This window comes from Garra rufa, chromosome 14 (assembly GCF_049309525.1).
Source record: "Garra rufa chromosome 14, GarRuf1.0, whole genome shotgun sequence".
In the NCBI taxonomy this organism is placed as follows: domain Eukaryota; kingdom Metazoa; phylum Chordata; class Actinopteri; order Cypriniformes; family Cyprinidae; genus Garra; species Garra rufa.
Genome location: NC_133374.1, coordinates 35314204 through 35380334, shown reverse-complemented (window position 1 = coordinate 35380334; position 66131 = coordinate 35314204). Strand labels below are relative to the sequence as shown.

At 38.2% G+C, this 66131-nt stretch overlaps 2 protein-coding genes across 2 annotated transcripts in view; both read left to right on the top strand.

The window, feature by feature from the left end:
- The first annotated feature begins 5628 nt into the window (after positions 1-5628).
- igsf5b (immunoglobulin superfamily, member 5b) lies at positions 5629-33692 on the top strand. The gene is made up of 9 exons (XM_073817910.1): positions 5629-5747; positions 6683-6748; positions 7028-7348; positions 24235-24528; positions 27410-27526; positions 28440-28464; positions 29107-29207; positions 30159-30223; positions 30662-33692. Exons 2-9 carry the CDS (start codon positions 6712-6714, stop codon positions 30758-30760), a joined length of 1059 nt encoding a protein of 352 aa, XP_073674011.1. The 5' UTR covers positions 5629-5747; positions 6683-6711; the 3' UTR covers positions 30761-33692.
- Positions 33693-57424: 23732 nt separating this feature from the next.
- The window catches only part of pcp4b (Purkinje cell protein 4b), a 42686-nt gene continuing 33979 nt past the window's right edge, over positions 57425-66131 (top strand). The window contains exon 1 of the mRNA XM_073818392.1: positions 57425-57628. Coding sequence (XP_073674493.1) covers positions 57620-57628 — 9 coding nt within the window. The 5' untranslated portion in view covers positions 57425-57619. The remainder of the gene's footprint in view (positions 57629-66131) is intronic.

The window sequence follows — 66131 nt, the reverse complement described above, 5'->3', positions numbered from 1 at the left end:
CCTCTTGACGAGCCCGTCGGTCTGAGGATGGTAGACTGATGTTCTGACTTGTTTTACCTTCAGCAGCCGGCAAAGGTCAGCCATTAGCCGGGACATAAAAGGGGTTCCCTGGTCGGTCAGAATCTCCGACGGGAGGCCGACCCGGCTGGAGAGCAGGAACAGCTCACGGGCGATGGCTTTGGCGGTAGCTTGGCGAAGGGGGACTGCCTCGGGGTACCGGGTGGCGTAGTCGACGATGACTAGGATATGCTCGTGTCCCCGGCCAGACGTCGGCAACAGCCCCACGATGTCCATCCCGATCCTCTCGAAAGGCACCCCGATGATAGGTAAGGGAATCAGCGGGCTGGGGGGAGGCTTCCGAGGCGACGTGCGTTGACATTCGGGGCAGGCCTGGCAGAAGCTCTTTACCTGTGCTTCCAGTCCCGGCCAATGGAATCTGTCGCGGATACGCTGGACAGTATTCTGGGCGCCCAGGTGACCGGCCATAGGGTGAGCATGGGCGAGCTCAAGGACCATCTCCGTCTTGCTTTTAGGAACCACCAGTAAATGCTTACGCAGTATAACAGGCCGTTTTGAACGACGAAGTGAGGGAGAGGGTGAGGGGCTGGTAGGACCTCCTGGCCCTCCAGGACGCGCACTTGGCGCCAGCAGTGTTTGAGCTGTCGTCCTCCTTTTGGGCTTTTCCAAAATCCCCTCCTCCGGTGACCTGCTGAAACACATCATGGAAAAGGTTAGTGTTCGGGCCGGCAGACTCACCCTCTCTCCACTGTCGGATGTCATCAGGCTGGAGCGGTATCCGGACCCCCGCGACGGCTGAGGGCACGGCTTGTGGCGGGACCGGGCAGGCTGTGCGGTCGTGGCCAAGGCGGCATCCAGCCCCGACCAGTCACGACCCAGTAATATAGGGACGGGCAGGTCCTTTAAAACCCGACCTCCAGGGTCCACGTCTGTCCACCTTTACGGAAGGTAAGAAGGTTAGTATGTACCTGACGTGTATCTCCATGGACACAGGTAATCGGCATCATAATCAGCTTTGGAGGCTGGCCGGGGCTCCACTGTGTCGGGCCGCACGAGAGAAACCGCACTTCCCGAATCCAGCAAGGCCCGATAATGACGTCCTTGGACCCTCACGGTGGTGGTAGGTGCTCCTCGGGGAGTTTTCTGGTGGACCACACAGCCTGCCATCCAAGCCTTGATGGCGGGAGACGGAGGGTCCGTGGGCATGGGCTCGTCGCGGGGGCTGGTCGGCCTGTGTACTGGTCGTGGGGTGCCCTCCGGCGGCCGTCGCTCCTGATTCACCCTCCGGGGAAACGGCTGCGCTCGCTCCCCGGCCTCCCGATGGTAAGTAGTGTCCGCCAGCTCCACTGCTTCAATCACCTCCGCGATGGTTTTGGGCCCCCTCATGCCGGCGGCCTGCCTCATCGAGCGAGGCAATGCTCTCAGCAGCCGATCGACCACTACCCGTTCGGCGACTTGAGCTGGGGAGGGTGAATCTTCTAGTAGCCAGTATCAGTAACCGCATCAGATCTGCGGCCTGGGCGCGGACTGGCAACCGTGTTTTAACTCCCAATCATAGAAGTGCTGAGCGGCGGCGGTCGCCGAAAGACAGAGCCGCCCTAATATTGCTTTTTTTAACTCATTATAATTGTTTTGAGAGGACGCTGGTAAAGAAAAATACGCCGTTGGGCCTCACCCGACAGCAGCGGTGCCAGTACCGCGGCCCAAGTACCTCTCGCCCACCCCTCCGTGCGAGCGAGCGATTCAAACATCTTAAGGTAGGCCTCAATGTCATCATGTGCGGTTATCTTGGGTAGTAGCCGTGCAGCGGTGACTCGTGGGTCCGGAAGGGGTACATTTTGAGCGGCCGGTAACCGTAGTTCGGCCAAATACCCTTGAATGTGGCCATGCTGCTCAGTAAGCAGCTCAAAACATTGTTGCTGACGGACGCTAACCTCAGTAAGTTGTTTCACTAGGTCTTCCATGCCAGCGGGGAGGAGCGAGCCTAAAAAAAACAACCAGAAGTGAGTAGCGGGGCAAGATGGCGGTGTAAACAAACTCTTGCTCGTTGGTGTTCTCAGGCCCGTCACTTGCCCGCATTCTCCACCACCTTGTGGCCGGGCGGGGAACAGCAACGGCAAAACAAGAGTTGAGTGAGCCCCGGAGGGTGTTTTATTGAAAGGTTGCAGCAAAAACGAACAATACGGGTGAGTGAGGAGGTGATGTCGTCATATATATATATATGTGTGTGTGTGTGTGTGTGTGTGTGTGTGTGTGATTATAATGATCTATGATTATATTATTATCAATTATTATTACATTTATCAAATATTAACAATATTATTTGTACAAATGACCAAAATATATTTACAATAATGCCCTTATAATGAATACCTAGCAGGCAAGCGGGCTGACTACAAAATAACACAAATAAATAAACAGACATGCTGGTTGTGAAGTCACAAATGACAAAGGTTGAACTCATAAATATTAATTATGCACAAATAATTTAAGATATATTTTTATTGTTTAGATGAATAGTCCATTAGATGTATTGATGAAATGAATAACATGCAATAGCATGATGATTAGAAAAGTAAACAACAATTTTAACAGTACAGTGAGCTGTAAATGTTGTATCATTTCTCATTACACTGATTTGAGGAAGAAATAATTCTTGTTGACCAATTTAAATGCTCACATGTACTTGATTCATATTTCTGTCACAGTCTGTCCCAGGGTTTTCTAGGTCATTTTATATTATTTTATGGGTCAGTGAATAAATGCTTGGATCAGCATTTGAATGTCAAGCATGATTTGTTGGTCCGGCATTAATCTTTTTGTATCAAGGGTTCTGGGTTCTGACCCGCTATAAAATATCTTTTTTTTAATAAACCAAAAGTTGTGGTGGTGATGCATTTGTTTGCATTTTGTTTTGTGATTTCATATGAACAGATAGATACATCTGAGAGCTGCGGGAGAATATTGCGGCTGTCATTTTCAGACACAAATAACAAGTGTAACGTCTATTCAGCAAAACATTAAGAATGATACACTCTAAGGAAGTGAAATGAAAATCTCTCCCGTACAACTGGAGATGATTCCTACATATTAGATACACCCTGCCGCAAACTATTTCATAAAATGCTGAAGACAAAATTGGCCGTGGTCATAGGCCCCACTTTAAACGACTCTAATGATTTAACCTTTCCAAAACACATGCTTGCAAGGCTTCTATTGTACGCATATTATTCTTGCTGGAGGAAGGACCGTCATCTTCAACTCAACTTTGCCAAGACAGAACTGCTTGTGGTTCCATCAAACCAATCATTTCATCACAATTTCACCAAGTTATCAGCCATAACTTCTTCAAAAACAGCCAGAAACCTTGGAGTTGTAATTGATGATCAGCTGACTTTCTCAGACCACATTGCTAAAACTGCCTGGTCCTGCAGATTTGCTTTATTCAACATCAGGAAGATCAGGCCCTTACTTTCGGAATATGCTTCACAACTCATTGTTCAAGCTCTTGTTCTGTCCAGGCTGAACTATCGCAATGCTCTTTTGGCAGGTCTTCCAGCCAGTTCTATCAAACCTTTACAATTAATCCAGAATGCGGCTGCAAGATTAATTTTTAATGAGCCGAATAGAACGCATGTCACACCTCTCTTCATCAATTTGCACTGGCTACCAAAAGCTGCTCGCATAAAGTTCAAGGCATTAATGTTTGCCTACAAAACCACCACTGGCTTGGCACCCCTTTACCTAAATGCATTACCTCAGACTCATGTGCCCTCTAGAAGCTTGCGTTCTGCAAGTGAACGGAGCATTATTGTTCCATCCCAAAGAGGCACAAAATCACTTTCATGGACTTTCATGAATGACCTGCCCAACTCCGATCCCAACAGCTGAATCCTTAGCCATCTTCAAGAATCGGCAAGAAAACTTGCCCTTTTAGACTTATACTCCTTGTGTTTACCTACTCCTTGTTTTCTTAAAAAAAAAAAAAAAAATATATATATATATATATATATATATATATATATATAATAACACTAGCTTCTCTGTTCTTGTTGTATTCTATCTATCTATTTTTAGGCTTCTAACACTATCTTGCTTTTTCTTTTTTATTTCCTTTTTATTTATTATATAATAAAAATAAAAATGATTTTGATTGCTTCCATTGTCCTCTTTTGTAAGTCACTTTGGATAAAAGCGTCAGCTAAATGTCTAAATGTAAATATTACTAGAAACACTTTTTCCTTTTTTTTGTGGCAATCAGCAGCATAAGTTGGGGAATATCCTGATGTTATTGAGCAACTTTTGATGCATCAAGTTTATGAATGCTCAACCTTGCACAAACACTAACAATGTGCTTTGCATTTCAGCTTGAAGTGACACCCCACTTGCCCTGGAGCCATCAAAAATTGCCCACAATAACCTTCACCGCAGCCAAATGTGACACCAATGCACTGGATAATATGCACTCTGTGATAAATGTGCCTTTTTGAGGTTGCAAAATGCTCTAGAGTTGCTTCAACTTAAGCGGCGAGTTTCAAGTGAATTTAAAGGGATGTCTTTTTCTTACTGTACATATAGAAAATAGCTTATTCTACTACTTTTAAACTAACATTTCGTGACTTTGTTCTATAGAATCCCAAATAGTTGTGCCAAACCACTCAAATGTGCCAAACTACTTACAAATACCTCTCTGTGTGACTTATATTGTGAAGTACACTACCAGTCATATTTTGGACACACTTTGCTACAATGCTAAATGCTAATAATAAAATAAACTTATGGGAAATTAATAGTTATAAAGTTTCAAACGGTTGAAGAAAAATCCCATATCTTGTGTTCTCAAAGACTGTGTGTTCGATCAAATTCATCATTCACATATGAAATGAACATTTTTGGAGGTCATTACTTGATTAAGCTAAAGTCTAATAGTTTTTTTTTTTGATATTTTTGGTCACTATATCACTGGCATAAATCTGTTTAAGTTATTATCCTGAAATTTGGAAAACAGTAATAATAAAACTGATTAGGTATGTCCAAAACTTGTACTGTACTTTACTTGACTGGTCCTGTACATGCATACATACTTTAATTATGACTACACAATATGATTCAAAGATGTAGAATTGTTGTTACTTGTAGTTATAACCACAGTGAAGTAGAAGTTAAAATTAAACAGTAACACTGTGAAAGGACATTAGTCACAATTCCCTCCTTTTTCAGCCTGAATGTGTGACGTCAGTTCTAATGCACTTTGTAGACAAAAATGAATGGTTGGAAATACCCTGATTTACCAATAAAGAGTGAGTTTTAAAGCCACTGTCTGCTTCATTATGTTCTATTCTTGACACATTGTGTGTATTTAAAGAGCAAAAATGTTCTACCCGGGTGGTGCCAATTCAATAAACAGGATGTGACCTTAAAGAGATTCCCTAGAGATAGTGAATGGAAGACAAGGAGTGGGCCGCACATGTGACTTAACAATAGCAGCAAATTTTAGACATTATTTTAGGCCGTCACTAAAATATTCACTGCAGCCCGTGAGTCATGGTGGATATTTGCAGTGGTCAGTTCAAGGCTAAAAAGGCTGTTTTGCTTTCAGTAATATTTAACTGACTGGTTTTGGCCACATCCCACAGTGCCCAAGAAACTGCTACTATATTGACTGTGGGAAACATGATTTCTGTTCAACCTCACTGGAATACTCTATAACCCATCCTGAAATACTCAAGGTAAGACTACAGCGGCAAGATTTGTAATTCAGATGGCTGACACAAAATTACCTTTGTGATGTGTTCTGGTACATGTATGATCATTTTTTTAATAAGCCAGACAAATGCGGGTTTTAAGGTCAAACAGTATTTTGTACATATGTTGTCATGAATTAGAGCTTCCATTGTTACTGAAGGCTATTAGCAGTAGACTCATGCATTGCGATGGGGGAAACATGTTCAACATCCCATATTTAGTTTTGTGAGTTTTTTTATGGTTTATTTTTATGTGTTTTATTTTATTGTATTTCTTGCAATGAGCATAAAGCTTGTATTTAAGTGAATCTTACAAAGGCAGATAAGAACATGATCAGGTAATTTTTCCCCTAAACTGAAAAGAAAAAAATAAGAATTGATATTTTGCAAAAATAAAAGTTTTATTTTATTTTATTTTACAGTTACGCACATTTTTCACAGATTTCAATATTTAGGTTATACATTTAAATGAATGCTGAAGGAAAAGTGTATATTTAGGCCCTATAACTTGTCATCATTTCTAATGTAAGTTTTTTAAATATTAAACATTAAAACGCATTTTTGCCTGAGGTCCAGCTGTGTGACCAAGATATTTTTAAATACAAATATTTCACATAGTTTCTCAGTTAGTTAACATGAGCTCATAAAAAAAGACATACACAAAATAATAATAATAATTTCAAGTTTTAGTTGGAGCATCAGTTAACAAGTAAACTTTTCAAAAGTATTTAATATCAACTTCCATTTGTACGTCAGGCAGTATTGTTTTATACCGGCTTATTCTTCGTTGTGTCCAGACAGGATCATTTTCATCAGCATTCTCATGTGTGTAGTTAATGTTGTGAACAAGGTTAAAAGTCTACAGTTTTATATTGTGTGGCATTTGCAAATATTTTCTCTACCATGTCCTTGCTGCGCAGAACAATGGCCTGACTGTTTCTCTGGCAATATGCATGGCCACATCCTCCAGCTCTGTGTAATCCAAGGTGAGCATGTCATCTGCTAAGTAAAGTCTTGTGTGTTTATCCAACTACACGAATTTGCTTCTTTGAAAAATTACTGTGTAAATAAAGTGGAATGTGCGTTAATACAGAATATCACTTGGCTTACTTGAAGACTGAGGCAATGACTGCTGAAAATTCAGCTTATTTTTAATCACAGGAATGAATTACATTTTCAAATATATTAAAATATAAAACTGTTCTTTTAAATTGTAATGTCTACATTGTCTACAGTTCATTCAGTTGTGTCTCTCCTCTTCACAGCTGTAGCCTCTTTCATCCATCTAGAACCCAAAAACGCTACTGTGTTACGAGGCAGTGAGGCCCACTTCAACTGTAGCACTGACGAATCCTGGGATGTCATGTCGTGGCTGTTGGGGGGAAGGACAATCCTGACCATTTCGGTGGAGCATGGTCCTCTAGGCAGTGATGAGAGTATGTCCATAATCAATCACTCCATCTCATCTCTCTCAGTGTGGGAGTTAGTTCTGATGAACGCTTCCTTCAGCCCCACTGTACAGGAAGTCGTATGTGAACTGCTGCCGACAAGACTCGGCAGATCATCATCTTCCTTATTTGTACAAGGTATGTGAACTTTAGAAGAAACAGAAAGAACTTTCAGTGTATAATATTTTGGTTGGGTTGAGTGTGATTTAATGAATTAAAGATGTGTATCTTGTGCCACTTAAAGGTTCATTTCTAGAGAAAAAATTTACAGATAATTTACTCACCCCCTTGTCATCCAAGATGTTAATGTCTTTTTTTTTTCAGTCGATAACAGATTATGATTTTTGAAGAAAACATTTCAGGATTTCTCTCCATATAGTAGACTTCAATAGTGCCGTGAGTTTGAGCTTCCAAATGCAGCTTCAAAGGGCTCTAAACAATCCCAGCCGAGGAAGAAGGGTCTTATTTAACAAAACGATTAGTCATTTTCTGAAAAAAAAAAAAAATACAATTTATATACTTTTTAACCTCAAATCCTCGTCTTGTCTAGCTGTGTCAACTCTGTGTATTCCAGGTCCCATCTGATCTTCTTCTCCAACTTCAAAATTATCTTACATCGCTGTTTTACCTTTTTTTGTAAGGGGTGTTTGATTTTCTGCAGCGATGTAGGACAATTTTGAAGTTGGAGAAGAAACTGAGTTTTTTTTTTTTTTACATACCGTAACTGTATTGACCCGGAATACACAAGAGTTTATGCAGAGCTAGACAAGATGAGCATTTGAGGTTCAAAAGTATATAAATTGTCAATTTTTAGAAAATGACAGATTGTTAGAACATACCATTATTTCTCAGCTGGAATCGTTTAGAGCCCTTTGAAGTTGTATTTAAACTGCATTTTGCAAATTCAAACCTGCAGGCAACATAGAAGTCTACTATATGGAGAAAAAACTACATCATATTACTCTTTTTTTTTATAAGTAGTTCTGTTATTTATTGGCAAATGTTGGGTAGACTTGAGTAGACCCATTTTTTTTAAATGTTATAGCTGTTCCAAGTTATGTGAAAAATGAATTTCCCCCTTTAAACAAAAATCTGTCTGTGCCACTTTTAGCAGCAATAACCACAACCAAACTCTTCCAATAATATGATCAGTATTTCACAGTGCCATGGTGGAAATTTGACCTACTCTTTTTTGCAGAACTGCTTTAGCTCAGCCATATTGGAGGGTTTGAGCATGCACTACCCATTTAAGGTCCTTCCACAGAATGTCAATTAAGTTCAAGTAATTACTTTCGCTGCATCCGAAATTGCATACTTCCCTACTATATAGAACGCGAAAAACAGTATGTGAGGCGAGTAGTATGTCCGAATTCATATTATTCGAAATACAGTAGGCGAGAAGTACCCAGATGACCTACTGCTTCCGCCCAAATTCTGCAGTACACATCCGATGAACACTTCAGGCTCCAGGAGAGGAGTCGTTATTCGAAAAAATGGCGGAAAGTGGAGACGTGGCGGATGTAGTATGTCCGAATTCCATTCATACTACCCATATTCATACTATATAGAACGTACTGTTTTAACGGTCATGAAGTACGTTTGAATTTAAATGTAGTTCCTACTGAAGCAGTATATGATTTTGGACGCAGCATTTGACTAGGCCACTCCAAAAATGTAATTTTCAGAGGTGGACTTGTTCCTGTGCTTAAAGCCATCTACACACTGCACAATTTTAGCCATCTTATAAGATCACACTGTGCGACATGGATCTAATAAACCTGGGTACGACATGCATGTAAACTGTATGATGATAACACTTATTGACTCGTAGGCCAGGACGCACGTTACTACGGAAGATAAAGCGTCATCAGCATTTGCTAGTGGTACCCTTACGAAAAAGAGGTTTATTCAAGTGTGCTATTAGTATACTTCTTTTAAACTTTAAAATAGAAAAGTATACTTTCAGTATACTTTTTATGTACTTCTCAGAAATGTGCTTTATATACTTCTTAGAAATATACTTAAAATGACATTTAAGTATACTTGAGTTATGCTTAGAAAAAAAAAATCTAAGTATATTTAAGCTATACTTGTGCTCTGAGGATCTGTGTTTTTATTGTTATATGCTAGGGGTGCAATTTCTTCTGTACAGAATTTCCAAAACACAAGTGAAGAAGAAACCAAACAACAGATGCTTCCACGTGTAATCTAACACAATCGTCAGACATACAACAACATCAAAACCATAGATATGTAAAACTGTGTAACGTTATGGAATAAAATGTCAACCTATGAAGAGGTAATAATGACTGGGATGTTGATCAACTCCATCTATGTTTTGATTATCATGAATAGTATTTTTGTTCAAAATGTTGTTCATTTATTTATTATTTATGAAAGTTACCCACCACATTCAAGTGTTTATAAAAAAAGAATGCATGAAGCTAGAGTATTTGTTTGCAAGCAAATACCCTATTTTTTCTTTAGATGTTTTGTATGTTCAGATATTCATATAACAAAATACATACAAATTAATACCTAAATAGGGACATAGTATTATACTCAAAGTATGATGTAAAATTCAGTTAAAGAAAACATATGAGTATACTTGCAGTACAAAACTACTAAACTAGTAGTAGTACTTCATAGTGTACTAAAAATGCGTAAAAAAGTATTTAATTAGTAAACTATCAGTATATCTAGAAGTTCACTTTTAGTATACTTGCAGTAAAAACTGAAAACATAGATGTTAACTAGTTGTGTACTCAAAGTTTACTACTGTTATACTTAAAGTATACTTAAAAGTATACTTTTATATACTAGAAATTTGGCCAATTTAGTCCCAAGGAGTATTGAAATAGTACATTTAAAAGTATACTACTAGTACACTGATATTTTTATACCTACTACATAAAATATACTTGAAAATATACTTGAGCTTTACTTAAGTATACCTAATAAAATAAACTTGAAGTATACTTATTTTTAGTAAGGGTAAACAAAAAGAGCATAACGAATCACACTTGGAAGCGACTAAAGAGAAAGGAATAAGAGCTTGAGGTAAGCAGTTTTAAGTTTTAGTGCCATGTCGTGTTGATTTTATGTCACATTTTGATTGGCTGGTCAGTAAATGTGGGTTGTGGCAGCAAACACACTGTGTGACGATGAGGCTGAATTTCTGACACTGTCAGAAAATGATCATAGGCTATCTTTGGTTGCAAGACAATGACAATGGCCGTCTTTGAACCTCTCTCACTGTAAGGCATAAGACCACAGATTAGGAGCCACGATCACAGAAATTACCACGATTGTTTCATAATGCCAGTCTTTTGTCTGGGACAGCCGAAAATCGTACAGTGTGTTTCATTGTAATTTCCTGGATGAGTTGTCGCTTTTCTCTTGAAGGAATTTTGAAAGGTTGGCCATTTTTGAAAGGTCAGCAAAGGTTTGCTACTGTTGCAGTTGGTATCAGATAACATTTTTGCTTCAATACATTACATATTAATATAGCACAGGGGTTTTCAACTTTCCACTTTCCTGCAAAATATAGCTCCAAGCCTAATCAAACACACCTAAACAAGCTAATCAAGCTCTTCAGGATTACTAGAAAGTTACAGCAGGCAGGTGAGTTTGAGGTTGGAGGTAAACTCTGCAAGAAAGTGAATCTCAAGTGCCAGAGTTGAAAACTAATTTTCTGTGCTTTCGGGGGGCCAAACATATGTCAATGTACCACTGTCAATTCATATTATTAATCAACATTATATTTTTGATTCCCCCCCCCCCCCCCCAGCGGTCTATTACCTCAAATCATAAATATAACACAAATTCAAAAGCACAATATTTAAATAGTAAATTCAGGAACTTCACAAATTTTCCCAGCATACTAGTGTTTTTTTGTTTGTTTACAATTTGGGTTTTGCTTTGAAATGTAATTAATTTTGACTAAGAAGTGCAAACACTAGTGTATCTTGTAACCACGTTGATTTTAATTAAAATTTAAAGGAAATAATTAGTAAACCTAAGATTAGTGTGTTAAACTACATTTCTATGAACACTGACATTTAAAAAAAAATTCTTTGTTCATTGTGTACAATTTTGCAGCAAGTAAAGTTCAGTTTTTTATGATATTATTAATCATGAGGATAATGACATCATTCTTTGAGAACTACTTATTATCAACAAAAATAAAATGTATTTTTTCTCTAAAAATTAGCAAAACATATTTTCTAATCATTCAACAACTATTTTGCTGCATAATAAAAATGAAATTAAGATAATCTTGTTCACACATTGGTTATGTCAAGTCAAGTCACCTTTATTTATATAGCGCTTTTAACAATACAGATTGTGTCAAAGCAACTGCACAGTATTTAAACAGCACAATAGTGTGTAAGTAACGCATTATTGTAAATAATCAATTTTCAGTTAAAGGCAATTCATCAATGAATACAGTGATATCATCATCCAGTTCAGTTCAAATAGTATAGGATATCGCTGGAAAGTGTAATATAAAGGCCAGAGCCTTCTGCATGCAAAGGAGCTGTCGGTTTTTTATAAGAGATGGCTGATTTAGGGGTAAGCATCGACTAAGGTGTTTTTCATGCAGGGGAATTCATTTGCTGCTATCCGGAGTGAAGACTGCTGCTCTGGCAGTTTTGACGGAGCATATGACATTGTCGATGCCAGAGCAAGGGCTCTTGGGATGGAAATCGATTGGGGGCCATTAAAAATACCTACTGCAAAGCCACTCTACCGGGCAGTAAATGGAGACAGAAAGCACAGCATGACTCTAATCTTGGATTCAGTGGCCATCAGCACCCATCTGGTCCACTCATTTCTCAATCTAACTTGTCACTCTTATGGGAACCAAAAATGACAGTCATATTGCATTTTACTGCTATTATATGAGTAATAGCAAGGTTCGTTGATGCGACAAGACGGAGGCAGGAACTGGCTTAAAGTAAACAGACTTTTAATTACAAAAATACAAAATAAAAACAGAAATAGCAGCCACCTCACGCCAACCTTACATGCACAAAACGTCCCAAGCCTTGTCCTCTCCTTCCCTCCACCTTTGTTGCTCCTTCTTTCATTCTTCCGCAGCTCCTCCGTAGAACTTGAAACTGGTGTGGCACTCATTTTCACTTCTACAGCTCTTGGTCCCACCCATACCCTTACCACCCCTGTGTCTGCACCTACTCCCGCTCCCCTCCCTTGGGAGAGGGTTGATATTGAAATCCTGGCATCTTAGGGGTAAGAACAGAACAGGTGACAGAAGGAAACGGAAGAAGAGAGACCAGCCCCTGGACACACTGGCACTTGGTCCTCCACCAGCTAAGAGCCCCACACTTGCAACCTAACACAGTGGTACAGGATATCCCTTGGTGGATGACTTCACTCCTCCACCTGGACAGCAATGGTTCCTCTACCTTTAGGCAGCCAGCAGCGAGCCCCCATTCTCTTGGTCTCCCTGCTCCTCCCTGTGATGGTGGGTGACAGCAGGCCCTGGCTTCTGGTGAACGACATTTACATTTACATTTACATTTACATTTACATTTATTCATTTAGCAGACGCTTTTATCCAAAGCGACTTACAATTGGGGAATACAACAAGTGTTTCATCCTAAGGAGGCAGATCGACATAGGAAGTGCTCAAAAATACCATATGTCAGGCGTTGTTAGATGAGTACGGGCTAGAAAGGGAAGATCAGGAAAGAGAGGAGAAGAATTTTTTTTTTTTTTTTTTTTAATTGAATCAGATAGTGTCGAAAAAGATGGGTTTTCAGCAGTTGCTTGAAGACAGTTATGGAGTCTGCGTTCCGGATGGGGGTGGGAAGATCATTCCACCAGGCAGGGACGTTGAAGGAGAATGTTTTGGAAAGTGATTTTGTGCCTCTCTGTGGTGGTACAATAAGGCGTCTTTCACTAGAGGATCTCAGACTTCTGGAGGGAGTGTAGATGCGTAGTAGTGAATGGAGGTAGGCAGGTGATGAGCCGGTGGCTGTCCTATAGGTCAGCATCAGTGTCTTGAATTTGATGCGAGCCGTAACCGGTAGCCAGTGCAGGGATATGAAGAGAGGTGTGACATGGGCCTTCTTGGGCTCATTGAAGACGAGCCGTGCTGCGGCATTCTGAATCATTTGTAGAGGCCTGATTGTACATGCTGGAAGACCAGCTAAAAGAGCATTGCAGTAGTCCAGCCTGGAAATGACCAGGGCCTGTACGAGGAGTTGTGCAGCATGCTCTGTTAGGAAGGGCCTGATCTTTCTGATGTTGTGCAATGCAAACCTGCAGGATCGAGCAGTTTTAGCTATGTGGTCTTTAAAAGTCAATTGGTCATCAAAGATTACACCAAGATTTCTGGCTGACGTCGATGGGGTAATTGTTGATGAACCTAACTGGATGGAGACGTCATGTTGTAAAGTTGGAGTGGCGGGAAAGACAAGGAGCTCAGTTTTAGCTAGATTGAGCTGAAGATGGTGTTCAATCTAGACATCTCTGGACCTTTACAGCAGCTGCACCTCCGTGATCCAGTGGACTGCAGTAAGCTCATCTTCCCCTTCCAGGCAGGTCGTTGCTGCACCATTGCAATGAGCAGTGATAGGTAGCAGTCACCACCAGCTGGTCCTCGTGGGATCTTTGTTTCTTCTTAAGAGCTCTTTGACAGAATGTTTGTCCTTAGGGGGCAATTTGGCCTAATAGTTAGAGAGTTGGACGTGTAACCTGAAGGTCATGGGATTGATTCACAGTACCAGAAGGAAATGTAGGTGAGGGGACTGAATGAACTCTTTTCCGACTTCAATACCCACAACTGAGGTGCCCTTAAGCAAAGCACTGAACTCCCAACTGCTCCCTGGGTGCCACAGCAAATATGGCTGCCCACTGCTTTGAATGTGTGTTCAATACTCACTGCTATTTGTGTGCCCACTTGGATGGGTTACCATACTTGGCTACACGTCACATCACTTTCACTTCTTCCTCATGGATTTCGGGAACAATGTAGCAGTGTTTCTTGATACAAAAAGAAGTAGGTGGGTACTGGCTCAAGGTAAACAGACTTTTAATTATAAAATAAACCAAAAGGGAACCCTGCTGAAAAAACAGCATATGCTGGTTAGGTAGGTTTTGGTGCTGGGATGCTGGTTTTATCTGGTTTATGCTGGTCCTTTGCTGGTTTATGCTGGTCCTTTGCTGGTTTATGCTGGCCATTTGCTGGTTTATGCTGGTCTTTTGCTGGTTTATGCTGGTCCTTGACCAGCAACATGACCAGCATAAACCAGCAAAGGACCAGCATAAACCAGGTAAAACCAGCATCCCAGCACCAAAACCTACCTAACCAGCATATGCTGTTTTTTTTCAGCAGGGAAGCAGCATCCACGTCACAGCCAACTGCTGCACGCACAACTGTTCTCTTGCAAAACGATTTAATTGCTCCTAAATATTTAGCTCTTTAAGCGTAGCGTTAGTTCTGGCAGGTCTCGTCAGTCAAGCTCGTATTGGCTGAGGCTAGGTCTACATTAATCCGGATACATTTGAAAATGGAGTTTTTGTTTGAAAATGCTCTTCGACCACACTAGCGTTTTCAAGCATTTTCCAAAAGCTTCTCATCCACACTGAAACGAAGGAAAACGTTAAATTCACCTTACTGCGCATGCGTAAAACCTCAAAAAACCCACCGAGATTATACAGACGGAACAGACATAATAAGTTTTCATGCAATTCTTCGGACAGGATTTTATTTACGGAAATATCTCATTATTCACTGATGCGTCCATGTCGCGCTCACTCATTTTTGATCTACAAAGCAGCTTTCCTCATGTTTTGCCGCAGGAGTCAAGACAGCAACTGTGAGTAAATGTTCTGTCCTCATTTTAGGACTGTAATATGAAGAGTGTACAAGGCAAATCTCTTTAGCAGCCGTGTGACAGTGAATAGGTATAAACATAGATGTCTATTGGTACATTATGCATCACATGACTAAATATGCGTCATCGTTTTTAAAAGCGCCTGTTTTCACAGTCCACACTACAATGCGAAAACGGCGTTTTCAAATTTATCCACTTTGGAGAGCGTTTTCAAAAAGCTCAGTTTTCCTTGACAAAAAAACGGAAGGCCAAAACAGACAGAAAAAGATGCGTTTTCAAACGAAAACGTATTAGTGTGGACATGGCCTGACTCCCAGCTGATCCACCTCTACCTATAGGAATATCTCAGCATTCATATATAGCTTAATTAGCTTAACAGCTAATTACCCTTCTCTATCCCTCATTTTTAAAATGTTTACATTAGATTATTGAACATTAATGATATCATACATTTATACATTCATGTTGGTTCTGTTCTGTTTATCCTAGGAGGGTTATTGCTGCATGGATGTGCAGGGAGTTTTTGCTAAGAACAAAACCATACCGCCAATCCCAACCCTAAACTGTGCTTGCACACAAATCATTTGTGTTCACTCACGAAACTGTTTCATTTTTCAAGATGCTTTACAAAACAATGCAAATGTCCTTTTTAGGTGCAACATACATACATGCAAACATCCAATACAGAAAAAATTAAGATCCTGCAGAATTCCAGGATTCATTTTTCATAAGCCTGTTTACAATAGTCTTGCATACCTGATCTTTTTAAAAATGCTAAATGTGCCATCTTTCTTAGTATTCCATAGAGAAAACACGTCAGTCTAAAGATTCATCACCAAATCAATCGGTTTTTAAGACCCAGCCTGATTTACTCCTCATTAATTCAGCTATTCTGTGACTGCAACTAAACCACAGCTCAGCTAAAAACCAAAGAAATGACCTGAGACTCTCTATATATTATGGAGTAAGCCTATTCATCACCAAGATCACAAATTTGACTTGGTATATGTCCCTATTAACAGTTGTGCATGTTTAATAGTGCTGTTCCCTGTGGATGTGGGGCAAATCTGTGGCTAACAGAGCTTTGGAATTAATTGGGCGTCTTGGCGTTTTCAGTTAGCAGTCAGCATCTCTCGCAGTGATTTGTGGCTCACTGGGTCAGACGTACAGTTGGAGGGCGCCCACAAATCTTCAGGGAACCACAAATCCTCCTCTCTCCTCTCATTACAAAAGACTCCTATTCATTTGCATGTGCAGGACTAAACACGATAGCTGTTTCTCATCAAGACAAACAGACCCACGTGTGAGTGGGCATGTGTGCAGAGATTCACAATCGTTATTGTTTTTGCCTTCTATTGCTGTAATGGCCTTTGTAATGATGGGGACACTAAAAAAAGTGAAAAAAATAAAAGGTCAAAAAGTACCACATGTAGCCACTATGACACTAGAATACGACCTTCATGCTTTCTTCTTTGCTTATCTCTTCTTTTATTTGTGTCCTTTGAAGGTTGGGAAGCGCTGTCTTGCTCTGTCTGTACACAGTACCTCACGAGGACCTTTATGGACCTTAGAGACTTTGTTTAAAATATATTTTTTTGGACCCTCACGTAATGCACAATGTGATTAGAATAGGTCTTGTAGTTTTAAAAAAGAAAGAAGACCAGAGTAATTTGCTTTCACAATGAAGATTGCTTTTTATGTTGCAACATATAGGCTTATTGAAAAAATGTGCCTCTAGTACCAATACAATCTCATGGCAGTTCATAATTATTTAATGTTTTGGCAATTTGGTGACTAATTTGTATGAATTTGTCATCTCATTTGTACATTTTGTACGATCTGCCCCACTCACAGTTGTTTAGAGATGCACCTTCATGCTTATATTTTCCTCCCTAAAAACTGGAAGCTATTTAATGATTCACATCATGTGATTTCATACAAAAGCACCACCTGATAAATAGTTAAGTTTTTACGTGATTAGTCTCTATCAACATTTTTGCAAAAATCTAACTGTCCTAGCCATGCAATTCACTGCAGTATCAACACACTCACATGAGACAGTTCGTAACCGTTTTACTTTTTGGCCAATTGTTGATTATTTCTATGAATTTGTAGAGTTTTGTATGATTGCCTTACTCCCCACCAACATAGGCTTACAGGTGACATATGATGAACCATCTTACTTTTTTTTTTTTTTTGTTGGTACAAATCAAATAATAGAAACTCATATAAAACAACACTTAAAATTGTTACATTTTTTAATGACATCGGGTTGCCAATTTACAGCTGAAACGAACACTAGTGGTAGTAAAACACCACAAGCTTTTATTCCTTTTCACACAAATTATATGATTACAAAAGTAGATTATTAATTAATAAAGACTTTGTTTCTTGAGGTTCCCTGCACGATACTGTTATAACCTCAAAACATAGTGATAAAACAAACAACGTAGCCAGATTCATGTTAATCTGTTTCTGAAAAAAACTTAATGCATCTGTAGTGTCACTCACTGGATAATTCATTCTAAAAGTGTTGCAAAATGTGACAAAAATGTGTGTAAAGTAATGTGTAAGTATGTTTTTTTCTCCTTTTTTTGGTGCTTCTATCATTCACTGGGCAAGTCCTAGGACATAATATTAGGAATACTATTTAGGATGGATAGTATGTGAACTGAGACTTAGCCAGTCTCTTATACATATTCACTTCCTGTATGTTTTTTATTCAATGGATTAGCTTGGCAAGTGAATCAGACTTAGGATGTAAATCAGGAAAGGCTAAACGTGTGTCAGCCTTTCGGACACAGGATTGCTCACAAAGCTTTTCATTAGGGGCATGGGCAGCCATACTTCTTCCAGATTAAACGCTGTCTCATACACAATAATTTTCCCTGCCTGGCCCTCCTGCTGGAAAAAAATCACCCAGCTGACAAGGGAAGAGCGGTCTTGCTTTCAAATTACACTGTCTGGACCAGACACAGGCTTAGCAGATGATATTTATGTAACTCTGATTGTATTCACCAAAAATACAGTATCAAAATACTCAATCTGTATTCTTATTTGAACTTGAGGTTTTTGTATGAGTATAACTCACTTTTACTCATAACTTACATATTGTTTGTGCTATGGATGTGACTGATCAGCCTGGTGTCACTGTTGATATGTCGGTATTTGCATGTAAGGCACAAAAACATAATTTTTAGAATTTTTGGGTACATGCTAAAAGATACCTAAAATGTAAGCAGTATTATGTATTAGTAGCCTAGAATCTAGACGCGCCCCTAGCGGCAGCAAATTACATTTGCTTCCAAGGTCAGTCTAGTTACTCTCAATTCACTTAAAATTCCGAAAAATCCAAGATGTACCGGGCCAATCACGAGTCGAGGGGTGGGCTTAACATGATGACGACTGACCTGCGACCATAAGTTTCGTCAGACATGAATTCCTGGTTCTGTGAATTACGCGTGGAAAACTGAACAGTATTTATATAATTTTTTTACTTTGGATACACAGCCACGTCCATCTGTCCTGAGCAGGAGCTCGTTACAAGTGAACGCGCTGTGGTGTAGAATACGCAAACACCGGAAGCGATCTGTGGCGTGTATACGACACTCATTGTTCACACAGTGCACAGAGATTGTGGATATAGCGGCTATTCAAAATGGTAATTACTTGCGCTTATCCTGGTTGTTCAAACCCATTTAAAGCTAAAAGATTACGTTTGCTTGCGCAAACTCATCCTGGACTTTTTCACCGATTTCCCCTTCCGGTGTTTGCGTATACTACATCAGAGCAGGGTGTAATTTGGATTTGTCTGTGCATGTTTTTGTTTACTTTTAAAGGTTTAGTGCCCATCTATGTCTATTATTTGGCTGACAGACTGCACAGTGCACTGATTTTCGTTAAAAATCTCCGTCGCTCTGACTACGTCACCTGACAGACTAAGTCTCTGATTGGTTGTAGCGCTATCCTATTGCGTGGAGAGGAGTTTGAAAGACAACCGTTTATCCCACCCCTCCGGTTGAGCCCTGTCTATGGAGAGTGCCCAGACCCTACATTTATGTGGGTCTGGCTTGCCAGGCTAATGTATTAGTATATTTACTGCTAGAATCTTAAAATATTTACAAATCCTGAATATCATTTTGAAGAATCATTTTGTGATATCATTCAGTATTTTGTAGATATATTTTAGGTCCAATAACCCTACCCCCAAACCTAAACAGTATCAACAATATAAAAAACATAACAGAAAATATTTGTCACGATCTCCAGCTGGAGTGCCTGTAAGCTCCTTTAGAGGGCTCTCCACCCCAGACCTTTGCTATTGTTTCACGGACATTGTTAACTCTCTGAGGATTTGAGAATTAGAATTGTTGCTCTATACAAAGATGGCCAAGGCTATAGAGGTTCAGTAACACCCTGAATCTGAGTTATACTACAGTGGTCAGGGTCAAGAAAGCCCGCAAACAGTTTGCTGAAGACAACCTGTCCAAGAGCGTGAATTACTGGAACCATGTCCTGTGGTCTGATGAGACTATAACATAAACTTGTTTGGCTCAGATGGTGTCCAGCATGTGTGGCGATGCCCTGGTGAGGAGTACCAAGAAAATTGTGTCTTGCCTTCAGTCAAGCATGGTGGTGGTAGCATCATGATCTGGGGCTGCATGAGTGCTGCTGGTACTGGGGAGCTGAAGTTCATTGAGGAAACATGGATTTCATTATGTACTGTACATTTTGAAGCAGAACATGATGCCTTCCCTCCGGAAACAATGGCCGAACTGCAGTTTTCCTATATATACTAAAATAGTTGCTGAAAAGTGAGGGGTTTACTCACTTTTGTGACATACTGTATGAGGGTGTTTTGGTACCATTCTTTAAAAGCAGTTTAGCTGCAAACTTTGTGAAAACTAATATTTGTGTCATTCTCAAAACTTTTGGCCACGACTAATATATATATATATATATATATATATATTAGTCGTGGCCAAAAGTTTTGAGAATGACACAAATATTAGTTTTCACAAAGTTTGCTGCTAAATATACGACTAATATATATATATATATATATATATATATTAGTCGTGGCCAAAAGTTTTGAGAATGACACAAATATTAGTTTTCACAAAGTTTGCTGCTAAACTGCTTTTAGATCTTTGTTTCAGTTGTTTCTGTGATGTACTGAAATATAATTACAAGCACTTCATACGTTTCAAAGGCTTTTATCGACAATTACATGACATTTATGCAAAGAGTCAGTATTTGCAGTGTTGGCCCTTCTTTTTCAGGACCTCTGCAATTCGACTGGGCATGCTCTCAATCAACTTCTGGGCCAAATCCTGACTGATTGCAACCCATTCTTTCATAATCACTTCTTGGAGTTTGTCAGAATTAGTGGGTTTTTGTTTGTCCACCCGCCTCTTGAGGATTGACCACAAGTTCTCAATGGAAATAAGATCTGGGGGGTTTCCAGGCCATGGACCCAAAATTTCAATGTTTTGGTCCCTGAGCCACTTAGTTATCACTTTTGCCTTATGGCACGGTGCTCCATCGTGCTGGAAAATGCATTGTTCTTCACCAAACTGTTGTTGGATTGTTGGAAGAAGTTGCTGTTGGAGGGTGTTTTGGTACCATTCTTTATTCATGGCTGTGTTTTTGAGCAAAATTGTGAGTGAGCCCACTCCCTTGGATGAGAAGCAACCCCACACATGAATGGTCTCAGAATGCTTTACTGTTGGCATGACACAGGACTGATGGTAGCGCTCACCTTTTCTTCTCCGGACAAGCCTTTTTCCAGATGCCCCAAACAATCAGAAAGAGGCTTCATCTGAGAATATGACTTTGCCCCAGTCCTCAGCAGTCCATTCACCATACTTTTTGCAGAAGATCAATCTGTCCCTGATGTTTTTTTTTGGAGAGAAGTGGCTTCTTTGCTGCCCTTCTTGACACCAGGCCATCTTCCAAAAGTCTTGGCCTCACTGTGCGTGCAGATGCGCTCACACCTGCCTGCTGCCATTCCTGAGCAAGCTCTGCACTGGTGGCACTCCGATCCCGCAGCTGAATCCTCTTTAGGATCCTTCTTAACAATGCAGTGGAAAGTTTTTTTTTCAGGATTAAGTAAATTTTCATGGCAAAGAAGGACTATGCAATTCATCTGATCACTCTTCATAACATTCTGGAGTATATGCAAATTGCTATTATAAAAACTTAAGCAGCAACTTTTCTAATTTCCAATATTTATGTAATTCTCAAAACTTTTGGTCACGACTGTACATAGCACACATGCACATATATATACACACATACATAGAGACCAGACTATCATAGAGCCCCCCAGTGTGAGCATTTGCATTTTTTAAATATGTACAAATCTAGTGTTTAATTGCAGTTTCATTATTTTATTATTATCATTATTATTATCGTAATCACTCTGGTGTTCTGCCTTTTTTTTTTCTTTTCTTTAACATAATCACATTTTGCATTGTCTGAAACGCTAAATATAGATAGATATATTTTAAACTAAGGCCAATGACATGACTTATGAGGTAGCCTACAGTATAAGACAGTTAGTAACCTTACACAGTAAAGCCTTTACAAATTAATTGATGTGGCCATGCAATTCACTACGAGAAAGCGAAAATTTCAACTAATTATGCAGCTGTCTATAACAATCCACCGCTTTACCTTTTGTTTCTCTTTCCAGGGTGAATAAAAAAGCCCATAATGTGGGCTTTAAAAAAAAAAAAAAATTAGCTGTCACACATTTACCAGTCACACATCAACCAGTCAATTATGAGCCATCAATCATTTAAAACGAATACAATCATGTCTGCTTTTAGCGGAAAGAAACACACATATATTGTGGCTCCAAAAAGTATTTAACTCCTGAGCTGCACTTAAAATGTATTAATGTCATTGCAATATTTAAAAAAAACCCATCAAACTAAGTGACATTAATTAAAAAATAAAAAGTTGTCTTAGCAAAACATTTAACAAAAAGATGATATGAACATTTACTGGACTGAAGCCACTTAGGTTCACTTGATTAAGCATTTTACAACAGGCCTTGAGTAACATTTATTTGTTCATCTCTCAATCATCATCACTGTATTGCATTGCATTATAAGTTTACGATGAGAAATAGAGAAAAAAATTATATGTATCTGAATTTTATGTGAAATCTTTTATACTGTTAAATTGACTATATGAGCCACAAAAGCATAAGTGAGCAATGTCACACAAGTAGACATGAGATATCGGCACTTCTATGATTTGGTCATAGGTAATCTATTTGCTATTGGTAATCACAGCATATATACAGCCATATCTCACGTCTTCCTTCCGCCACGGATTCAAATCTCAGTTGGACAGTTGAACAGCTGAGCACAAGCCTCCGTTACTAATTTCGAAAATGTCACTTTAGAACTAGTAATAAGGAATGTTGAGTTGCTTCATTAAAATCTTATTGTATTACTGTATTAAAAGCTCACTGTAGAGTTTTATAAGAGAGATTGTCTGAGTGATCATGATTACCTGCATCTACAGCACTCATCTTTATATTCACGATGTAGTTTAAATGTCCGCTGAGGAAATTGTTTTCTTTGTCATAACGTTAATATCCTTAATATCATCTCTTATGGGTGATTTCGGGTGACAGTGCTGCTCAGTGCATTTGTTAGCAATGCCAAGCTATTGAAACTAAAAATTACTTCCGTTTCTAATTTTTTAGTATCAAAGTCTTTACTGCTGACTCATAAAACAGTCTCTTGTCATCATGTAACAGTGGAACAATGTAACTAAAATCACGAACACACGCACCGTTTCTTAAAGGAGTAGTTCAATTTCAGAACAAAAATTTACAGATAATGTACTCACCCCCTTGCCATCCAAGATGTTCATGTCTTTCTTTCTTCAGTCATAAAGAAATTATGTTTTTTGAGGAAAACATTACAGGATTTCTCTCCATATAATGGACTTCTATGGTGCCCCGAGTTTGAACTTCCAAAATGCAGTTTAAATGCAGCTTCAAAGGGCTCTAAATGATCCCAGCCGAGGAAGAAGGGTCTTATCTAGCGAAACAATCGGTTATTTTCTAAAAAACATTTACAATTTATATACTTTTCAGAGTACACACAGAGCTAGATAAGAGGAGCATTTGAGGTTAAAAAAGTATATAAATTGTATTTTTTTTTTTTTTTAAATAACCGATCGTTTTGCTAGATAAGACCCTTTTTTCCTTGGCTGTGATCGTTTAGAGCCATTTGAAGCTGCATTTGAAAAGTTCAAACTCGGGGCACCATAGAAGTTCATTATATGGAGAGAAATCCTGAAATGTTTTCCTAAAAAACTATTTCCTTACGACTGAAGAAAGAACGATATGAACATCTTGGATGACAAGCGGGTGAGTACATTATCTGTAAATTTTTGTTCTGAAAGTGAACTACTCCTTTAATACTAAACACTTTTAAATACCATTATTATTTATATAAAATATCATTTATTGAATAATAATAATTAATTAACAACAGCCATCATAAATTTAGTCAAAATTAGGCAATTTAGTAAAAATTACACAGGCAGCACTCTGATATACAGCATTAAATTTACATAAACATGACATTTTGCCAATATGATTTGCTCTGGAACAAATTATATCTCATGTTTAACCACTACAGAGACATCAGAGCCAGCAGTAAATTCCAGAAGATCTGGCCGAGCTGAGGCTTCTCTCGTGTGGGTTCATGAGTGCAGAACGGCCGCTGATGATCCGGAGCTCTCATGTTCCAAATTTTCAAATAGACGCTATCTTTATTAACAAACTGCTTATTTTAACTATAAACAAGTAAAAACAGTAATATTTATAAAATGATACTGGATTTGGGCGTCCGCCATTACACTCGCTGCAAACGGAGTGATATGATTTCAAACGACTGTTGGAGTTCTGATATTGCTCTAATATCACACTCCTATCAGTCAATCAGATTCGAGGACCAGAAAGAACTATTGTATACAATCAAATAAGATACATAAAAAAAATAAAATAAAAAAAAACAGCTAATTATCTGCCAGGACATTATCTGTTAAGTTTATCGACATTTATGAAAAGATTTGAAACATTTCAACTTATATAACTCCAAATTCTCATGTCTTCTATTTCAAATCTAGAAAAAGGATATGTCAGGATTTTAGAGAATGATCTTTCCGTTCAAGAGGGGACACTTGTCACTTTTAATTGCCAAGCGAGTGGCTGGTATCCAGACCCTTCAGTGACCTGGGTGGTCAACGGCTCCACTGTGGACAGAGGCGACTACAACACCAGCTCTCTTCAGGACCTTAACTACCTTTTCAACTCCACCAGTGTGCTTCAGATAAAAGCAGAGATGAGCACCACAGTGGAGTGTTGGGCATCTGTGTCTGCTGCTTTAGCCCACCAAAGCAGCAGTGTCAAGCTGACTGTAGGTAAGAGTGAATGGATATTAATGAGCTCCCCATGCAAACTAATAAGCATTACATTACTTTTTTAACAATTGCTAAGACCTATTTCTCAAGGTCACTTTTTCAGTTCTCTTCACATCTGTTATTTATCTGTTGTCTGTTTTTTTTGTTTGTTTGCTTGTTTATTTGACTATTTTACTAATTTACTGTATCATTTTTTTTAAAATACTATACTATTTCATGACAATGACAGTTTATATGATGTAAATGACAGTAATTACAGTAGGCTGTATATATATAGAGTCAAGCCCGAAATTATTCATACCCCTGGCAAATTCTGACTTAAAGTTACTTTTATTCAACCAGCAATGACACAGGCTTCTCCCAAAAGATAATAAGACGATGTACAAGAGGCATCATTGTGGAAAAAAATATTTCTCAGCTTTTATTTACATTTGAACAAAAAGTAGCATGTCCAAAATTATTCATACCCTTTGCAAACTGTCACAGTCTATGGGAAAATCCAAAGTTCTATACCATTCCAAATAGTCCAAGCTGTTCTAAAGCATCCTAATTACCCTGATTCATTGGGAACAGCTGTTTTAATCAACTCAACAGGTGAAAAACAGAAGCTCTCTGCTGTTGGTTTGTGGACAGTCATGGCTAAGACAAAGGAGCTCACTGAGGACCTGTGGCTGCGCATTGTGGCTGCTCACAAGTCAGGAAAGGGCTATAAGACCATATCTAAATGTTTTGAAGTTCCAGTGGCTACAGTGCAAAGTATTATTAAAAAATGCAAGACATTCTGCTCTGTGAAAAATCTCAGAGGATGTGGTCAGAAGCAAAAAATGACACCTGTCATTCACAAGGATCACCACCAAGGCCATCCTGATGAATTTGGGCTCTGCTGGTGGCAACATCTCAAGGCAGAATGTCTAACAGACACAGACCAAGGAGGACACCACTTCTCCAGATAAGGCACACAAAAGCCCGCTTGGCCTTTGCAAATGCTCATCTGGACAAAGCAGAAGATTTCTGGTCTTCTGTTTTACGGTCAGATGAAACAAAAATTTTATTATTTGGCCACAATGATGTCGCCTTCATTTGCCGTAAAAAAGGAGAAGCCTTCAACCCTAACGCCGGTTTCACACTGCATGCGTAAGCAGAGCGTAAGCAGGGCGTGCGCAGCACGTAGGCAGAGCAGAAGCGGCGCGCATCCATTTTCCTTTCACACTGGAAGCGTTTGTCGCGCGCAGCTGAACTGCAGCTTGTGTACTTCCAATATAGACAAGTATTGTTCATTCAGTCACGCATTTCAGGTGTTCTCCAAGAACTGTCATGTGCTTTGATTTGTGATATGTCGTAGATTTAAGTAGCAAATTAGAAACGCTAAAATATTGAATATATTTTTAGACAAAGATCGTCTTAATGATTACCAGTTAGGTTTATGATAATTATAGCAACAGTTTTTCAATAACAAAAAGAATATGTAAAATTATGGTATTTTGGTATTTGTTTTACATTTGTTGCCATGACATGGTTAGATTCATATGATATTTTCATATTTTTTTTATGGTGGTTGTCCAACTTTGAGATAATCACCACGTTTATATTAAACCATTATATTTAAAAACATGTTAAAACATATCATATAAAAATATAATTTGTTGGTACCACTGTAAATCTATATTAAATAATTATAGGATCTCCTTCAGTACTTTCAGAATCTTCTCTTTTAAAAATTATTTTATTTCTGTATTTTTAAATGTTTTACATTAACATTTTAATGGCAGTAGTATGTTTATTTACTCTTGTATATATCAAAACAAGCAGAAAATAGTACAAACTTTGCTTACGTGATTGTTTTGAACAAGTAGGCTAATTTATAGACATTATTTACAAACAAATGCATTATTTTTGCTGGTGAGCCTGATACATGTTATACATGATTTTATGGTGAAATTGTTATTTTTCGTGCGAATCAGGTCAGATTTGATCAAGATCGATGCACTGTGGCTTTAATCCAGCGTAAGCGTCGCAGCAAAAATAGACTCGGCGCCAAAACGATCGCGGCACTGACGCTTCTGCTCTGCTCCTGCTACGCGCTGCCGCGCCGTCCCTGCATGCGGTGTGAATGCTCTAATCTGTTAACATGGGCGCCGAAAAAAATACGCCCTGCTTACGCGTGCAGTGTGAAACCGGCGTAAGAACACCATCCCCACTGTCAAACATGGTGGTGGGAACCTAATGTTTTGGGGGTGTTTTTCAGCCTGTGAAGCAGGGAACCTAATCACAGTAAACTGCACCATGAAAAAGGAGCAATACATCAACTGATCAACAACAACATCAGGCAGTCTGCAGAGAAACTTGGCCTTGGGCACCAGTGGACATTTCAGCACGACAACAACCCAAAACACCTAACAAAAGTGGTGAAGAAATGGTTAACGTTTCGCAGTGGCCCAGCCAGAGTCCTGACTTAAATCCAATTGAGAATCTGTGGAGGGAGCTAAAGATCAGGGTGATGGCAAGGAGACCCTCCAACCTGAAAGAGTTGGAGCTCATCGCTAAAGATGAATGGGCAAAAATACCAGTGGAGACATACAAAAAGCTGGTCAGCAATTATAGGAAGCGTTTGATTGCTGTAATAGCCAATAAAGGCTTTTCTATTGATTCTATTGTACATCATCTTATTATCTTCTGGGCGACGTCTGTGTCATTTCTAATAAAAAAATAAAAATGGTTGCTGGTTCAATAAAAGTAACTTCAAAGTCAGAATTTGCCAGGGGTATGAATAATTTCTGGCTTGAATGTATATATATATATATATATACAGCCTACATAGTAAATGCATTTGGTCAATTTTGTCCATATAAAGTGTCCATAAATTTACAAATATGTTTTGCAGTGGCACCAAAAACTCCACAGGACTACACAGTTGTGATCGCTGTGATAGTGTCAGTGTGTACGATCATTCTGCTGGCAGTGCTTATCCCGATCTTGTACTATAGAAAAAAACTGACAAGTAAGCAAATCCATTTTACGTTTCTCTTAAAAGTTCCCTTTAAAACTCAACTGCAAGTTATTAAACCAGTGAAGAGAGAAGTTAAAGCAGTGCTTGCCATAAACTGGACCAACAGCAAGGACACATTATAGGTTGAGCTGTCAGCAATGTGGCAGTTTAAAGGTTTTACTGCATCACTCTTGTCCTGCAAAGTGCTTGCACAGCATTTAGGAAAATGGATAAACCGTTTAAGATGGAAAACCTATTAACAATGTCTTTGTTCCAAAACTTCTTTGTTACTATCTTTCTTTACTCATTATATGTCAAATCACACATTATCAGTTAACTTAGAGAGAAAATATAGAAAATATATTACAGCACACTTCGTATACTTTATTGCCATTGAAACTTTTAACAGCTTTTTTTTCTTCCTTTTTTGGATTTTCCAACTGTACATGAGGTATTACAGTATATATTCATTAACAATACTGGCTACCTGTTTCGTGTCCTATTAAAAGCCATTTCACACATTTAACAAGACCTCCGGCTTTTGTGCAAACAAATGTGTTTTAATACTTAAACATTCAATGTGAATATTTATATTTATATATTTAATACAGCTGAAGAAAATCTAAGTAAATGTTTAGAGAATAAGTACATTTAGTAGGGTTTTATAGCACGGAGGGAGACAGTGATGGAAAAAAAAAGTGAGGTAAAAAATGTATTTCATATTATACCTGTACAATTCCCTATATCTCCACACACACACATGAAAAATGTAATTTTGAAATGTGATACTATCTCTTATCCTCTTGTTGCACTAGCTACTAAGATGTCATTGCTAGTCAAGCTTGCTACCAGTTGACTAGAGCTGCCCGAGGCTAAAACCAGAAATATCAAGTTACATGTATGTTGTTCTCTTTTTCTTTTACAGAATCGAGCTCTGAAAATAAAGTCAGGTGAGATATTTTACCATACTTGTTTTGAGGTATTTCTGAATGCAGCACTTGGACCACTGTTGAACATGTGACATCCAGAAGGAAATTGATCCATAAGTGACAGAAGCCTTAATCTTTCTGAACATTGCACGTCATCTGCTTTCACAGTTTTTAAATGCTAATACTGACACACTCATCATATCACACTGTTGTACCATATGAACAGGTAACTTTGTTTGAATGCTTGTTTTTTTTTTCAAGCCATTGAAACAGCAGCCTTGAAATAAATCCTGGAAATATTGGAGAAAAAATAAAGTTGTTTTCCATAAATACCAAACACTGCTACAAAAATACATACTACCATAATACTTAGCATACTGCCATACTACTGATATTTCTGAAGACTACTGAAGATATCCTGATGTCTTACTATTTGCCAAAATGTGAAGTATACATACAAAATACTATTTGGTACAGTAATCATTATATGATGTATACTGCACACTATACTTTACATTTTGAACACTAGAGTACACTTTACTTTATAGTGTAACCTGTTTTTTTAATGAGGTAGCCACAGATTTTTAAGGTAATAATTGCAGTTTAGCAGTTTTTGCAATGTGGCTTGGGGAAAAGTTTAAGGTATTGCATTTGTCTTTCCAGCTCCTCTTTGTGGACTGTCAATTTAAGCAGTAGGAGGTGGTCTGTTGCTGATGAAACCAAAGGAAAAGTTAACCTAGGATACCACACCGAAGACGTAACAAGTAATAGCACCAAAACACATTTCAGATCGGAACACCCCATGAAATTATGTGTTATGCAAAAATATATGGGGGATTATGTCTACTTTATGTAATATTTTTTTTACAGAATGAAACAAGAAAGCGAGTTTTGGGGATATCAAATATACGCTACTAAGAAAAAAGTTAGTTAGGTGTTTAAAAATAAAAAAAAGACAAATGGGTGTAGAAACAGGTGCTAGTAAATTTGAATTAATAATGGCATTTTAAAGTGCAAAGACTAAAATAGTAGTAGTTTAAAACAATCTTATAATCTCAAAATAATTTCTTAGGGTTTTTTTTTTTTTTTTTTTTTTTTTGCTCCTCTGGAAATAGGTGAACACACACAACAATCGTACTAATTTTTCAATATACTTATTCTTGGCATGTTTTCTATCACAAATATACAGTACATTCTTAAATCAAAATACATTTACATGACAAGCACTTTACTTGACGTGAAGTTTTTTTTTTCTTACAATGAGAAAAGATATCTTCCAATGGGGGAGTATTTCTTGTAATTGAATCGTGTATTACCTTTAAGTTAATATTAATTTTCTACACCACTGACACATTTAATACATTTTACAGAATACAAGAGTTAATATCTTAAGTAATTTGCTTCTTACGTAAATGTATCTTGATTTAAATTTTTTTTAAATGTTTGTCCTTTTTTGCAATTATTTGCAGGCATTTATTTTTCTGAAAACATTTCTTGTAAAATAGCATAAAATATTTAGATGATGATTATTATTATTATTATTAATAATATTTACTAAATAAGATTATTTAATATATATTAAGGCTTATTATCTTAATAAGTTGATAGGTTAATAAGATGACTTTTTGTATTTTAATATAGCAGTAAGAGCACATTGTGCAGTGTTATGTCTGTAAGATGTAAAGTCACACACACAACTGCTCTTCACCCCACAGGTTCAGGACACCATGACCTAAGGAATAGAGCTGACAGCACGATAAACATCATCAGCCCTCCACGGGTAAGAGGAGGGAGAATTACAACCTCTGCATTATTCAAAACTAGTGGTGGGATTTCTGACACCTCAGTCTAAAGTGTGAGGTGGCTCACACCTGGGGAAAACACTGATCTCTCTATTACTATATGTGAAGGAATATTCAGTCAAACAGTTAAATACTGGGTAAATGATGCACAATGATACTTTGATGTAATCTGTTTTATTTCTTATACTTTCTGCAATAATACTGTGATTACATACAATCATATACTATGTTTAAATAAAAATTTCACATAAATGTGGATTCTATAATGGGTCACAGGAAACAACCTTTTAATTTTTAAGACTTTTATTTGAAACTGTTGAACTCAGCCTGAAACTGCCAGGTCCATACTTATCATAGACATCATGCCAGTATGATCAATTTAAATAAATGCAAAATTGTTCTTTTTTCATCAACAGGTTCCTGATATCGTCATTTTCAGCTCTCAGAAAGATGATGTTTTTTCTAGCCTGTACGGCAAGGGAGCAAAGACAATCCGCCGGGTCACCACGGTTTGACTCCCACATCAACAACCTATTGCAAGAATGGACCAACTTCCTGTTCAGAAAGAAGCCACCAATTCAATATGACTTTATTGTTACTCCAAAGAGGTCATATATGCTTAAGATTAAGATGCAGTGAATTGCATGTCAAGAGGATGGAGACATACCCCCCCCCCCCTTTTTTTTGTTTTTAAAAATATTATTTTGCATTATTTTGTACTAGTATCTTACCTTATTCAAGTGGAAATACTTTTAATTTATTATTGTTGATCAATGTTTTACATAATACCTGTATTCGTATTTATAGCGGTATAGAAGGCAGCAGTGACATATTTTTTATGCATTTTTGTAGGCCAACCTGGAAGATAGCATCACCCTGGTTCCATTGGAATTCTCCATTTCTCCTTTTGGATTATTTCAGACATATTTTGCTCATCATGAACGTCTTTATTTATTTAAGTTTATTTAACAAAGTTTGAGAGGAGCATGTTTAGATAATCTAACCAGTCAGCGTGAGAAGCCTGATATATAACCTGTATACAGTCAAGCCCGAAATTATTTATACCCCAGGCAAATTCTGACTTAAAGTTACTTTTATTCAACCAGCAAGATTTTTTTTTATTAGAAATGACACAGATGTCTCCCAGAAGATAATAAGATTATGTACAAGAGGCATCATTGTGGTCCACCGGTTCCCACCACCATGTTTGACAGTGGGGATGGTGTTCTTAGGGTTGAAGGCTTCTCCTTTTTTTTTACGCCAAATGAAGACTACGTCATTGTGGCCAAACAATTCAATTTTTGTTTCATCTGACCATAAAACAGAAGACCAGAAGTCTTCTTCTTTGTCCAGATGAGCATTTGCAAAGGTCAAGCAGGCTTTTGTGTGCCTTATCTGGAGAAGTGGTGTCCTCCTTGGTCTGCGTCCATCAAGATGGCCTTGGTGGTGAAATTTGGATTATTTTTTACCTCCCTCACCTACTATCGTTCTGGCCAGCACAGGTGTCACTTTTGTCTTCCGACCACGTCCTCTGAGATTTTTCCCAGTGTGGAACGTCTTGTATTTTCTAATAATACTTTGCACTATAGCCACAGGAACTTCAAAACATTTAGATATGGTCTTATAGCCCTTTCCTGACTTGTAAGCAGCCACAATGCACAGCCCTAGGTCCTCAGTGAGCTCCTTTGTCTTAGCCATGACTGTCCACAAACCAACAGCAGAGAGCTTCTGTTTTTCACCTGTTGAGTTGATTAAAACAGCTGTTCCCAATTAATCACTTTGGAAATTTGGATTTTCCTATAGACTGTGACAGTTTGCAAAGGGTATGAATAATTTTGGACATGCCACTTTTTATTCAAATGTAAATAAAAGCTGAGAAATATTTTTTTTCCACAATGATGCCTCTTGTACATCGTCTTATTATCTTTTGGGAGAAGAAAAATAATAAGCTGTATAGCTGTCCCTGTAACACATGTACATAAGTATTCACAGTCTTTGTTTAATGTTGAAGCATCTTTGGCGCCAATTACAGCCACAAGTTATTTTGAGTATGATGCTACAAGCTTGCCACACCAATTTTTGGGCAGTTTCTCCCATTCTGTTTAGTCAGGTTCAAGTCTAGGCTCTGGCTGGGCCACTCAAGGACATTCACAGAGTTGTCCCATAGCCACTGCTTTGTTATCTTGGCTGTGTGCTTAGGGGTTGTTGTCTTGTTGAAAGATGAACCGTCATCCCTGAGGTCCAGAGAGCTCTGGAGCAGGTTTTTTTTATCAAGGATATCTCTATACATTGCTGCATTCATCTTTCCCTCGATCCTGACAAGTCTCCCAGTTCCTGCCACTGAAAAACTTCCCCACCGCACCATGCTTCACTGTAGGGATGGTACTGGCCAGGCAATGAGCTGTGCATGCTTTCCTCTAGACATGACGCTTAGCATTCAGGCCAAAGAGTTCAATCTTTGTTTCATCAGACCAGAGAGTTTTCTCATGGTTGGAGATTCTTTCAGTTGCCTTTTACTGAGGAGTGGCTTCCGTCTGGCTACTCAACCATACAGGCCTGATTGGTGTCATGGCAAAGACTGTGAAAACAAAGATTTCGAACAAAATTCTTTCACATTGTCATTATAGGGTGTTGTTTGTAGAATTTGGAGGAAAATAATTAATTAAATGCATTTTGGATTTAGGCTGTAACATAACAAAATGCACTTTCCGAATACACTGTAAGTGCCAGCTCATGAATGAATAGGCTACAACTTAAGCCTAAATACAATCAGCAGAAGTATAAGTCTGTTTTAGGCATATACTGATCTATTTTATGTCATAGAATCAATTGTAAACATATCTTGAGCGTGTGTGTTAACTAAAGACGTTTAACCACAAACCCAAAATGAAACCCAAAATGCTAAAATGAAAACTGATTACTCGATTTTGACATACAAAAATATATCATCCCTGCAGCACCTTTTTTGCATTCTAATATATATACTTTTTACCTTAGAGGGTTCAAATAAGGGAAATGTACCTTCATGTTTTTCCTGCTGGCTGCTCATCAGTCATGGATGGCAACTGCTGAATAAATTAGGGTCACCCTCAGTAGGTCACACAAAGCTGTCGTGATATGAGAGGGTGATAACATAACCCTTTTGTTTTTGTTTGAGTCTCCAGACCAGTATTATCTTTCCTAGACCTGCTTGTGTTACTGAGGTTTTCATTTGCCATTCACAAGTGGTGGATTGATGTCAGGGTCAAGCAGACTGTTTCTCTGGGGTGATTTACAGAGGCCACTGTTTGTCTGTCAAAGACTTCTGCATCATTGCTTCTGAAAGTCTGTTTCCCCTTTCTCTGCCACTTTCTTCTTTTGTATCACAGGGTGTCTTCATTGTCTCTCTGTTCTGTTCTCTCTGTTGTTTCCATTTTAATTTTATTAATAAGAATACACTTATTTTAGGATTATGTTTTTCATCAAATATTATTTTAGCTTTAATTTAATTATTAAAAACGTTATAGTTACATATGTTATATAGTCATATTTATTTATTTTTTAGTTTAGTTTTAGCTTTTATTTATTTCAATTTTAGTGCTTTAGATTAATCTTATTTAATAACCTTATGTGCAGTGAATGTGTGTATCTCAGAAACACATTTGTGTTATATCTGGCACATATGAGATGCAGGTACTAGCTGCAATCATGTAAATGAAAGCATCTAATCATCACCATAAATATTTATTCATGCATATTAGAACCCAGCCAACACATTAAGGTTTTTGCTTCCAAACAATGATTCAGTCTTTATGTAATTGACCTCAGCTGAATGAACCCTTTAGGAATCAGTCACGCTACTTTGAAACAATTGCAACCTACTTTACACAGCGCAATTCACTGATGAATAACTTAGCATGTCTTCTCTGTGATTGAAATGCAATCCTCTCTAGTGCATCCTTACAACAGGGCATTTATGTGCTTCCAAAGTCAGTTAGGTGCCACTGTATTAAGTGACTGGCTATTAAAGGGAATCGGAGACAGGAGCTCTTGACATGGTGCTGTTAGCATAATTAAAGCCCACGTAATTAGCAGATTAATGCCTCTTAAATATGGTGAGTAGGAAATACAGAAAAGCTTTACATTTGAGATCTAATGTTTCTTTTATGTGCAAACTCAGTAAGAATGTGAATTCAGGCTAACAGCAGAACACTTGAAGCCATGTTTCGCTTCCCGAAGTGAACAGCCCTGTCTGACTAAATACACTTCAAGTAACCCAGAGTTTCATCACAGAGAATGCATACCGACAAAACCAAACCCACTTTGCTGAAGGACAAAAATTCTTCCTTGAAGCTCCAGGTATCAAACTCAACACATTTGCTCTAATTACTCAAGCAGGCTCCAAAATGTACAGTCAGCATGTGACAAATAAAAATAGGTTTTGGCATCTAAATAATGCAAAGTTTCTGACCGGTCGGCTAATGGTTGAAGGCAGTGGCATCCTGTCCTGCTGCTGGAAGGCCAATGCTTTACAGAGTTCAGGTCCAGCCTTCCCCAACATGCTGGAATAGAAGTTTTTTACTATTCTTGTTTAGCTATGTTTAATTAGTTCAGGTGTGTTTAATTAGGAACTAAATCAGAATCAGAAAGAGCTTTTTGCCAAGTATGCTTTCGCATACAAGAAATTTGTTTCAGTGTCATTAACTTCTAGTACACAGGGACAACAACACACAGACAATAAAAATAAAATAAGAATAAGAAAATACACATATGTAAATATAAATAGACAAAAAAAATTAGTAAAATAAATTGAGAAATAAATAAGTAGTATTTACAGTTAAATAAATAAGTATTATTTACAATTACTATAGATGATAGAAGGGAATAGTATAGTATAGAAGATGCAGGGATGTGTTAGGGTGGAGGTGGTAGCAAATAAATATCAGATTATTGCACATATTTTTACTGCACAATGGGAGAAACATTTTAACTCTTCATAAGGTGGATTGCCTGGGGAAAAAAAACTGTTCTTGTGCCTGGTTGTCCTGATATATGGGGCTCTGTAGCGCCGGCCAGATGGTAAAAGTTCAAAGAGAAGATGGCTTGGATGTGAAGGAATCCAGAGTGATTTTCCTTCCTCTTTTCCTCACTCTGGATGTATACAGTTCTTGAAGGGTGGGCAGGGGAGCACCAATAATCCTCTCGGCAGTCCGAACCGCTCTCTGTAATTTTCTGATGTCTGATTTTGTAGCTGAGCCAAACCAGACAGTTATTGATGTGCACAGAACAGACTCGATGATGGCTGAGTAGAACTGTTTCAGCAACTCCTGTGGTAGGTCGAACTTTTTCAGCTGGCAAAGGAAGTATAACCTTTGTTGGGCCTTTGTTGGGGGGGGGGGGGGGGGGGGAGCTTGACAGAAGGGTCTTTAGAGGTGCAATCATTGGTGTTGAGGGAGAAGAGCAGTGGGGAGAGAACACAACCTTGAGGGGCGCCAATGTTGGTGGTGCGGCTGCTTGACCAGCTAAAAGCGTTTGTCATCATAAAACTCTACTCATCTTAAAACTAATTACAAACAGTAAACTCTAAATTAAGCACATCTGACCACTGCAACGTCGGAAGTTATATATTTTTGACCAATAATTTAATAATTACTAGTTGACTATTGTTAATGGGATAAAAGGTTTGCACCTACTGTAACGTTTTGGTCAGTTACCTGGATGCGCGGCCAATGTGGTGATACTTGGATGTAAACAGCAGCAGATTGCACGGGTAATGTACTACTGAAGACATTGTTTAGACATCATAAATTAGTAGAACAATGTAAATGTGTGGAAGCTGCTAAATCATACAGAGAAGGACTTAGTAAGCAGGAAAGGTCGTTATATTTTGACAAACTAAAGTTAAAGAGTTAATTCACCCAAAAATGAAATTAAGCCCATTGTTTCCTCACCCACCAGGCATCCTAGGTGTATATGACTTACTTCTTTCAGACAAATGCAATCAGCACTTCCAAGCTCTATTATGGCAATGGGTGGGTGTTTCTCTTCAACAGTCCAAAACAAGTCCAATAAAGTGCATCCATCCATAATAAAAAGTGCCTCACACAGCTCCGGGGTGGTGAATATAGGCCCCCTGTAGCGAATCAATGCATTTTTGTAAGAAAAATATATCCATAATATAATAATAATCACTTTAATCTAGCTTGTGCTAACAGTCGGGAGCATGCGTGAGCTGTGACGATCTCACGAGACAATGGATGTGATCTATCATGGCGGTGCACTGAACGCAACTAAAACAAAAAACAAACAAAAAAAAAAACAGACCAATCTACATTTAAAACTTCTATTACACCTTCCTATGCTTTAACACCATAACCGGATCAAAACCCAAAGTGGAAACTGGAAAACAAAACTAGACAACTACTTCTCATCACAACCTCAAAAGAAACAACCACGCCGGGAGTACTCAGCAGAGTCCGACGGAAATCCCACAACGACTTCTGGAATCAATTAACAATAAACTGGCAATTCTTGAACTACTCTATCAGGATATCAAAGACTTAAAATCCAGCCTTGAGTTTAGTCAGTCCCAGATAGAGTTGCTGCAAAAAGAAAACATACAACAAGAAATGCATACAACGATTTCAGAACTCACAACAACAAGCAGCAATCTCAAAACCAAAAATAAACTGCTGAAAGAATCTGTATTAAACATTCAGTGCCATAGTATACATGATAACCTGGTCTTTTCAGGCATACCAGAACAAACCCCCAGAACAAACTTCATAGGACTTATTTTTGACTGATGAAGTGAAATACCTGCCCATTGCCATTACAGAGATTGGAAGTGCCAGGATAATTTTTAATATAAATCCAATTGGATTCATCTGAAAGAAGGAAGTCATATACACCTAGGTTGCCTGGAGGATGAGAAACAATGGGATAAATTTCATTTTTGGTGAACTAACCCTTTAATACAGGGCTCAACGCTAAGCAATGATAGTGTTTCCTTGGTTACTACTGTATGAAAATCTGTGCTATACGCTTATTAACACTGCATTATAGTACGTTATACAGATGGTAGATGAAAAGAAAACGCCATGTAAACTTCTCTGAAAACAGACAGTTCCCCTCAGAGATACAATCATATAAACTCCAACCCCCAATTCATTATTTAGTTTCTTCCAATATTTTGTGCATTGTGAACAGTGAGATATGCCTGCTACAGTTTTTTTCTCCTCTTTATGTCCGTCTTTAGTGTTTCTGGCCTCTGTTAACAACCTTTTACAGACTAAATATAATAATAATGTATAATGCAGTGCAGCGAATGTACAAGTGGGGCATAGGGCAGTCCATATCATCAAGCCATGTAATAGGTGATAAATATCCATATGATCTGCCATCTTTGTCCTTTGTTATACCGACATAGTGAATTACTTTTGTTTACTTCTTTTTTTGCCAAGCCCATATATGAGTTCCATTTGGTTCAATAGCAATGTTTATGTTCAGTGCCGCCACAATGGCTGACTTCCGGATTGATGACGTATCGTGAAAACACTCTATAGTTCACCCAAAAATGAAAATTAAATACTCACTCATGCCGTTCCAAACCCGTAACAACATCAGTGTGAGTAAGACCTTTGTTCATCTTTGAAACACAAATGAAGATATTTTTGATCAAATCCGAGAGCTTTCTGACTGTGCATAGACAGAAATGCAACTGAAATACTCCGAAGCCCAGAAAAGTAGTAAGAACATCGTTAAAATAGTCCATTTGACATCAGTGGTTCAACTATAATGTTATGAAACTAACGACTTTATTCAACAATTTCTTCTCTTCTGCATCAGTCTCCAATGCCACCATTGCATTTTATTATTTGTGTGTGTGTGTAAATGTTAGTTTGTCATTGTTTCCCTGCACAGTCACTGCAAATTGTTCTTAATTGAAAATCATTATTTTGTTACAACCGTGATGCACAAATACCTCTCATCACAAAGCTCTGTTGTTGGCCTCACATCTCATTTCTTGGGTGTCACTGGGATGTTACTAGAATATATACCTTCACAACAGCACAACAGCTAATGCACTTACAAAGAGCAAGTTTAGATAATGTAAGCAAGTTTAATAATACTAATACTAATAGCAGTCAGCCAGAACATAAGGTACAACAAAACCACTGAGTGAGCATTCTACTTTAAAGAAAAATGTCTCACCTTTGGCAAAATGTTTGTTTTATTTAAAGTTTGTCATGACAGGATATTGCAGCACAAAACCCTGAAATGTGTCAAACATACACATACTCCAAACACAGTCATTACTTAGTAAAGATAAATAATAATAAAAAATTGCTAAAATACAAGCAAATAAAATGGCATATACTGTTGAAAAGCACTCTTGTCAGAATGTTTTTTTCATTTGGGCTTGTATATGTTTTCTTTTCATCTTAGTTAAATACTGTTATTTAAGCAGTGGTGCTTGTATTTCGAGTAGTGACCACTGTTGTTACATATATATATTCAGTCGTTGCCTTTCCCTGACGTGATGCAGATGTGAAAGAATGAAAAAAAAAAAAAAGATTTGTTGCGTTCTGAGAGAAAAGAGTCCGAGTCTTCATTTAAAACCAACAGGTTATGGGCCCAGAACGCTACAGTGAAGGTGCTGAAAGGCTTATTGAAGATATTGAGCGATTGTAAGAAAAAAGATGAGCTCAGAATCCAAGACAGTGGCGATTGTTCCGTTAAATGGATCAAACTATCCAACGTGGAAAGTGCAATGTCGGATGGCATTGATGAGAGACGGACTATGGGACTTGGTAAATGGTACTGAAGGTGCTCCACGATCAGATCCAATTAAGTTAGCAAGTTAAATGGCTAAAAGTGATCGTGCATTGGCTACCATCGTATTGTCTATTGAACTGTCTTTGCTCTATTTAATCGGAGAGCCTGAAGATCCAACTGTCGTGTGGAAAAAGTTATTGGATCAGTTCCAAAAGAAAACATGGGCAAATAAGCTAGCACTGAGGCGAAAACTATATTCTTTACAATTAAAAGATGGAGACTCAGTTCAAGAGCACATTAAGGTTATGACAGAAACTTTTGATGCCCTGTCAGTTGTGGGTGATCACATTGAAGAGGAAGATCGTGTAGTGCACCTGCTCGCGAGTTTACCAGATTCCTTCAATGTGTTAGTTACAGCACTTGAGGCAAGTGTGGATGTACCTAAAATGGAGGTTGTCACAGAACGATTGCTGCATGAAGAACGAAAACTGAGAGATAGAGATGTTGAAAACACCAATAATGATGCCAAAGCTTTGACTGGAAAGCAGTTCTCAAAAGGAAAAGGACCAAAGTGTCATTACTGCGGAAGATTTGGACACATCAAGCGCAACTGTAGAGATTTCAACAAATGTGCTCAAAGCTTCAACAAAGAAAGTACAAAGGTAGGCTATAAACACAAAGCAAACAAAGCTCGGGTGAAAAGACAAGAAAGTAGCCCAGATAGTGAGAATGTTGGATTAATTGTGAGCCATGCACTATCAATAACTTCAGACAAAGGAATGGATAGCTGGATTGTAGATTCTGGAGCTACTTGTCATATGTGTAATGACAAAAAACAGTTTGTTGAGTTTAATAGCCTAGAGCCTCCACAAGAAGTTACACTTGATGGTTATTCTGTTGAAGCAACTGGATGTGGAGTTGTGCGGCTAAAAATGACACTAACTGATTATAAGACAAAGGAGTGTAAGCTGAATGATGTGCTGTACGTACCACAACTATCATACAATTTACTGAGTGTGTCAAAAGTAACACAGTTGGGAAAAAAGGTCCACTTCACGGAGGACAGATGTAAATCAAAAGCTGATTGCTACTGCAACAAAAGAAAGCAGTCTCTATTATGTGAACTGTAGAGAAAGTGATCAGGTGCATGTAACAGAAGATGTGAATACACGTAAAGAGAGTAAGGAACAGATCTGGCATCGACGTTATGGTCACCTAGGGATACAGAATCTGAAGAAGCTGCGTAGTGAGAGTTTAGTTGATGGTTTTGACTTTGATGTGTCAAAAGACATAGACTTCTGTGAGTCACGTGCTGAAGGAAAACATCATCGCAGTAAATTCCCAACCAGTGATCGCAAAAGGGCTGTTGAACCACTTGTCTTAGTGCACAGTGATGTCTGTGGAAAAATGAATGCAAAGTCCTTAAGTGGGGCTGAATACTTTCTGACGTTCATTGATGAAAATACTCACTATGTGTGGGTGTATGTCCTGAAGCAGAAAAGTGAAGTCTTTCCAAAGTTCCTAGAATGGAAAGCGATGGCAGAAAAATCTACTGGAAGACAGCTGAAAGTCTTACGCACAGACAATGGAGGAGAATATACATCATCTGAGTTTCAGGATTTCCTGAAGAAAGAAGGAATTCGACATGAGCTCACAGTGCCCAAAACTCCTGAACAAAATGGAGTAGCTGAACGAATGAACAAAACACTGGTGGAGACAGTGAGATCAATGTTAGCTGATGCAAAGCTACCACAAAAGTTCTGGGCAGAAGCACTGTCAACAGCTGTGCATCTAAGAAACAGAAGCCCAACGAAATCTGTGAGAGGAATGATTCCCTACGAAGCCTGGACAGGTGAGAAACCAAAGGTTGATCATCTGCGCATCTTTGGATGTACTGTATATGCGCATGTACCCAAAGATGAACGAAAGAAACTGGATCCCAAAGCAAAGAAGTGTATTCTTTTAGGATATGGAACAGAAACAAAAGGATATCGACTCTATGATTCAAAACTTGCAAAGGTGTTCTACAGTCGAGATGTGATATTTAATGAATCAGATCATGCGTTTGAGAAGGAGCCTGTTGCAAATGAGGAAGGTGCTGTGAAACAATATGTTGAATTTGACTGTCAAGAACCTGCTAATGAGGACTCACCCAAGCAAATGATTCAAAGATAAGAAAGACTGAGAAAACCACCAGAATATTATGGAGAATGGGTGACAGTCACTAGTAACCAGACAACTGAACCCAAAACTGTAAAAGATATCCTGTCCAGTCCAGACAAGGCCAAATGGAAGGAAGCTATGGAGAAAGAAATGGAATCACTGTATGCAAACGATGTTTGGAATCTGGTAGAACTGCCAAAAGGTTGAAAAGCTGTAGGCAGTAAATGGGTGTTCAAGGTCAAAGTTGATGCTGATGGAACTTTTGAAAGGCACAAAGCCCGTCTAGTTGCACAAGGGTTATCTCAAAAGTTTGGATCAGACTATGATTAGACATTCAGGCCAGTGGTCAGATTTGAGTCAGTTAGGACAATAATTGCTCTGGCTGTTCAAAATGGATTAAAGCTGCATCAGATGGATGTAAAACAGCTTTCCTTAATGGAGAACTAAAAGAAGAAGTGTACATGCAACAACCGGAAGGTTTTGTTGTCAAAGGAAAGGAGCACCTAGTTTGCAAACTAAATCGCAGTATCTATGGCCTGAAGCAATCACCAAGATGTTGGAACATTGTTCTAGATGAACAACTGAAGAAAAAGGGATTTGTGCAGACCACAGGTGAACCATGCATTTATACTGCAGCAACAGATGAGTTGTTCATTATTGCTGTATATGTTGATGACATTCTCTTGGCTGGATGCAGCAATAAACGAGTGATGGAAGTGAAGAAAATGCTCGCCAAACACTTTGAAATAAAAGACATGGGCGAGCTTACCCATTTTCTCGGAGTGAAAATCATTCAAAAACCAGAAACAGGAGAAATTTGGATAGGTCAGGCAACATATGCCAAAAATGTGCTGGAAAAATTTGGAATGGAAAACTCAAAGCCAGTAAGCACACCAGTAGACATCAACACAAAACTTGTCAAACACTCTGATGACAGTGAAGTAGTAGATCAAAAACAATTTCAGTCTGCTGTTGGTAGTCTGCTTTACTTGTCAACGAGAACACGACCAGATATTGCTTACGCAGTGAACAATATTGCAAGGTTTTGTGCTAAACCCATGAAGCAACACTGGATTGCTGTCAAACATATCATGAGATATCTAAATGGCACCTTGAATTTAGGTCTGCTATACAGCAAAGACAAGCCAAAGGAATGCATTGGATTCTCAGATGCAGATTGGGCTGGCGACCAAGATGACCGCAAGTCCATGTCAGGATACATGTTCCAAATCAGTGGAGCAGCTGTGAGTTGGAGAAGCAAGAAACAGACGTGTGTAGCTCTCTCCACTGCTGAAGCTGAGTACATGGCATTGGCAAGTGCAGCTCAAGAAGCAGTATGGATGCGACAACTGATGACAGATCTAAAGGTCAACCAAGCAGGACCAACAGTGATGTTTGAGGACAATCAATCTGCTATTTGCATGGCAAAGAACCCCTCAATTTCACGGACGTGCCAAACACATTGACATTAAATGCCATTTCATTCGGGAGAAAACTGCAGGTGGAGTCATAGATCTGAAGTACTGCAACACTGATGACATGGTTGCTGACATTTTCACGAAAGGACTGAGTCAAGAAAAGTTCGCAAAGCTTAGAGAGATGGCTGGAGTGAAACCAGTTAATTGATCATTCTGTTTGCGAGTGAGAAGGAGTGTTGGAAAGCACTCTTATCAGAATGTTTATTCATTTGGGCTTGTATATGTTTTCTTTTCATCTTAGTTATTTAAGCAGTATATATATACTGTTATTTAAGCAGTGGTGCTTGTATTTCGAGTAGTGACCACTGCGGGGCGCTGTTGTTACATATATATAGTCAGTCGTTGCCTTTCCCTGACGTGACGTGATGCAGATGTGAATGAAAAAAAAAAAACGATTTGTTGCGTTCTGAGAGAAAAGAGTCCGAGTCTTCATTTAAAACCAACATATACATATATATAAATAACACAGAATCACAGAAAAGGTAACCTAATCAAAGACCTGTAAGTTATCTATACACTAATTTTAAAGCACGGGGAATAAAAGAAAGTTCATGACGTTTAGTGTTACTCCTAGGTACAACATATGTCTTGTGCCACCGAAGGGAATAAGTATGTGTTGGAGCCATAGGTAGGAAGCAATGCAGTGGTGATGAACTGTCCTTGAGTATTTTAGTAAAAGTGCGTATGGTGGCTTCCTCACGCCTCTTACTTAGTGCTGGAAGAGTTGAAGTAGGGAGGCCTATTATCCGACAGCATCGCTTTTGGATCCTCTCTAAATCCTCAGAGAGACCTTTAGGTAGACCACTGGGCTAGCATACTCAAGAATTGGCCGTAAATAAGAGTCAAGTATACTTGCAATAAGACATCACAAGGGAGACCCGCTATTTTTGCAGCGCAAAGGTAATATATTCTGGGACGCACCTTCGAAATCATGTACTTAACGTGGGCATCCCATGACAAGTCGGAGGATATTTGGACTCCAAGCAATTTAAAGGTGGAAACTCTACAAATTGCATGTCCTGAGATAATAAGAGAGGGAGGGGATGGAATGTTGTCCTCTCTTCTGGCACTAATTACCATGTCCACAGTCTTAGCTCTATTCACTGCTAATGTAAATTCTTGTCCCCATTCCACTACAGAATCTAAGGCCTGCTGAGTGAGTCCAGGTAAAGATCCCATTAGAAGCTTTGTGATTGTTAGATCATCCGCGTATTTCACCGGTATTACCGAACGTGGCAAATACGAATCCAGACTGTTTATACATACAACAAATAGCAGAGGGGATAAAAGTCCCCCTTGGGGAACACCAGCTGGAACCGGAAAGGAGCTAGACACACAGGAGCCCCACTTCACCCTCTGCTCTCGATTACTCAGATAGCTCTTTACAGTGAGCCAAAGGGGTCGTCTAACATGCAAATCAGCTAAGGATAGTTGCAGTTGACAATGTTTGTGTCAAAAGCTCGAGTAAAGTCAATAAAAACAGCATGTATATCCATTTTGGGGGAGCTGTTGAGTGCTTCGTGCCAGTGCTGCAGAATTTGAATCAAGGCAGTATCAGTTGATCTGTTCCTCATGAAGCCATGTTGTGATGGTTCGATCTTTGTAGCTATATCCTCCAGAATGGCATCTCTGAGGATTCCTTCATACACTTTCCCAACACAGCTGAGTAATGAGCTGGATGAGTAATCTGCTGGAAAACTAGGCTTTGCTTGTTTAGGAACAGCTTTGATTATTGCTTCCTGCCATTGTTTTGGAAAAATGTTATGCTGGATACATGTATTGAAAATATCACATAACACTGGTGCCAACTCTTCATAAAAAGTCTTTAGCACCCAAGGTGGAACGCAGTCGGGACCAGTAGCCTTGGCTGCATTCACTTTACGAAGTCTAGTCTTAACTTGTCCAATACTCAGAGGAGGTACACTACAATTTAACAACTTGCAGGTAACTTCTTCCTCAGACAGGGAAATATGGCTCGCATAGTTCCACACAGAAGCAAAATGCCTAGCCAGAGTGTCACACTCACGTTGCATGATGTTTTGATCCTGAGACACAGTATCACTCTCATCTCCTTCCATCCCCATTAACTTCTTCACTGACTTAAACCATTGTTTTTTGCTTGGAGCATCGCAGTTCCTCCACCTCATGCTGGTAATATTATTTCTTTGCAACTTTAATTTTTTTTTGGCAAGGATTGATTGTAATTTCCTATACGAGGTTTTGTTGGCAGAGCAAAAAGCAGACTGTCTATCTTTTATCAGATCTTTAATTTGAACAGTCATCCAAGGCTTGTCTGTGTTTGTGATAGATACTTTCTTCAATGGAACTGTTTTATCCAAGATAGATATAATAGTGGAAGTAAAGGCACCAACCTTAGCCTCAGGATCCATAGTTTCGTGGATGTGAGAAATGTCAGTAGTGTTCATAAGAAAACCTAATTCCCTGATTGTCTCAGGGGTACGTTTCCTGCAAAAAATATGTTTAGTAGATTTGGTGGGCCAGTTCCCTGCATCTAGCAAGATAGTCGGATGGTCAGAAGAGCCAATAGGAGGCAGATGCTCTGGTATCTGATACAGAGAGGAAATATTGGTGAATATAGAGTCCAGTTGACTAGCCTTTCTTGTTGCTCCAGTCACGATTTGTTTCAAACCGTGTCTACTGCAGATGGTTTCAGACTTATACCTATTTGTGTCACCAAGTATGACAATTGCAGCCTGCTGATAGTTACATTCAATATATCTGAGACAACGATCCAAGTACTGTGAGATTAGTAAATCAGGTTGGGCTGTTGCAGAGGAGCATGGTGGAAAATATAGCACAGCAGCAATAATACAACTTAACCCTCGAGGAAGACGACTGGGACGCAACCAGACCCACAACGCTTCATATTCATCCTCTTCTAGCTGAGTCAGTCGCATTTGTTTGATGGTGTTACAAACATACAAGGCAACTCCTCCTCCTCCACCTTCCTTGCGATCCCCCCGTTGTAATGTATATCCAGGAAAAGTTACAGTTGAATCAGGGATACTATCATTTAGCCAAGTCTCTGAAACAGCGACAACTGCTGAGTTATTAACCAGCGCTACACTGTGCAGCTCATCACATTTTAAATTCCATTTAACCGCAATTTGTTCCTAACTTCAGGAGCCAAAGGAGATGCACATCTTCTCAGACTTCTTAAAAAATGAAAATCACCTAAATATCCAGGGCTGCGTTTCCCAAAAGCATCGTAAGCTTAAGTTGATCGTAGCTCCATTGGTTTCAATGGGTCTACGATGTACTTAAGCTTACGATGCTTTTGGGAAACGCAGCCCAGGTTGTGCCATTGTAAGGAGAAAAGGGAAACAATTACTTAAAGATGGTTTCCTGTCATCCACCCAGCTGTAGAGAGGTAGGCCAAACACCAGAATCCATCAAAAATCTCCCAAAAATAAGTCCATCCACATGTCCTAATTCCAAAAATAGCACTGTAATCATACAACTAACTAATCTATCCGTGCATTTCCTAACAACTTTAAGTTAAAATAGTTTAAAAAACTAAAAAAGGCCCGACTGCCAAGCAGCTCAACATTCATGCGGCTGCCCTTAGAAGCGCCACCTAGAGTTTCAATGGTTTGAAACACAATTAAACTGGTGAGAAGTATATTGTGTCCCCAAAAGAAATGCAAAAGAGTATCATGAAACAATGATTTAAATACAACCGCTTTGGGCAATAATCAGCAATGAAAAAAATGATTTAATTGCTCTGCAATTATTTCATGCCATTATATAGGTTTGGGGCATTTACAAATATATAAAAAGACATAGTATAACACCAAAACTGACACATCACTTAAGGCGGGCGTACACGGTGCGATTTTTGAGGTCGTACGAGCTCGCATGCGATTTTTGTGGTTATCGGAGGGAATCGTCTCTTCTCGTATGGTCGGGGCTCGTATGGTGTATGAGCACTTCACGACCTCACGATCATTTTTAAACATGTCAAAAAACTTCGGGAGCTGTCGGATTGAAGACGTGACATGTGTGCTGTTGAACGAGCTGATTTGTTGAGCAAACTGCAAATGACCAATCAGAAGCTAAAGAAAACCACAGAAGATGATGAACATGACAGCGCCACACGGTGACTTGGACTATTGAGAAAGAGGATAAACTCGCTGAACTTTGGCAAGAACAGCGAGCGCTGTATGAGGTATTGATCGGTGATCGATCACCTATTGTTTGCTACAGCTATTGCTAGCTATAGTGGTGGCCAACTAGCCCCCTCGACGTGCATAATACTACGTTAAAACATACATTACAATGCTGTAGCATTGCAGTTCCAGTGTCTTTAATGCATATGCTTGTTAGCACTGCTGTAGAGGTGAAGTTTTGTCAAGTTTGCAACGAGTGTACACACGCAATGGTGATCACACGGTTCCTGCATGTGTAGCAAAGTGTCACAGCTCATATTTTTTATATGCAGTTATGAGATAGACAGAGAGCAGTTGTATTGAACAGTACATACACAGTATATTATACACAGCCTTCCTCTCAGAATGTGATTGCCTCGGAAATCGGCAGGTTTTAAAATCGTGCCGTGTACCACTGCGTCCGTAAAAAAAGTCACTCGTGACGTGTGCGTGACCATACGGTCTTCCGACTGTCCGAATTCGCACCGTGTACGGCCGCCTTTAGCCTTTGCAGGGGAAAACTACTTTTCTGGATCCCTTTTTGGTAATACCACAGTTTTTAGACATACTTTAACGTGATACTATCATATTCTGTGTTACCTTAGAGTACTGTGTACCATGGTCCAACTAGGACACTACTTTTTATCTCTCTACTAATCCCACACTTTCCCATTACCATCAAAATATTGTGAGGTCATCAAACGTGACACTGTTGATAGATCACCACTTAATTTAATTCAAAGCCCATTCTGATGACCAATCATTTATCCCAAAAGCTTTGCCAGATTCCTGCTTGTCCGAGGGCAGTTTAGCAGGGGCATTTCCATATGTGCCGCTGCACCCCATCTGTCAGAGCTGGACTCAGATGGCAAACACAGAGGCAGACGGCAGGCCAAACGCAGGCTGTCACTTCAGCAAATAAGTCTCTCAACTCCTTTAGACGTCCCCTGAAATTCCCTGTCCTGATAAATGGAACTGTGTTAGTTTTTGGCAGGCAGAGAGGCTGAAGTTGCAGCTACATAAAATTTAGCTGCGACAGCTTCTGCAATGTAATAGAATTTCGGACAAATTGCACCTACATTTTTAGGTCCGTATAATGGTGTATAATGTCACTATTTATTGCACATATCAGCAATTAAATGTCCCCTGCATGTGTGACTGAAATAAAAAACTATTCTATCATGCATTGAATTATTTAAATAAAATCTGTCTTATGCAAACATATATGCAGTGGTCAACATTTGAAGCGGATCAAAAGACAAGAATGGTGTATTGTTTTGGTTCTGGGACAACTTTTGATAAAAGGTTTTGATCCACTTCAAATGTTGACTATTCTAAATTTCAACTTTATAATTATAAATATGTAACACAATACACATATTTAAATACACAAAATGTATTAAGAGAATAAATAAAAGTCCATAAATAGAAGTTATTCTAAAGTGTACTTCTTTTTCACTTGTTGGAAAATAAACTATTAAACCATATTGTTACAACATGTTGGTACAATGTTCCTACTGATGAATGATGTTAGTATCTGCATTTTCACCAAAACTGCAAGCTGTTTATCTTTCAAGCTGTGTATAGTCTGTTAGCGACTGTTTATTGAAATCCTAAATTAAATTCTGGGAATGCTGTTGATTACCACAGAAACAACCACTTTATGTATTTCAAGATCACTTAACTTGTATTTAGCCTGGAACATTCCTTAGCTAACTGTACTTGCCATGCACTCACACAGAGGTCATTCACATTTACTGCTTCTTACGCAAGGAGTAGAGAACTGAGGATCTGTGCTACAAATCACCAAAGTATAAATTTCCTTTTTACAGCACATATATTTCAAGACTATTAGTTTTACATTTTTATCCCTGTTGCTGTCAACAAACTTTAACATGGCAGTCAGTCTTACAGTACTTGCTGTGAAGAAAAAAGCTATCAAGCTAACTATAACAGTCACATGAAATCTAATAAATGGCTTTGCGCAGAGAAAAAAACCATTGCTTTAATAACAGACCTCAATAATATGTCTACAAGCTACAAATGAATAATTATTAGCTAGACGATCATTATTAGTAGAGTTAGAAAAAAAAGATTCAATTTACATAATTTTGAATCTAGTGGTAAAAAACATTATGAATTCTCACTCCTTAAAAATGCTTTTTTTTTTTTTTTGTATAATGAGTGCTAAACTAGACTGATCGTTCTGCCAGGCAAATAAAAACCTACATACTGCACTGATGTCATGTCACTCCATTGTCTCTTTCTTCTCACATGATAAAATAATTTAAACTGAAATCTTAAGCTAATTTCCATTTTTTATTTATTAAGTAGCCATGTAATGATTAGAATAATGTAAAGTCAACACAATCTAAGCCTCTTAAGAGTGATACAAAACCTGACACAGGACACCAAGCTTACTCTCATAGACAGCCATTGGAGAGGAGGAAGACAGTGTGCTTATGCGGCACACTTTGTAGTTACACAAATTCAATTTCCTATAACGACAACTTCAACTGCACTGTAAGTCGCAATGTTATGGCAAAGCAAAGCAAGGCAAGACAGTTTACAAAAGCACACTTTAACAACAGTAAGTGGACGAATGTGCAAACATACACACAGTATACAGCATGGACGTCAACCCCCTCAACAACAACAACAAAAAAGTGTTCTGAGTTGGTGACAGATTTTTGTTGCAGTGCTGCAGAAAAAGTGAGGTGCCATGTAAAATGTAATGAGTAATTGCATTAATTATCACAAATGTATTAGAGCAAAGGTCTTCAAGCTAGGGACCCATCATAATACACAGTTTATTTCCTATGGAAGCAGATTAGACTCATTAATATTTCACGCAAAAGACACGATGCACACATCCGTGTCCCAATTCACGTGCACGTAAAAAAAAAAAAAAAAATTCACAAAAACCAATTCACGTGCAAAAAAATAAGAATATAAATTCATAAAATACGTTTCACAAATTGCAAAAAACAATTCACAGATTTACAACTGTGTACAACAATTTTGAATGTTTAAAAATCACGAGTGTATCACGGACTGTGAGTGTGTGAATAGCCTTTTTTGCGTGAGTATTTTTTAGACTTGCGTGTGTGTTTTTGAGACTTTCCTGGCAGCGAACTCCTCCCACGCGGGTCACTCGTACACTTTAGCCAATCAGATTTGAGCCTGTCGATCGACCAATCATAACCCGCTGTGGGCGTGCCTACCTTACGTTATGTCATCAGCTCGAGTCCATACATAGTTCCAGAATCCAGATACGATTCAGCTGTTGATCTTCTCATTTAAGGTAACTAGCCTAGTAAAGGTGTATTGTTTTATTTTGCATGCTTAAAAACTAAAGGTAAAGTCAGTCGTTTAGACCAAAGACTATAGAATACCAAAGACATGTCACTCGTGTAGTTTTGAATGGGGAAAAATGCAACGGTCATCATGGCCGCGAAGCGCCGCCTTCTTAGTGACAGAGCCAATCGTTGATTAGTAAAGTCAGCGCGTCACTGCAGCTACCGTGAGAAGTTCCGGTTGCTATAGAAACAGTCGGCGCTCTAAGACGTGCATTCAGTACTGCGCATGCGCAGTGGCTCATCTAGCCGGAAACATAAGCATTTTTTTAACGCTATTAAAGCACAAGGAACTATATTTATGAAGCAGTTTTTGTTGGATTTCTTTGGAGATTTCAAATATGAAATTTAATCGTAAGTTTGGCAAACAGTTTTGGAGAATTTGATGTTTCCCCATTCAAAGAGATAGGAGCTGCACTTGTATGCCCGAGAGGCGTTTCAAAGATGGCCGCCGAGTGACATGACTTGTCTTAAAAGGACTTTGTTTAGACACACTCGTTAACGTGACCAGTGTAAGCCAGCGGCTGCTATGAAAACAGATAGTGTTGCCAAAGATGCTGTCTTGTGTTAGCCACAATGTCCTGTATATTGGCCAAAATGAAGAAAGAATTCTGTTCATTGCCATGTTTTTGTTTAACAACGCTGGGTGGCCTCTGCCCAGTCTAGCTTCCACTTAGCACTGACCCTGCCTTTATTATTATAGCTTTATGTAATGATGAACTCACGAGACCTCGGTGTATGAATAACGGTGTGTTTGTACTAACCATTTGTGCAACTGGATGCAGTGTTTAATTAAAACACACTAATCATTTTCCTTGCATTTTTCAGGATTTAACACTTTGGAACAACATCTGGATGACAGTTACAGACCTCTTCATTCACATTAATCTTTATCTCTTTTATGTACTTTACCTTTATGCATTATTTTTTTAATGTAATCAACATTCATTTACTTTTTTAAATATTATATTATTGTGATTAACCATGTTTAATTTTATGTTGAGCAGTGATGTAAAAATCTTTGAGATTACAATACACAAGATGATGTTGGTTAGCAGCAATTGTATTTGCTTCAGTATTAACAGTCGTGGAATTTGCTGGTCAGACAGACTGATCATAAAAATGAATGCACCAAAGATTATTCAGTAAACTTCATTCAAGTTCCGACTTGTTTTGAATGTTTTAATTCTGACATAAAACCAGAACATTTACCAATGCATAACAAAGCTTTATGCCTTAACAAATACAAAGTCAGTCTAAAAGAAATGTAGTAATAATGCATGACTTAAATCAGTTGAAACTGTCAAAATGGATGGGTTGCAGCATGACTGTTTTGATAGAGTTACAGTTCCAAATGAAACTTCTAGATTCACATCACCTCATAATTTGTGGCAGAGGTTGAATTAGGAGTGGCTACTTGTACATCATAAGCCTCACAATTCTGAAATAAATAGTATCTGCAGGCTGCAGCGTAAACAAACTTAAATGAAATGTACATGGCTTACAATGTGTGTATGTTATTACATCATCAGCTGAATGCGTGCCATCGTAGGATTTGAGACACAAGACAAGTTTTGCTCTGACAGCTCTTTCCTGTTTTCAATAAAAAACAAAACCACAAGAGACTGCTTGAAAAATATCCAAATAGATCCATTTCATTTTCTATTTATTTACATGTCCTATCTGTAAAAACCTTATTTTATGCTTTACATTGAGTTTATAATTTTAATATCTTTATGCGGTATGGTATCCACGTGAATGATTCTTTATTAAATAAATAAACATAACAATCGATAAATACTCCAACATAATACACTCTGAGCAGCTGTTGGCTTACACTGGTCACGTTAACGAGTGTGTCTAGACGCCCGATTTTTAAGTAAGCATGCAGTATAAAACAAAATGAGACGATCAACAGCTGAATCGTAATCTGGTAGTGATGGGTCGTTCTTGAACGATTCGTTCATTTTGAACGAATCTTTAATGTGACTCGGGAAGAACGAGTCGTCTCGGGGAGTGATTCGTTCAGTCGCGCATAGGCAATTGCGCAACTATGAACGAACGACTCAAACCCGAAGACTCGAGAAATGAACTAATCAATTCTGTTTCTGGCTCAGGCAGCATAGGTAAAACGTATAGGGCTGTCACGTGATGAACGAACGACTCAAACCTGTACAGAGGTGAGGGAGCTAACCATAGACTGAAGACTCAGGTAAACAATGAATTAAACTTTTCTTTTTCTAATATAGTTTTGTCTTGTTTGTAGTGTAATCAACGTTTGTACAAGCAGTACATGTGTTATGGAAGTAACACGTATAGCTTTTTAATTATATTTTGGTAAAATAAACGAAATGACTAGAAAAAAGATTCGTTCATTTTGCTGAATGAGACTCAAAGATCCGAGTCTGTAAAATGATCCGAACTTCCCATCACTAGTATCTGGATCCTGGAACTATGGACTCGCGCTGATGACATAACGTAAGGTAGGCACGCCCACAGCGGGTTATGATTGGTCGATCGACAGGCTCAAATCTGATTGGCTAAAGTGTACGAGTGACCCGCGTGGGAGGAGTTCACTGCCAGGAAAGTCTCAAAAACACACACGCAAGTCTAAAAAATACTCACGCAAAAAAGGCTATTCACACACTCACAGTCCGTGATACACTCGTGATTTTTAAACATTCAAAATTGTTGTACACAGTTGTAAATCTGTGAATTGTGTTTTTCAATTTATGAAACGTATTTTATGAATTTATATTCTTATTTTTTGCACGTGAATTGGTTTTTGTGAATATATATATATATATATATATATATATTTTCGTGCACGTGAATTGGGACACGCATGTGTGCATTGTGTCTTTTGCGTGAATTATTAATGAGTCTATTCTGCTTCCATAATTTCCGGTCTTCTTCAGCACATCTGTCTGTGTATTTTCAAGAATTCCTGAAAAGCCTAATTAGCTGGTTCAGGCGTGTTTGATGATGGTTGGAGCTAAACTCAAAAAAGACAAAAAAGACACATTATTATTTGTTAACAAATAATCCAACAGACCCCTCACCCTTTGTTACCAAGGTCCTGGTGGTTCTGTCCAGGTGGTTAACTTATCCTTTTCCATAGCTTAATTCCCACTTGCCCTTTTCCCCATGTGTGCATGATTTTATGTTTGTTTGTTTAGACAATGTACCCCACGCGGTACCCCAGGACAGGAATTGAGAACCACTGCAAGAAAGAATTTTATGTGGCCACAAAAGAGTTGAAATGAAACTACACTGCATGTTCGCTGGATGAACATTGTTGATTTTAATGTTAATTCTGCTACAGTTACATCTGGCAGCTGATATAAAAATTGGTAATTTATTATAATTAATTAAATTTATTTATGTACATTTCCCTTTTGAGCTAATTTGCTACAGCACTAAGAGATTTATTCTCGAATATTTTTTAGTAAGAAACACGTGCTCTTTGTAGTGTAGCCTGTGATTCAGGTGATAATTTTATATATCATGAAGCGGACCTGAGACTCTCGTGTTACATAATAATCACAATGTGGCGACATAGCTCTGGGCTAGATTTTCTGCAATTTAAACAAGTTAAAACTACTTTTAATTATGGGCCCAGTATTAATGATCCAGTTTGCATGCATTGCAAAGGGCTTCCAGGCATGTGTGACTCATCTCAGTCTACACTCTGGCTGCTGGCTACCAGTATCATACAACATTAATGGTGGGTAACCATATATCCCCACAGAACAAATAAAATAAAATAAAATAAAATAAATGGAAACTATTACTACTACACTGCTCTCTCAGGCCAGTGATGCCACTCTCCTAAATCTAATTTGACAGCAAGCAGCTCACAATTGCCATATTTCTGTTTGGTAGGTGTTAAAGAATTTGAAAAAATAGACACTGAGGAGCATCTTTCCTTTACTCTCGGAGAGGACCATGCCCACACCCACCTCTGATGCATCCACTTAAAGTACAACAAAAAAGGTTTGGATGAGAAACACGACTTCAGGGAATCAAAAGGCAGACTGAGACACACAAATTTGAACGTGTTGGTTGAGTTCAGACTGACCAAGGGGCTGCAACCAAGCTATAGTTTGGGACAAAACACAGGTAGAAATTGGTTAACCCCAGAAATCATTGTAGAACAGGGCTGGGCAACTTCAGTTCCGGAGGGCCACTGTCCTGCAGAGTTCAGCTTAAACCCTAATTAAACACACCTGCTGGTAGCTTTCTTGTGATCTTGAAGACATTAATTAGCTTGTTCAGTTGTGTTTGATTAGGGTTGGAGTGCACTTCCAGGACTAAAGTTGCCCAGCCCTGTTGTAGAACCTTGGAGGAGTTTGGGGTTGGCCAACTGGCTACTGCCCTCACTTTGGTGGGATCCATGCTAATGCCATAGGATAAAATGATGAACCCCAAGTATGGAATCAAACTTTACATGAAGGGAACACTTCTCCTCATTAACAAACGGCCAAATTCTCGAGTAATCATTGCAGGTCTCACTGAACATGCTCAGCATATGAGAATGGGAGAAAATCTGAATATCATCTAGGTAGACAATGTTATTAACCATGTCCTTGCCAAGTGCTTGGAAGATGGCTGGGGCATTAACTTGCCCAAAAGGCATCGTCCAATCATCCCCTGAGTAATCCACACCAAATTATATGCATTGCGAAGATCCCCTGCAGCAACTTGAAGGCTAAAGATGTCAACAGCAATGGGTACTGGTTTTTAACAGTTCTATCATTCAGCCTCAATAGTCAGTGCCCCTGCAAATAAACTGTCCTTTCTCACCACAAAGAAGATTCCTGCTAGGGTTGCACCGATCTGGGTAAGAAGAAGGGCTGCGACCAAATCTTGAATGTCCATTGCCCTGGCCCTTGCCTCTTGCTAAGGTAGGAAGTATCCAGTAGAAGGCCTATTGTGCAGTTGTATGGGCGGTGGAGAGGAAGGGATACATCCCAGACCTTGCTAAACACTGCCCTTGGGTGATGGTACAATGGCAGGACCCCACAGAGATTAGTATGCTTCACCTGCAAAACAGAAAGAGAATGACCAGGAGAAAGAGCCAAACCAAAACAATAAGAGTTCCATGAAATAACATCTCACCCTACTGACACAAGCTGACATGAACTGACACCAGCAGATTCACCAGGGTAGTAATATTGATGATCTCATTCAAGGGGTGTTATCGAGCATGGAAATAGTAGAGTCTAGATGAGTAACAGGGTCTCCCCAACAGGAAGCCAGATTAACATCAAGGAAGTTGTCTGCATCTCAGGAGTTGACCGTCATGGACACATGATGATGGGAATTTTTCCAGTTGATGACAACAGGCAAGAGAGTGCATAGAGAAGATCCCTTGACCTATGAGCCATGCACAGAATCTAAACAAAACATAACAGGAAAAAATGCTTAATATTCTATATGTAAATATACAATTTCTTCTTCATTTTATTTTAGGGTGAAATGTAAATGTAAATTTCATACAAGCCCATAAAATATAGATTAGTTTGAATTAAAATAAAACAAGGTTAACAACAAATTCATGTTGATATGCATCTATTGTGAATCTTTGTATAAATACGAATAATCCACACATACATAATATGACTGAATAAGTTTTTCTTTATTCCATGCTGGTCCTTATGCTTTTCTTTCATCAGCATTACATCAGAAAGGGAGATTCTTGTTCCCTCATTCTGGAACACAAACCAATCAACAGCTTCTTAAAGAATCCCTGGTGCTTTCTAAAATACGCTTAAGCCAAGATGTCTTTCTTACACCACAAGGAATCAACACAACATAAGAGTGTGTTGTCAAATATGAAGTAATGTCTGGCAGAATCTTAAAATAGCTGGTCTGTGGAAGGCTGCTGGGGTCGAGGAGGGATTTCTCCTCATGTGGGAGTTTCTCTGCAGCATTTCCTCTGTGTACACCCCCAGCTGGATCTTCTGCAGCAGAGACACTCAAGTGATTAAAATGTGTTGCAGACACCAATGTAAAGGGAATGGCTAGGCCTTTTCTGACGCAATGTTTATTCTTAATGTAAACATCTGCAGAAATGCCCATGGTGTTACAGTCTGGGGGAGTTTAAAGGCTTTTGAACAGGCTAAACAGGAATATAGGAGATAGAAGAGAGAATTTTGAATTGCACACATGGGAGGAATAGTTATATAATCAAAATGAAGTGTATAAAGTGCATAATATCTGTGGATTGCAGCCAAAATATTGTTTTTGTGCTTTTTACAGTTAAGTAATATCTCTAAAATATATATTAGACAGACATCAATTACCTGCCATCCAGCACATTGCAATATGTTTGATGGCACACAAAGAGATATTGAGATATATGTAAGAGACATACCCCTGATAGCACAAGTATATCACAGAGATGTCTGCATTAACATCTGCAAGACGTATACATTACATCTAATAGATGTAGATGTCTTTAAGATGTTTATGATGACAATTAAAAAGACGTCTGTCAGAGGTTTGTACACAGCTGATTCTTTCCAGATCAAAAGACCTTTAACAGACATCTTGCAGACTTGCTATCTGGGACAGAGATATTGATTCATTTGTAAGAATAGTAGCCTACAAAATAAAGGAAGTCTATGTTTTTGTTAATGTGCTACTAGTGGTTAATGGAAAACCCAGATTGGATCTAGTGACAAAACGCTTTAAAGGATGGAATTCCGGGTTCGGATTTTGGGTGCAAGCATAGGCAGGTAAACAGCGAGAGATAATAACCATAGAAGCCACTGGAAATTTACCATAACCAGCAGTAAAAATTCGGATACATGCAATAAATATTACTTATTATTAAGTAATAGGCAGAATAAACCATCTTTGCCAATATAGTTAAATACGCATAAGCATAAGTATTATTTATGTATTTATTTGTTATATTAGATTATTTATTTATTTTTAAAAACATGTACAATTAAAATAAACAAAGTTGGTAAAACATTGCCTAATTGTAACCAAAATACAAAATGTTGAACTAATGCGTTCACAAATCAGTGATCGCATTAGTAAAGCTTCGAATCTCATCCAGTCTCAGTTTTATAATTCAAAATAGGCTTCGTAAATTAAATTATATCAAAATTGGCGTTTGCAAATCCCAGTAAATAGTGTCACACAAATATAACCCTGGTGATTGTTTATCCTCGACTGTCAGGCTGCTATGAAGCTGCGCTCATGATGAGAGGACAGAGACGCAGCTCTCGTCATTACTGTAGGAATAAAAGAGGACAGTAATATTTCAGACAGAAGGGAGGAGATTTGCCGACGGCTCTCCTATTGGTTTAGTGCAACCGTCATGGCTTCGAGGAGACGGCTTCATACTTTATAAAGCTCCCTGAGAGTGAGGAAACCACTGTGAACTCCTTACAGCTGAAGTGCGCTGAGGAAAACCCGTGAGATAACACAGAACCATGAGTGAGGTAAGTGCACCTCTAGCTTTACCGCGTAAAGCAGATCTTTCAAACAGATTTTGTTTATGTAATATGCAAAGTGGCTTTCGGCATCTTAATTTCTTTTTGGGTGCTGCAGTATGTTGCTGCGAATCCTTGCTCAGCGTGGTTTGAATCACTTTAGCGTCTGTACCCACGAATCGTTTCAATTACTGATGGAACTGTGTTTACTTAAATGAACTTCGTTTACCATTTGAGGATGGCTTCTCAAGAGGATTGTAAGGTATTTTTTTATCCAACCTGCTATAACATTACCAAAGAAACAAATAAAATGTATCTATCATAAATATAGATATAGATGTCATGCTTTTTAGGAACTGTTTTAGAATTTCTGTATGACATATACTGTACATTTAAGCTTTACCTACATAAAGACATTAAATATTTCCACTGTTACTGCCTAGGAGAAAGTGAACCAGTTCATTAAACGCACAGTGACCTTTTGCAAAACCATCACTCAATAGCAGGGCATGTTATCACTATGGGAACCTTCCATTAAATGGCATTAGGCTGTTCAGTTAATGGCAGTTCAGCAAAATCTGGACAGTATCCTAAATGATAAAGCACAAAATAATTCATTATTCAACAAAAAATATAACATGCAAAAACATCAAAACATTTCTGACCAACAGTCAGATGTCACAATTAATCAATTAATTTATAAAATCATAACTTTTTAAAATGGTGACAACTTGCAAAATGACATGTTTAAAAATACCCTGAGAACACAGTCTAACCTTTTGTTAAAATCTAGTTGAACCTTGCCTTAATCTCAGTGTGGTTTTTATAACATGAGTATACTGTATATGGTTTAAAAAAAAAAATGATATTTTAGTTGCATTTTTAATGTTTACATTTAAAACTAGCCTTCAGAATCTTTAATTTGATGATGAAATACATTCTCTTGCCACATATTGCAGTCTACTTCAACTTCAACCTCAACAGGATTGCTGGTCTGCTCTGTTGGAAAAATAAAGCTGCATGCAAGTAATAAAATGATGCATATGTTTGTATACAAAACCATTGCTACACATATTCAGTTGGAAAACCCTGATCTGTTTCACTAGGAAATCTCTTGTCCATCTCAGAATACCCGCTGGACATGAGCAGTGTTTTGGACTGTTGTCTTTGGCTATTAAGATTTTTTATCCATCAGAAGGGCTGAAAGCATTAGTGTCTGTGCTTGTTGTGTTGGGTACAGCATAATCTACTAATTCTCTCTCAGTAAATAGTTAATACATTTCTAGACAGGAATTGCTAATTATCTTCAAAGCCATCTAGAAGTGGTGCAGTTGTGACATCTTCCTCCAGCAACACAAGCTAGGTGTGTGCGTTCTCTTGACGTTGTTTTCTGTGACCTGCAGTGCTTTTGAACATGATGTGCCAGATGTAACATAGAGAGGGATGCTAATTACGAGAGAGGAAATTAGCATAAACTCAGCCCTGATTTAAGCAGGCAGGTCATTACCATGCGTTCAGTTTTCTTCAAAGTATTAGAGCGTTTAATATCTAAAGAAAAAGACCAATTACTGTGAGAGCTGTGATCAAACACCATATGCCACATCTCTCTCGCTTCTTTTCATTAGCTTTCATTCTGCCTTTTCTTGTATAAAATTTAGTAGCAGAAAGCTGTTTATCTATTTTTTTTCTATCAAAATATTTTTTGTAAGAACGTTTCTTTCAGACAGTGTTCCACATCTGCTGTCTTCCTCTGTAAATTTCTTTATTTAATTTTTAAATAATTTATATTTTTTTGTTATACTGTGTGTCAGGGGTGCGTGCAGGATTAGACGAGACGATATATACAAAATACAATATATTTAATATAAATCTCCAAGTGGAACAAGGCAGGAACATTCACACACATCTAGTTCACAAAAGGACCGACAAAGAACTGAACTCAAACACAGACTCTTAAAGACAGACTAATTAACAAACACAGGTGACACAGATGACTAATAATTACAAGGACAGGTGCAGGGAATCACAATGACGAAGGGCTAAACCAAATGACAGATCAACGGGGGGAAGACAAATGGGAAAAACCAAAGACAAAACAGACATAACTCTGACACTGTGTAAATTTGTCAGCACACATACAAAAGCTAGTTTTATTAAACACAAGTTTTATTAAAATGTTTTTTTTTTTTTATAAATTAATCCAAAATCAACTAAATTCTGTTTCACAGTTAATTACTTTTTTAATTACCATTTTTCTGTCCACAATGTTTAAATTGTGGAAATCATAGGGCCCTGTGAATATACTTATCATGTCAGCACAAACTGGGGATAGATCAAGAGCCACACGGCACATTTAATCTGATTTTGACAACTCTTGAAAAACTGCCCACATTACTCATTTCAAAATGGTCTCCTCGTCTCTGATCTAATTCATCTCTGACCCCTCCATACATCACTTCCCTCACACTGGATTGCTTTATGACACTCAAAAGGCCTACTACATTTCTTCAAGAAGCACGACGGGATGTCAGAAATCTGATTGGACATGTGCCGCCATGAGCGAGAATGTGCCGCCGCATTCAAGCTCCCCGCATTTGCCACCAAATTTCTTTGCCCCTTGCAACTGTCTGATGCTATATATAAACCGAAGCTGTTCTCATTTAGCCTGTTATAAATATGAATATGGAAGTCGGCTTTCATATTACATTTGACAAGCATTTGTGCACATCACAACAATTGTGATGTTTTGCTAAGATTTGACTAATGGTACAAAAAGGAGGGGAAAAATAGATCTAGATATAGATAAAAAATATATTGCTGTAGTTATCACAGTTGATAATGCGTATATTTACATAAAATAAATATTTGACTGTGACATGACTTGTTGAATAAAACTATGATAAATATAATAGTATGGAATATGATTCTGATGATAAACACAAAAATACAATGTTGGTTACTTTTTTAAAACAGTGTAAATGGAACTGAAACATGAGTTACATAAGACTAAAAAAAAAGACTAAAACAGACAGGAGAGTTTACTTTCTTGTGTTAGAAGTCCACCTCATGCCACTCTAGTGATGGATTTACTTTTTGCCAATTACAAGTTAAGAAATCACCGTTGTTATTTCAGTTATTTCCTCTTTTCTTAAATCTCCAAAGCATAAGCTGTTTCTTTGAGCAGTTGCAAATGAAGTAGCCCAAATGCCGGGCAAAGCCGCAGTAAATTTTTAGTTTGGCCGAAGGCATCAACACATCCGCATATTAAGAAGCTTAAGCAAACAGTTCTGTTATCCAAGCTGGATTATGTGAACTTTGCAGTATCATTCTTATAGCTCTGCATGTTTGGTGGTGCTTGCGAAGGCAAGCGTCACTATGACTATTGCTCATACTGAGGGCTGGGGATTTGTACAAACCCTTAACCCTAAGTATTAAAATTCCTGGACCATCTGTACTATGCACATGAATGATGCTTCAAATCACACGGCTTGTTGAGGAAAGATGTGCTATTGCTTTTATGAGTGATTGTAACTACATAGCAACATACTAATAACCACTTAGAAAACCCTAGCAACCGAACATAGCAGCACCCTGGCTACCACCAATAACAAGCTAATGTAAAACAAAAGGTTTCTTAAAAATTCACTCATTTTCAGCTTGAAGTCAAAGCTTAAGCTTAAGTTAAAGTGCAAAATTTCACTTTAACAGCTGCCATAACTAAATTAATGCCTAAAGAGGACCAAAGCATATTTACAGATCTGGTTCTATAATATTTGAGATGCTTATTAGATGCTGCTTTGTTCCATATTAAAGCACGGTGACAGGAAGTACATCAAAAAGGCTATGAATATTTGAATGGTCATTTACTTTAATAAAAGGATCATAAATCACATTCACAATCTACAGAGCGACAGACTAAGTGTTGTTATGAGAATAAATTGTCCCTGTAATGTGTTAGTTTTGGTTTGATTACTGAGGCAGTATTCATCAATTGCATCAGCTCCCAGCACTGGGTTTATAAGATTCCCTGCCGACTGTACAGCATCTTGCACATGCAATGTAAATATACAAATTAAATCAATGAAACAAACTGACAACTTTATTAAGCCCCTTGATAGTGAGAAGTGAATTGAAAGGTGATAGCAGAACATTTAGTCAATTGAACAATAAACTGGGTAGAAACACTTTAAATAAATCTCTCCTCACAAGAGCCGTGCCGCTAGCTTGATTGATTTAGCATGTTATTTATAAGCAATGCTCCCACTGGTATGCTCTGTGCCCTACATTATAAAATTAATTATATAATTAATGAATGTTTTTCCCCCTATAGATCCACTCCATAATTACTGCATAATAATGTTTTTGCACCAAATGTAGAGACAATACATTACTGGGACTAACCACTGGTGTTACAATTAGTGGGAAATAAATAAATAAATAAATAAATAAATAAAAATAATGAAATAAAAACGAAACACCCAACTTACTAGTAAAGTAAGTCCCACCTTCTAAATAAAGAAGCAAACCTTCAATCAGCCAAGTTACACACTGGTCTTTACATGATACTTAAGCACTGCCATTACACTGCATTTGCACATTGGCTGGAGCATTACTTAGGGATGAGAAATGATGCCATTCATGCCAGATTTTATTGCTAATTTGAAATACGTGATGCAATCTAGGAAATCCCAGCACATGGTGAAATTTGACCTTTTTTAGGTTTTGATACCTAGGAAACATGAAAGCTAGGTTTAAGCCCTTTCCAGAACTGTTTTTATTGTTTTTGAACTTGAACGTAACAAAAGTTATGGCTATCTTAAATTGGCTGATAGCTATGATTTTCAGGAATGGAACTGTAAGCAAAACGGGTTTAAAGTGAGACGGGTTTTACTTTTACTTAACGGGTTTGACGAGAACTGTCTGTCAAGTCAGTTTTCCTTGGATTATCATAGGCATAGTCTCTAAACGTTTAATCACCCCTTGTATGTTTAGATAGTGTAGCTTGTAGTTTACATTTAGAAAAGCGAGCGTAGTTTACACAGGATTGGCAGGGAATGTGCATTGTTAGACCTTTATTAAATATGTTACGTGGTTTAATTTGATAGGTTAACTGTTTTTGTGGTGTTCAGAAAAAGCTCCTCCACAGCGCATTCTTAACATAAGAAAAAGACACAGCTTCAGCTTGCTGCAATAAATCGCCATTTTTTTTGCACTAAACAAGTGAATTTTGCTAAGATATTTTAGAGATGATAAACAAAATGTTGTAGAATAATAATTTAATGAAAACCAAATTTTGACAAAAAAAGACATTTTACCTATTATTCGAATTTCCTGAAAATGTCCCAGCGTGACATCCAACAGATTTTCCCAATACTTTATAATACTTAATAATAAAATAATTGCCTCATACTTTAATAAAGCCTCCTTATAAAGTATTAAATATGCAGAAATGTGCACCACACACTGTTATTATTAGTTTAGAAATGATAAGGGATATAATAATAGTAATTAAAAAAAATACCTTATGCTGTCTGTTTGTAATGTTGCAATCTTTCTGAAGTATATGCAGAGGAGCAGGTGCTACACGCAGCCTGTAAAAAGCAGAGGGTTTGGTAAACATTGCAGATTTCTATTTAATGTCAAAAAGAAGAAAGAAAATATAATTTCGATACAAACAATATCAACATGTCTTTTTTTTTTTAAACAAAACTAAACAATTTTCATCAACAAATCACTTTTGTAGTGGTTCCAAAAAGTTAAATATTTGAACAATTCTGAGACAAATATTTTCCAAGTCCACAAGTCATGGGCTTCACCGAGGGCTTCAGTAACATGATCATGAATGGGGTCCTTCAACTAATTAAAGTTTTTTTGGAATTGGCCGATTTAAAATCAGGTTTTCAGAGACCAAATGTTACAAGTTCTTAAAAATAATTGCCATTCAATCAAATAGACACTTGTACAATTATGCCAGAGGTATTTATTGAAATTTTGTGCTTTTAATTTTCATTTATAAAAGTTGTAATTTATTGAACCATGCTTGAGACAGTCACACCATATTTATTATAATTTTGACATCTGGCTCAGAAGTAAAAAAAAAAAAAAAAAAAAAAATTAATAACACTGCAGGTTTTATAACAATAGGTCCACGTAGGACAAAGAAATGTTTAATGATTTACTGCTTTTTAAATAACAACAATATAAATTCTATTTATTTTTTTATCTTGTGGCATAGTTAAAATGCCAACAACCCATATACTGATCAGCCAGAACATTAAACCCTTTCCAGCACCAAAACACTAGCAGAAAATCCTGCAAGTTGCAAGGTATAGGGCCTGCATGGACTATGCACTTTTTTTCATGTTCCTCAAACCATTCCTCAACAGTTTTTGTAGTGTGGAAGGGTGCATTATCCTGCTGAAAAGGCCACCGCCACTGGCATAAAGGGGTGTACTGTATGTGGTCTACAACAACCATTTGGTAGGTGGTACGTGTCAAAGTAACATCCACATGAATGCCAGGAATCAAGGTTTCCCAGCAGAACATTGCCCGGAGTATAACACTGCCTCTGCTGGCCTGCTTTCTTTTCAGTGCATCCTGCTGCCATTTCTTTCCCAGTTAAATGATGCACACCCACCTGGCCATCCACTTAATGCACAAGAACATGTGATTCATTAGTGGGAAACTTCTTCCTTTGCTCAACGGTCCAGTTCTGACACAGACTGATACCTATTATAGGCGCTTTCGTCAGTGGACAGAGGCCATCATGGGCACTCCGACCAGTCTGCGACTAGGCAGCCCAAAATGCAGTGATCTGTGATGCACTGTGTGTACTGACACCTTTCTATTATGGAAAACATTCAAATGCAATTTGAGCTACAGTAGTTATTTTGTGTGATCAGACCAGATGGGCTTACCTTTGCTCCCCACATGCATCATTGAGTCTTGGGCACCTGACCCTGGTGCCAGTTTTGGTAGGTACTTACCGCTAGGGTAGAGTGGGGCACAAACTAACGTGGGTTTAATTGTAACACACATGGTTTAAATATTTCCACACAGGCTAGCATAACCAAATTTATGGTATTTACTAGTTGCCATAGCAACACTATGCAGAGAAAAAAGAGCGCCAAAATTCAAAAGCCTTTTGAAGATATCGCTGAATTTTTATTTGACCATAGTAAAAGTACATTTCTGGCTGAAGTAAACTTTTAATTTCAGTTTTTAGTATTCATTTAAAATTAGACAAATCTGCTATTATTTTAATCTCCAATTTGTTATTTATCAGTTTAGATAGTTTATTAATGCTTCGCAAACCAGCAGAAGACACTAACCTGTTTTAAACTCCAGTGGCGCAGATGGGGAACGTTGTAACACTGTTACAATATGCCCCGCTGCTATTAAACTATGCTATTCTATGACATTAGCGATGCAATTTACACTATTTACTTCTAAGGATTTTGATAAGAAACCACAGGAAACAGGTGAATAAAGGTTGACAATCAATGTTTAATGTTCAGAAGTTATTATTTCAAGAATGTGTGTGGTGTTCTATGAGAGCTGTGTGTGGAGGGATGAGAGTGTTTTTCTGAATGTCTAAATGTGTTTCATCTATTTGTCCACATTGTTTTGAACTACTGTACAGCTGTGTGTTGCGATCAGGGCCGTTCAAAGCATTGTTGCGATGTGTTCATTGTCAAACTCCAAAATTTGATTATTTTTATTAAAAAAAACGTCATTACTTTATTTGAAAAAGTTAACACATGTATTTTATTGACAAAATATTTTTGTTTGTTGTGTATATTTTTTTCATTTGATCAGATAACATTTTTTAAGCTGTCATATGGTCGTGTTACAACCTGCCCCTCAGATGTTACAATGTACCCCACCTACGGGGCATGTTGTCACATTTCGCTTCCTTTCTTTTGAAGTAAATAACGAAAAACGTATACACTTTAAATATGAAACAAAGCGATATATTTGCACTAGACAAGTGTGAAAATAATGTGGATAAAAATTGTACTCTGAACCCTCACGTGGATTTACATAAACTGTGAAATTCAAAAAGTGTTAGGTTGTCCTACATACTGGGAGCACCTTACAAGACTTGTCATCTTGAAGATGCTTTGACCAGTCATCTAATTATCACTATTTCGTCCTTGTCAAAGTCTACAGACATTTTTGCTTGCCAATTTTTCCAACACATGAAATTCAAGAACTGACTGTTCACTTGCTGTCTAATATAGTCCAGCCATTGTAACCATTGTAACAATATAATCAATGTTATTGACCTCACATGTAAGTGATATTGATGTTATGGCTGATCAGTGTATGGTACATTTATATATGGTATGGTACTGCACATCTAAACATAGTAATATACGTTTTTGGCAGTGTAAGGATGTTAAGAGTAACAGATTGAAACATGGAAAGCACTGTGATGAATGATTCCCTGGTTTACTTACTGATAAGGAACATGGAGAAAAAAAATAAAAAGCATTTTACTTCAAAATCT

Coding starts and splice junctions, on each gene's coding strand:
- igsf5b (XM_073817910.1), top strand. CDS start 6,712: ATGCATGGCCACATCCTCCAGCTCTGTGTAATCCAAG. Junction 6,749..7,027: donor CCAGCTCTGTGTAATCCAAG/GTGAGCATGTCA, acceptor TCCTCTTCACAG/CTGTAGCCTCTTTCATCCAT. Junction 30,224..30,661: donor ACATCATCAGCCCTCCACGG/GTAAGAGGAGGG, acceptor TTTCATCAACAG/GTTCCTGATATCGTCATTTT.